Below are 63,771 nucleotides of genomic sequence, written 5' to 3' on the forward strand. Positions count from 1 at the left end.
GAGGGTGGAAGCTCTTTAGGTTTGTCAAGGACCTACTAGTGGCAATTTAAGACCTGTATCTCAGGATGAATATGAAGAGTAGTGGGATCGATAGCCTGGATGGCATTTAATTGGGTGATAACTCCATGATGGCCCTTTTTCAACAACTTTTCCATTTGATGTGAGCTAATGATAGAAGGAGCACCTACCTAGAGTCCACAGAAGGTATGTATGTGGTCATTCTACTTAAAACTCATATATAACTCCCGGAAATCCATTGTGATTGGGCCTAGTGTGCGAAGCCATTTAGAACCCAAGACAATGTCACAACACCCCATGTTTATGGCAAACATATGGGTCTTTAGGTGGTAATCTACCATCTGAAGTTTGATATTTTCGCAGTGGCCTTCACATTTCATTGTCCCCCCATCAGCAATCTAGACCTGGAAATTAGAGACTGCCCTGACAAAACAATGAACAGCTTCGGCGACTCTTTGATGGATAAAGTTATGACTGCTGCCACTATCAATCAATACTACTACGGGGAGATGTTTAATAAAACCTCTGATTTTGAGATTTTGGGGCGCAGAAATGCCTGCCAAAGCATGTAGTGACATAACTAGTTCCCTTGGCGTAGCTGGGAGCTCATTGTCCTGTTGGGTGTCCTCATCTTCCTCCTCTGGTCCCTCAAGGGGTGGGGCTTCCTCCGATGAGCTGTGATCAGTAACATCAATTTGAAAGAATTTTGGTTCCTTACATTTATGCCAGGGGAGTATTTTTCATCACAGTGGTAAGACAATCCTTATTTTCTTCTTTCAACCATTTCTATGGGGGACACCTTTTGAACCTTAAGTGTTTGGGTAGTGCCTTGAGCCTAGGTGGGGCGTCCCTTGGCTATGAAATTTGGACGAGGTCACTAGGAAGCTAAAGCATGTTCCACTTCGATAGCCTTTTTGCAAGCGTCCATCCAGGAGGGTGGGTGGTGCATCCAGACATAAGCTTGGATGGCTTCTTTGAGACCACTTATAAAACATTCCAAGTAGAATTCATCCCCCAGACTTTCTATGCGGATGGCCAATGTCTCAAAGGCTGCAATGTAGTCCTTTATTATGCCTGTCTGTTGGAGTTTAGTAAGACGACCCAAAAAATTAGATTCGCAGTCAAAGCAGTCACAAATGGATTTTGCGAACACCTACCAAATAAGGTTCCCATGATAGCATTTCCGATGCCACTGCCACCATTGCCATCTCTCTTGGTCCAAGTAAAGGCCTCCCACACGTAGTTTAGTTTCATCATCTACAATATGATTCAGAGTGAAATATTAGTCCATTTGTACTACCCATACTGCCAGATTATAGCCATCAAATTTGTACATGTCTAACTTGGGTGGTCGAGGGTGGGAATGTTGGTGATTTCCATGGAAATGAAGATGATGGCTAAATTCGCCTTCAAGGTATTCATTAAAACCATGTGCCACTGATTGCAATGCTGACTTGCCCCTTGTGAATGTGTCCATGAACTGCTGCATCTGGTCTGCTAGGATCTTGAAAGAAGCCAACTATTTTTCAAGGCTCTCGATCTTCCCATTAGCCATGGCTTGAGCTCTGGTTTCTGCCATACACAAATCCTGGTCACTTGTCGTCACTTTGAAAAATTTTGGGGCCACCCAAAAGTTGAAGCTGACAAGTGAATGGTACCACCTTGATCAGCTCATCGTCCTAATTATTATGGGCTAAGTCTCTTATCAGCGTCCTGGGAAGGCCTTAGATTTTTTTCTTAAATACTCCGAAAGGAATTTTACTCCCTGCTTATCAATACTGCAGTGGCCAATTTCTAGAAAGCTTAATCCTGCCCAATTTCTTGCTGGAATTGCCCCATGGTATAGGAGCCATAAGTCTCCAAGCACAAATGGTCAAATATACCTACAAAACTGTTACTGTTGAATGTGAGTTGGACTACAGCAGTGACAAAACCCCAGCTACTAAATCTAAATGGTACTTTGGCAGTAGACCCTCAACTAGAGGATCTGATTATTGCGGTGGCGATAGAACCCCAACTGCTAGATCTGATTTGGAAAAGAAGATAATGGGCGATCTATAGAGAGATGAGGGAACTACGGTCTCAAGGAGTGTCGGGTGCTATAAATTGCAATATACATAGGGGTCCAACAATAGTACTCGGCCCAATCTTTCAGGGCACTAACTAAGGAGGATCAACCATACCCTTAGCCATACTACCCGACTACCCTATCATACGCGCAAGTAATCTCCCCGAGAGCTGTTCTTGGTGTACTATAGCAGCAAGATGGCTGACGGTTTATCTAAGGTGAGGTTTCAGGTGAGCCTAGGGGGCTTCCGATATACCCAGAGGGTATGTGGAAGACAATCTATGTGCGGTTTTGTCTAATGCGCTACTACTTCAAGGGGTACCCACAGGGGTTACAAGGGAGTCCAATAAGCGTGACCATCTCTTGTATTTCTTGTGTGCATGTCTCCCCAAATCCGTAGGTTTATGCGCTCAACAAAAGATCTCGTGGTTTAAAGATGCCGAAACACGTCTCTAGCCTAAAAGAAAATTCCGCTAAAAATGGACATACCACTGGGCTTGGAAAGCACTTTGATACCACCTTTTATGCTCTTGACTTGCGAGAAGATGCCAGAATACCAAATATACGAAGAAATACAACCTAGAACATAGAACAAAATGAGAAAAACAACAAATATTTTAGTATTCAATGATGAAAGCAATGTTCACTTGCCTCTTTGAGGGGGCAATCTTCAACAGAGTAGAGCTCGATTACAAAATAAGACACGATGCTCCTCAAGGGGGAGTCCCTATCCTTTATATAGGATTCATACATGCAATACCATGGGTCAGTACCATGGTTCTATCAAATACCATCTATCTAATACCATGGCCCATTTGCAACTAATTGTGGTCCCTTTCTTTAAATGCAGGTCAACCACTTACAATTATTAATATGGGCTTCATTGACTCTTTAACTAACTATAACTCTGACTCGACCCTATTACAATAAGGGGGTTAGGGTTGGACCCTAACATGTCACCATTGAACTACAAACTCCTTGGAAACAATAGCCGATTTAATGCTCTCACCATTGAACTATAAACTCCTTGGCAACAATAGCGGATTTAACACTTGTCTATCTCATTAGCGACTACATTTAACAATATTATGGCATTCAAAAGAAAAAATTTAAAGTATAACAGACCTCATAAAAATTACAACACTTAAGTTTACACAAGTATCATCTCAACTAAAGTGAACTGATTTAAAACAACATATTTTAAACCCCAACAGACCTCAAAAAATCACCACAATTCACTTCAAATCATTGTAAGCCGGTCAAAAATAGATGAAATGGAGTTAGCCCCCCTCTCAATTTAAAGTGACATTTTGGAAAGAATTGGGGAGGGTGGTTTAGCGAGCAAAAAATTATGTGAAATTAGAGTGTTGTTGTGACATGTCCTGCACATAAAATGAAAACATAACTAAAATAAACATTATTTTCTAGAAACCTTGGTTGAAAAACAAAAGTAAACATTATTTTCTGGAAACCCTCGTTGAAAACTATAGGGCATGGGCTTAAGCAAGAACAATAAACCAGAGGTGGAAGAGACTCAATAGCTTGCCTTCTGAGAATAGAGAAGCCCCCACGAGTGCTTATGTTTGAGGTAGTGAGAGTCTTGCAGAATGAATGCACACTCATTTTTGGCTTGAGCAAAGGAGAAGGACCCTCTTGAGAACAGAGAAGCCCCATTGAGTTATTTTGTCTGAGGTAGTAAGAGTCTTGCAGAACGAATGCACATTCGTTTTTGGCTTGAGTAGAGTGGGAGGACCCACATCACTGCGTGGTACCTGGAACAATAAATCTACACCCGAGATCTAGTTATTCTAGATTTTATATTTTACATATTTTCCTATTTCTAGTGAGAATAAAGCACTCACTTTGATTGTTCCAAAAATAAAAATTAACAATTAAGAGAGGACAAAATAAATTCATTATCTGGGTAGCTCTTTCGTCTCCCAAAGAAGGATTCACAGTTGTCTCAGTGAAAAGTGAACATATGTTAACTAAAATATGAGAGTGTCATTTTCACAAACCTGCTAATGTTACAATGCATATTTTAATTTGTAGTAATAGTCCAATTAAAGCATTTCGCTTGAATTTCATCAAAATTTCTTTCCTCACTGAACAGGAAATCCCCCTACCCAAATTTCATCCCTTCAACATTCAAAACATCTTCTTCGAGCTACAACAATTGTCTCTAAATTATGTTTGTGATTTGGTACATGCAGAGTGAGTATATGCAAATGCCCAACGGTATTGAAACCCTGCTTGTTGTCTTGAAATGCCATTGTTGTCACCATTAAACTACAAACTCCTTGGCAACAATATAGGATTTAATGCTCTCTCCATTGAACTATAAACTCCTTGGTGACAATAGCGGATTTAACACTCGTCTATCTCATTAGCGCCTATATTAACAATATTATGGGATTCAAAAGGAAAAATTTAAAGTAGAAAAGACCTCATAAAAATCACCACACTTAAGTTTACACAAGTATCATCTCGACTAAAGTGAACTCATTTAAAAGAACATATTTTAAACTCAAAAAGACCTCAAAAAAATCACCACAATTCACTTCAAATTAGTGTAAGCCGGTCAAAAATAGATGAAATGGAGTTATCCCCCCTCTCAATTTAAAGTGACATTTTAGAAAGAATTAGGGAGGGTGGTTTAACAAGTGAAAAATTATGTGAAGCTTGAGTGTTGTTGTAACATGTCTTGCACATAAAAAGAAAACATAACTAAAATAAACATTATTTTCTAGAAACCTTGGTTGAAAAAAAAAAGTAAGCATTATTTTCGAGAAACCCTCATTCAAAACTATAGAGCATGGGCTTAAGAAAGAACAATAAACCAGAGGTGGAAGAGACTCGACAACATGCCTTCTGACAACAGAGAAGCCCCCATGAATGCTTATGTCTTAGGTAGTGAGAGTCTTGCAGAACGAATGCACATTCATTTTTGGATTGAGCAAAGGAGGAGGACACTCTTGAGAACAGAGAAGCCGCGTTGAGTGCTTCTGTTTGACGTAGTGAGAGTCTTGCAGAACGAATGCACATTCTTTTTTGTTTTGAGCAGAGGTGGAGGACCCACATCACTGCACGATACCTAGAACAATGAATCTACACCCGAGATCTAGTTATTCTAGATTTTATATTTTACATATTTTCCTATTTCTAGTGACAATAAAGAACTCACTTTGATTATTCCAAAAAGAAATATTAACAATTAAGAGAATAAAACATAAACTCATTATCTAGGCAGCTCTTTCGTCTCCCAAAGAAGGATTCACAGTTGTCTCACTGAAAAGTGCAAACATATTAATGACAAAAACTCATTTGTTTGAACCTTTGTTAACTAAAATATGAGAATGGCATTTTCACAAACCTGCTAATGTTACAATGCATATTTTGATTTCTAGTAATAGTCCAATTAAAGCATTTCTCTTGAATTCCATCAAAAATTCTTTCCTCACGGAACAGGAAATCCCACTACCCAAATTTCATCACTTCAAAATTCAAAACCTCTTCTTCTCTCCAACAGTTGTCTCTAAATTATGCTTGTGCTTTGGTACTTGCAAAGTGAGGATATGCAAATGCGTAACGGTATTGAAACCCTGCTTGTTGTCTTGAAATTCCATTGTTGTCACCATTGAAATACAAACTCCTTGGAAACAATAGTAGATTTAATGCTCTCACCATTGAACTATAAACTCCTCGGAGACAATAGTGGATTTAACACCTGTCTATCTCATTAGTGACTACAATTAACAATATTATGGCATTCAAAAGGAAAATTTAAAGTAGAACATACCTCATAAAAAATACCACACTTAAGTTTACACAAGTATCATCTCGGCTAAAGTGAACTATTTTAAAAAAACATATTTTAAACGCAAATTGACCTCAAAAAAATCATCACAATTCACTTCAAATCAGTATAAGCCGGTAAAAAATAGATGAAATGGAGTTAGTGCCCCTCTCAATTTAAAGTGACATTTTGGAAAGAATTGGGGAGGGTGGTTTAGCGAGTGAAAAATTATGTGAAACTTGAGTGTTGTTGTGGCATGTCCTGCACATAAAAAGAAAACATAGCTAAAATAAACATTATTTTCTAGAAACCTTCGTTGAAAATCAAAAGTAAACATTATTTTCTAGAAACCCTCGTTCAAAACTATAGAGCATGGGCTTAAGCAAGAACAACAAACCAGAGGTGGAAGAGACTCAACAGCATGCCTTCTGAGAACAGAAAATCCCCCGTGAGTGCTTGTGTCTGAGGTAGTGAGAGTCTTGCAGAACGAATGCACGTTCATTTTTGGCTTGAGCAGAGGACGAGGACCCTCCTGAGAGTGGAGAAGCCCCATTGGGTGCTTGTGTCTGAGGTAGTGAGAGTCTTGCAGAATGAATGCACATTCGTTTTTGGCTTGAGCAAAGGCGGAGAACCCACATCACTACACGATACCTAGAACAATGAATCTACACCTGAGATCTAGTTATTCCATGTATGTTCAACTATAGTAGCCAAAAATACTACCTCATCTTCTTGAACCTAAGTAAAATGTGCATGCCCTTCGTCTCTCTTGTTTAGACTGCAACAAACATCAAATAAATCTCAAAAGGGAAGATAGTGTAGGTTTGACAGGATAACCAATGAAAACATTGGAGCAATGAACCAGAAACTAAATACAATTCGAATCCTAGGAACAATGAAATTCAGACTAAGTTTCCTTCACCGCCTTCGCGGCTTCCATGAAATAAATTGCAAAGAAGTGAATAAAAACATCTAGAATTAGCATCATACATGAGTTGAGACAAGGTTGGACTCGCCACGTCATGTCGAGCTGAGTGGTTGTAGACTGCACTCGCGCAGAGCATCCCACCAAAATGCAGAGAAAACAAAAGAAAGATTGAATAAATGAAGGGATGGATGGGAAAATAATTTCAACCGGAGGTCGTGAATAAATTATATCTCTCTTTTCCATAAGCATATTTTCAAATACCAAAACCCTCAAGGGTCGTCAAAGACCTTGCGAGTTGTCCATGTGTTTCATTAGACAACCACTCTAAAAGACCAGTGTAACTGTGTAACACATTTCAACTATGGACAGATGTTATGCATTTAGACGACGATAGATGTCATTCTCAGACCAATGAGATAGATGTCAACCTAGAGACAAAAAGATAGACAATGCTTGGCATGACCATATTTGCTGTGATCTATAATGACCATATTTTATTATCAATATGATCCATAACAAAAAAAATTAAAAAATAAAAAACATTTTTTTACATGCTTTAACTTTGGGTTTTGGAGCTTCTTGGAGGTGGCATCAGTGCTCCACCACCACCGGGGCTCCAAAGCTTGATGTATGGTGTCAGTGTTGCCTTTGAATTAATGCTAAACCAATTTCCCCTTTTGTGTTGCCGTAATACTCACCAAACCCGCCATTTTCCCTGGTATCGATGTATCATCTACATTCTTCATGCACAACTTCACTCTGGAGATGAACTTAAAACTACATTTGTGTTATATTTCAAGTGCGTAATCTTCCAGTGTTACACTTTTATTTTCTTCTGAACATGCTTAAAAATGCAAGGAGCTACATACGTTTGTGCTATATTTCAGATTTGCAATCTTCCGATGTTCATGATCCAGACGATTTGAATCCAACACTTGCGAACTTACTCAAAGGCCTTCTTTGCAAGGATCCAAAGAAAATGATGATCTTAGAGGTTGTTGCAAGACATCCATGAGTTATGAAGGATTTCAAGTCAACTGTGCAAGTTTTGGGGAAATGTGAACAGGGTAGCTTTAGATATCATTCTGATCGTCGTGAGAAAATTGTAGCTACCTCTGAAGTATTTTCAAAATCAATTTAACAGGGATCGTTATGTTTTTTTTACTTTTAGATATTTCATGGTTGTTCGTTCATGGAAGAGACATTGTGGTTCTTCAAAAGAGGGGCTCCTCTGCTCATTGTATTTATATTGAGTTGTTCTATGATGTTTGTACATTGTATCTTCATATATGACTTTAGATATTCAACGACATGCTCTAATTCGACTTCCTTCTAATGCATTTGGGACCTCGAAGGAATATTATTTAAGAGTTATAACCATGCAAATGATAGTCAAGAATCGCATGACATGGCGGCTAATGTTCAAGCACTTCATTGGCTCTAGGGGAATTATTCAAGATCTTTGTGTATAAGTTGTAGATTATGTGTTGGTAAGGTTGTAGCAAGCAAGTTTAGTGTCTCTATTGTAGAATATGTGCTAGTAAGATGTAGTAATCAAGTTCATGTTACAAGGAATTTGTTGGTGTAATTGATGTTGTTCAATTCATAATAATAAAAAGCTTCGCTATGAAGATGGGTTTAAAGGAAAAACAATAAACCGCCAAAAATTATGCCAAACAATCATAAAATTTAGATATATACGTGGTCAATCTTGTGTTGAATGTAGTAGAGAAGAGTTGACCAAATTTGGAGACACTTGAGTAGAGTTTTGATTGGTGGTCGAAATAAAGAGCCAAATATGAAAATATTTCAAAAATAAAAACAAAAGCTCGTTTAAGGAGTGTTGTAGTCCAAATCTCTATAATCTGACATAAACAGATTTGACGACAAAGTTAAGGTCAATTACAGCTATTAGACTTTTATTGCCCAAGCCGCCAATTCCAAAGTAGCTCCCACACATGGAGTGGTGTTTTGGCGAAACGCAGAGCGATGGACAGAAGACAGGGGCTCCAATGAGTGACATTTTTGTCAGTCGGCGGAAAGTTACCCCATTCCCATTTTTTTAATATTTTATCATCTATAAAATATTTTGAGTGGGAGTAGGAGTTTGATTCAGGTGTTGAGCTCTATGTGATGGTTGTGTTACTAGCCTCAATATGACAATGGGAACGTACTTTAATTTATGAATAAAAATCTTCCATTGTGGGTCCCACATTTTTCTTTGTGGAATATAATCATTAGCTTCGGCGTGTTGAAATAAATTTGTAAACTTTCGTAGAGGTCTGTGCTTCGGGTGAGACTAATAGGAACCACAAAGCCAAAATCTCTATTTCATCTCATGTATATTTGTGCTATCAGTACTAAGTATCTTACAAGGTTCCACTTATATTTATTTAATGGTAATTAAACATTTCCGATAGATATAAACTTGCTACTAATTTTCAATATATAATGTGTAGATTTTCTAGTGTTATATTTCCAAAACTCAACAAATTACACAAACAAAAACAAGTCACATGAGCAAACTCAGTGATATTTCCACCATATTTTCGTTATATATATTCAACCCAAAAATCACCAAATATACTAAATAAAATCATTAATACACTTCCATTAATTTAATAATACAAAAGCTCCAACCGTATGAGCACTGAAATCAAATTTCACTCGCCCACCAATAAAAAGTAATAGATTAAAGTAACATGGTATTAAATCTTAAATAGAATATATACGAGAGAGCTGTACATTTATTTTCTTGTCGCATCACATGGCAGGGAAAATTTAAATTACAGTACATTTAATAACCTAGGTAATTAACTTGTAGCATCACATAGCAGGGAAAGACTAGATACATCATGCGTACAGAAAAGTTCAAGAAAACCAGGAATAGTAGGATTAATCTGGTTCCGTGGTGTAAATAAAATATCAAAATAATCGTACCATCGTTCATGAATGCTGGAGTCAGCAGTACGAGCTGGCAGGTCGAGCACAAGCTTACAATCATGGGTGAATAAGAGGGGAGCGGAGACAACCAATAAATTATTTTTTGGTTATAAGGTTAAGACTAAATTATGTTTTAGTTAAACCTTAAAATTACGTCTTTAATTTGTTGGTCAAATTAAAAAAATTAAGGTCAACGCATTTACCAACACGTTATTATGCGGCAGTAATCGTAAGTTCACATGAAATAAAACTTCAATTAAACGTCTTAGCCTATCCGCCCCTGTTAATTATGCGCGTGTCTTTACCGCTCTCCAGCATGGCTATTCCAGTAGCAGAGGCTGGATGAGAGATTCCTTAACATAATCCATGGTTTCTTGGATATTGGGAGTGGAGAATGTATCTCCATATTTGTACATGCCCAGCATGCCTTTGACCACCTCGAAAATCATCTTCTTGCAGGTGAAAAGGACGTGGTTACTGCTGCTGTCCGGCTTCAGAAACTCCCTCGTCAGCTCCTTCAATTTGGCATTCATGAGACATTCAATGTGATTCAGGGCTTCTTCCTCTGTACATTCAGGAAGATGCTCTCTCATATAACATTCGATACTGGATGTCAATTCTCCACGATCCTTCTCACTCTGCATTCATCGAAAATTAACTGATCGGTTCTCCAAAATGACTCGTAGTACCAGTAACCGAAGCTAAAGAAAAGAAATAAGCAGATAAACATAATTATAATACGCAAGTCAACCTACCTTATATGTCATGATGTCGTCGATTAGCCGGGTGAAGTAGCAAGTCTGCTCTATGAATGCATTTTTTGATCCAGGATTGTCGATTTGTTCTAAAACCTGTCGCGGAAGGTGTTGGCCCAACAACAACACTCCGGTCAGCAGCAATGGACGCATGGCGCTGGAAATAATCCCGTTCTTCATGTACTCATCGAAGCTGGGCACATGCTTGGCCGCTTGCCATTCCGATTCTTGCAAATAACTCAAGAGGTAATCCACTTGCTGTTCAATTTGAAGAAATTTACGATTAGATATTAATTGATTATGCACCCGTAGGAAAGGCTTAATCGGAACTACTAACTCCAAGAGTTTGGTTGCATACTCTTAAATTAAATTTAAAAGCTTGCGATTATTAAAAAAAACTAGATGGTAGATTTGAAACCAAAAAAATTTGTTGTTACATATGAAAATATTTTGGAGTTTTAAGAATTTAACTTTTATTTATCAAATTCTAAATATTTCCAAAATCTAAATTCAATTTGCTCTTACCCACCAATCATTCCTACCCATTTTTCAATTTCTACTCTAATTGCTCTTACCCACAAATCATTCCTACCCATTTTTCAGTTCAAAATTTGCAATCCTCTTGCTGATTATCTTTGTTTGTCCAAAACCTATGGGTATGCGTGTGGGTGTTGTTGTTGCCTGGTTTAAATAAGATTACTCACTAGATTCCGAAAATAGGTAAGCCATTCGCCCCCTTGTTCCTTCTCCAACTCCCGGGCCACTTCATGAATCATGTTGTAAAAGATTTTGTAACAGGCATTCATATAATCTGGAAGATTTTCTGCAAATGCGAGGTCCCATCTGAAACCAAATAAATGTTTATAATAACATTTACAATATCAACATCTTAATACTGCAAAGAACCCTTGTATAACCTATTTTATCTGTTATATAATAAATGTTACATTATCAACATGCTGATATTCCAAACAGCTTTTGTTTAGCTGCAATCATATGTACCTTCGGACAGCTTCTGTGAACAGCCTCAAATCTTCAAGGGTTCCGTAAGCATCATACATGTCGTCCAGAACAGTCTCCAAGCACGCCAGCTTGGTAACGATGGCTCGGCATTTGGCGTGTTGGGGTTCATACGTCCCCGCCGCTATTGTCAAATAATATTCCATGGGCCTCTCCCTGGCAAATGTGAACTGGCTTAACCCTGAAACTCTAAACCAACTGTGCAGGAATATAACGTTATTGTCGGAACAACAACTGCTGGTTACCATTTATATGAATTCATTTCAGAATTTAAGTCACATAGTTTTGAACAGTTAGACACAATTCATTACCTCATAATATTCTTCGTCTCTTCCTGGTGAATGCATTGGATAATGTTGAAGTCCAATTTTGCCAGCTCTAAAAGCTTTTTATTGTCTACAGAAGGCAGCCTGAAAGAAAAACAATCAGACGAGCAGTAACCGAGGAAATAAGGGGCATACCCAGACCCAAAATATTATCAGTGAAGACACAAGTGGTTATAAGCATAGCAGTAATAATAAACAGTTAAAACTCTATTAAGGAAGTATGTGTCATCCCTTGTCACTGTGGGTAGGAGTGGTAACTGTCATAAGTCAGTCCAGTATGGCAGCACATATTTATACTTATTCATAGTAAAAATCAACATATAGAATATAATAGAAGAGCATGGAGTATAGTTTTCTTACGATTACAAAAATTGATATTGGTAGTTTTCATTTAAAATAATATAAGTAGATAAGTACAGGGTTTTACTGGCTCAGCGATATTATAATAGGTGGATTTATATTGGGGATATATATTAAGGAAAAAATGATATAATATATTGAGAGATATATATGAGATAGATTCATATCCGAGAATATATACTAAAGAAAAAAATGAAAAAATGACACAATATATTGGAGGATATATATGATATAAAAAGTTTTTATATTGACATGTATAAATAATAAAGTTCAAAGTTAATGAAAAATATAAAGAGTATAAAAAATGTTAATGAAAATTTTGTTGGAATGGTAATTCCAACTGCAGGTCGCAACACCGTGCAGGCGGACGTGGACAATACGGCAGCAACCCAAAACCGCCAGAACAAAACCACAAACCCGCTCAGGCATATCGCACCGCTTTTGCATAAAGGTGGTTTCCGTATTGTTGGGCTCCGATGAACTATGGAGGTGACGCGGGTCACCCGCATGACATAAGCCAACGTCAAATATCGCGCGTTATCGTTGGTGCATCTTACCTGGTCCGATATCAATCTCCGCCGTCCGATCTCCTCGTGCGTCCTCTGCCGTCGATCTCTGAAGCTGCATACGGGCCTGCAGCGAATTAATTTTGCGTGGAGTGAATCAAACGATTTGATTTTGACTGCTGTCCTGCCTGCAAAGGAAATTAATTGAATTTAAACCCGGTTCGTAAATGGTTGGTAAAACATTGAATTTCAACCACACGGAAGTATGGGCATATATTATATGTTCTTTTAAAAATGAGCATTGACCATATGCATAAAAAAAGCCCACGGTAGTTGAATGCATTGTATTGAGTTTTTAATATAATGAGCCAAATATATATGCTCGCGTGTGGTAATGTTTATATATATGTGTGTTGACCATTAAAACCAGAGGTGCAACGGAAAGCAAAGGATGATTGCACAGCAGTGCATATAAAAAAAACTGTGGCGTATATTTTTCTTGAGTTAACATTGTATTATGGGAGATATGTAAGAGCGCAGCAGCGAAAGAGAATAGTGTGAGCCAAATGAAAAGAGCTCGTGGGTTGAATTTTTTTTGTGTGGAGCATTGTAAAATGATGGTGCAGTAAAAGGTGAAACACACAGCAGTGTGTAAAAAGACAAGAACAGGGTTGTAATGTTTTGTGTGGCATTTTTGTAAAACAGAGGTGTAAGAAAAACCATGTGTGGTTTTGCATAGCAGTGCATAAAGAAAATGGTGGAGCGTTTTTTTTTTAAGCTTGTGTAAAAAATTTGTTTTACAACAGTAATGTGAAAATGGGTTTTACAGCAGTAAACCCAGCACAGTGAACTCCTCTCAGGTGGAGAGAAAAGACAGTTTTTTTGTTTTTGATGGGTGAAAGTAATTTTGGTAAATCCCTCTGAGTGAAAGAGGATGAAGTTTGTATCAGGCTTTATATTTTAATCAATAGAAATGTTTTATGGCTGTGTAATACTCTGTTATGAGATAATTTCTTTTAAATAGCTTCCCTGTGCAAAGGTCCTGGAACCAAGAAAACAGAGCATTGGCTCTGTGATGTTTAATTTGTTTGGTTTTGGTATTTTCCCATTGAAAAAGCACCAACAGTGGTATCAGAGCTGGTCCAAGCTCTTTAAAGAAGCTGAAGGAAAGACTCTTGTTGCAGCAGCAGTAAAGCTTCTCCAGCAATGTGAAGTTTCAGCCAAAGGGATTCAGGTATTTCTCAAGTTTTTGAGTTATTGTTGAAGATACAGTCAGCATTTTAAAAACATAGTCAGGGATTTGAAAAATAGTTAAGAATGGTAAGGTCAAAGAAGAAAGCCTCCAAGCCTGCTAAAAATGTGTCTCCCCCCTCTACTAAACTAGAAAACAATCCATTAGAATACATTCTATTTGAAACCCCAAAGTTTGATGGAAACTTTGATGTATGGGAAATAAAGATGAGGGCTTTCCTAATGTTTGAGGGGATTGAAGTCTGGGAATCAGTGATTGATGATAGCAAGAATGATAAATAATCCATGGAGTATGATGCACAAGCAGCAAAGACTATCTTGGATGGACTGCCTGATTCTGTGAAGAGGAATCTAGGAAAATATACATCAGCAAAAGATATATGGGACAGACTGCATGACCTTCATGCAAAGGGAACACTGACCATGACTATCAGTGAAGAAGAAAGTTATGAACCCATCATAGAAGCTGAGAATGAAAAGCTTGACCTCATCAAGCTTCAAGTAAGAGAAATGGATGAAGAGCTTGCCAAGCTCAAGAAGGAACTTGAGGAAAGCAAAAGGAAGCATCATGAAGAAGTCATATCCATGACAAATCAGCTGAATGAAGCAAAGAAGCAGGCAGATGTCTTGACAAGTCAACTTGAACAAAGACACAAGAAAGTGAATAAGCTTGTGGAAGAGATTGGACAGTACAAGGTAGAGGTCTCCTCCCTTAACTCCGAACTACAAGAAGCCAGGAAGCAGGCACAAGGAGCTGAAAAGAAAATGAAGAGCAGTCAAGCAAAAGATGAAGAAATCTCCAAAATGAAGACAGATATTATCTCCTTCAAAGTAGTAGCAGCTGAAGCTACTCGTAGCAAGGAAGAAACTGAGGGACAACTAGCAAAGAAAAATAATGAATGTGAAAAGTTAGAAGAAGAGATTGTCCTCCTCAGAAAGAAGGTTGAAGGGATGAACAAGATCATGAAGAGCTCTCAAGCTCTGGATGACATGCTCAGCTATCACAGATCTCCATTTGATAAATCAGGACTTGGGTATGTAGGTGAACCCTCAAACAAGGATGAGGATGCTTTAAGCAAAGGAGATGTGAAGAACCCAGAAAGAGATGGTGATGCTCCTAGTTCCAGCAAAGGCAAGGAGAAAAATGAAGGCTGCAATAGAAGAAATCCTGCTCCAAGCAGAAAACCAGCTCCAAGAAGAAATGTAGCTGATGTCAAAGAAGCAAGAGGCAATGGTGATCATCAAAGGATCTCAAGGCAGCAAGGATTCAAAAGTACATCAAGAAAACCTCCATCTCCCGGGTACCAAAGTTCATTTTATGGTTATTGTTATGCTTGCTCAAACTTTGGTCATAAGGCAAAAGACTGTAGAGCATTTAATAAAGATAAATGTTGTGGTCTCCGAAAACCTCCAAGAAACAATTTTAGAAGAAATCATGAAATGTCATTCATGAAAAATGTAGAATGTTTTAAGTGTCATAACATTGGGCATATGGCACGAGATTGTAACTTGACATGGGCTCTTACACAAGCTAGACCCATGCAAAAGAAGAAAGTTACACAAGTATGGAGAAGGAAGGAAAGGCAATCTGAAAACCCCTTGAACTCCCCAGTGGATCTAAATTTATTTTGAGAAGAGTCTACCAAAAGAAGACAAGCACACATTAAAGGGGAGCTTGTAATTTTTTTTTATTTGCTGAACTGTATTAACAGTCATTTGTTGATGGAGGATGTATTGCAGCGCAGCAGTTGCAAATGAAATCTTTGTTAATCCCTCTGAAAGGTAATATGCAGCAGTGATGAAATCAGCAATGTTTTTGCTTTGTTTTTATGCAATATGCACAGAAATGCATAAAGAAGAAAAGATGGCAGCGCTCAAATGTAAAGTGCAGCAGCGCAATAAGAAGTATGCAAAGCAAGAAGACCCTCACAGCAGTGGGAAGACAGAATATAAAACAGCAGTTTGGAAAAAATTTTTGAAGCACATGGATTAGAATGAACAGCAGTTTGAAATTTTGTTATGGAGCACATGCATTGAAATGCATAGCAATGGAAGGTAGTTTCCTTTTATGTAAAGTGAGAGAATATACTCACAGCAGAGTGAGTATAATACACAGCAGATGGAAATGTTTTGTATTGGGAATGAAAATGCAAAGCAGTGAGAAGAAAATGAGAAGAAGGCAAAACGCAGCAGAGCGTAAATGCCCAGTGGCTGAGAATGCAATGAAATTTTTCACACAGCAGTGAAAAATGTAATATTTTTTTTGTATGCAATGCATCATGCATCGAAACGCATAAAGAAAAACAGGGACAGCAGATTTTTAATGCACACTGGATGTATAAGAATGTGTGTGGCAGCAAAAAGCCAAAGGAATTGCACAGTAGTGCATTGTGTAAAAAAAATGAAGACTAAGATTGTGTGAAGCAAGGGTGCATAAGAGAAAGCAGCAGCCTGTGTATTTTTTTTTGTGGAGAATGAAGTGCCAAGAGTATGGGCACACAGCAGTATGATGAAACAAAAGGCAGCGACAGTGCAAATTGCAGAGGCAACGCAGCAGCAAATAAAAAGCCCAGGGATGACAGTCTATGGTTATGGGTACGGATAGCAGTGAATATGAAAAATGCAGCAGCAAGAAGTTATGGACAGCAGCATGATGGCAAGAAGGAGAAGCACACAGCAATGCAAATAAGAAAATGCAGCAGCATGAAGTTTTTGTTGAAGAAATGAAAGGTAATGGACAGCAGCAGATGTAAAAGAATTTTTTTTTCTTTACAGCATTATATGTAACTGTAATGAATGTGTTGTTCATTGAATTGAAATGCAATATATGCAACAGCAGTGAATGTAAGAAATGTTTACACACAGCAGTGTAAATTTGTAAATTGGGACAGTGTAATTGTTCCAAAAAAGACAGAGTATTTTGTCTTTGAAAAGTGCAGAAGTAGTGCAAGCGTAGACACAGCAGTGTGGGATAGACACAGTAAAGAAGATGGCACAACAGTGCAGCAGAGAATATGCAGCAGCATAAAAGAACAATGTAATGAGTATGCACAACAGTGCAATGAATTTTTATTGTTTTGAAACTGCATCTAAGGCAATGTTTGGCAGTAATCCCTCCATGAGAGGAAGTGAAGTTCTTGGAGAATCCCTCTATCAAGAGGATGATGCTTTTCAGCATAGTCATTGGTGAATCCCTCTGTTGAGAGGAAGATGCTCTTTAGCATAGTTTGGTAAATCCCTCCGTCAAGAGGAAGATGTTTTTTTTTACACAGGTGAATCCCTCTGTCATGAGGAAGGTGCTCTTCAGCACATTGTTATGGTGAATCCCTCTGTCATGAGGAAGGTGCTCTTAAGCACAGTTTCAGGTTAATCCCTCTATTAAGAGGAAGACAACTTTGATTGTTTGTGGAACTGCATCAGAAGCAGTTGGTGAATCCCTCTATGTGAGGAAGATATTTTTGTAACAGCAGTGTTGGGGAATCCCTCCATGTGAGGAAGTGCTTGGGTATGTTTGAATGCCCAGCAGTTGAAATTAAAGGGGAGTGCTGGAATGGTAATTCCAACTGCAGGTCGCAACACCGTGCAGGCGGACGTGGACAATACGGCAGCAACCCAAAACCGCCAGAACAAAACCACAAACCCGCTCAGGCATATCGCACCGCTTTTGCATAAAGGTGGTTTCCGTATTGTTGGGCTCCGATGAACTATGGAGGCGACGCGTGTCACCCGCATGACATAAGCCAACGTCAAATATCGCGCGTTATCGTTGGTGCATCTTACCTGGTCCGATATCAATCTCCGCCGTCCGATCTCCTCGCGCGTCCTCTGCCGTCGATCTCTGAAGCTGCATACGGGCCTGCAGCGAATTAATTTTGCGTGGAGTGAATCAAACGATTTGAGTTTGACTGCCGTCCTGCCTGCAAAGGAAATTAATTGAATTTAAACCCGGTTTGTAAATGGTTGGTAAAACTTGAATTTCAACCACACGGAAGTATGGGCATATATTATATGTTATTTTAAAAATGAGCATTGACCATATGCATAAAAAAAGCCCATGGTAGTTGAATGCATTGTATTGAGTTTTTAATATAATGAGGCTAATATATATGCTCGCGTGTGGTAATGTTTATATATATGTGTGTTGACCATTAAAACCAGAGGTGCAACGGAAAGCAAAGGATGATTGCACAGCAGTGCATATAAAAAAAACTGTGGCATATATTTTTCTTGAGTTAACATTGTATTATGGGAGATATGTAAGAGCGCAGCAGCGAAAGAGAATAGTGTGAGCCAAATGAAAAGAGCTCATGGGTTGAATTTTTTAATGATGGTGCAGTAAAAGGTGAAACACACAGCAGTGTGTAAAAAGACAAGAACAGTGTTGTAATGTTTTGTGTGGTTTTTTTTGTAAAACAGAGGTGTAAGAAAAACCATGTGTGGTTTTGCACAGCAGTGCATAAAGAAAATGGTGGAGCGTTTTGTTTTTAAGCCTGTGTAAAAAAATTGTTTTACAACAGTAATGTGAAAATGGGTTTTACAGCAGTAAACCCAGCACAGTGAACTCCTCTCAGGTGGAGAGAAAAGACAGTGTTTTTGTTTTTGATGGGTGAAAGTAATTTTGGTAAATCCCTCTGAGTGAAAGAGGATGAAGTTTGTATCAGGCTTTATATTTTAATCAATAGAAATGTTTTATGGCTGTGTAATACTCTGTTCTGAGATAATTTCTTTTAAATAGCTTCCCTGTGCAAAGGTCCTGGAACCAAGAAAACAGAGCATTGGCTCTGTGATGTTTAATTTGTTTGGTTTTGGTATTTTCCCATTGAAAAAGCACCAACAAATTTGAATACTTACAAAAAAAATGTTTTTTAAATTAGGAAATTGTATTGGGTTCATATTGTTAAAAAATTAAATAATATAACTTTTAAAGATATTTTCTAATATATAATTAAATATGGTATAAAACCCCAAAAAACTCACTTGATATATAAAAATATCACTAAATAAAACCCCGTAAATACAATCACTACCTAAGATAAATTTCTGTTCAAATAACAGGAAGAAACAACAATGGAAAAAAATGATCTGAAGGCCCCCGAGGGTGTGGGGATGAAAAGCAAAAAGCTGGAGGTGTCACCTGTAAATCCCTTTGGCTAACCGTACATAATCTGGTCGATACACTTCACAATATCTCCTTGTTTCGACTCTTGGAAGACTGGTGTGCCAAGAAGTCTTCAGCGTGTATTCAATCTAACAATTGAAAAGATTGAATTGAATCTCGTGGTATTCAGAAAAAGAAATTTACTATCAAATAAATAAAATTCAGTTCACTGAGAAATGATATGTTTCCTGTTTACCTCTCGGCTAAGATTCTGTTTGCAGTTCCATGCGCTGAAAGTTTCGTTTCTGGTTAAGGCTTCTCTTAAATATTTAGTAGCGTAGCCTTTGGCTTCGTCCAGAATATTTTCTCCAGGAAATGCAACTTCCGAAGCTTTATAAAGGTTCAGCATGCTTCCTATTTGTTTGTTAAATTGACCTTCCGAGCCAAGGAAGTGCCCATTGTCCTCCTTGAAGTTCTTGAAAGCCACTGTTTATGAAAGTGTATAAATGTCACAATAAACCAACACGAGAAATGATTTGAACAGAGAGAGAAGCAGAAAACTAGTATCGTATGATGTATACCTGGAGTTACATTGTATAGATGCAACCGAAGCAATCGAAAGGCCATGGCAGTGATTTCAAGTAGAGGCAGGTGAGCCTAAGAAAGACCCATCCTGGCTTTGAAGTTCCATTATTTTTTTCCAGTCCACAATGTCCTGCATGCTTTCCAGCGGGTACTTCAACGATGATGGACCATGTGGAATTTCCTCCCTGTGGAAGCCGAGATAACTATAAAATGATCAGTTCTATAAATTAAATTAAATGGTATTTAAAATAAATAAAATAGTTTGTACTATTGATGTTTTCATGCTTAAATCAAATTTCTAATAAAAAAAATCTGATTTTAATCGTAGATTTTAAAAATATTTTAGGATCCAACAAACATATGAACAAATCAAATAGTTTAACTCTCTCATCTCCATCAATCCCGGAATATTTTGGAAACTCTCAATGGATATCATAAAAATACCCAAAACCATTCCAAAATATATTCAAATCCCTGAATATTTTGGAAATTCGCAATCAACATTTTCCAAAACTATTTCAAAATATATGTAATGACATCCTTTTAATAACAAAAAAAAATGAATAATATAAAATGATTTTAAAAAATTCTTTCAATTAAAATCACATAATAGAAATTTTCAGAGTTCTTACTTCGTTAATGTCTCCTGCCACCTAGTCCTCATCAGATTCACAAATGGCAGGTCGTACGGAAGTGGGAGGGTGAGAGATTGAGCCTCTTTTAACAACGATGGAAAGATGAGTTGAAAGTCCGTTACGAGAGTGTCTTGATCACTTTCGGCCTTCAGTGACTCTATATTGCTCTTTATGAATTCGATGCCTACCACAGATTTTCAAACACAATATTAGATACGTTTATTTCTGAAATTCTATATTGTTTTTTCTGAATTTAATGCCTAGCACACATTTTCAAATACAATATTAGATTTAGATTTGTCTTAATTAAAAATCTATAAAACACCAAAAGGAATCAGATCTCTTAGAGTGAAAATCTTTTTTAAAGTGATGGATTGTTTTCTTAAATGCCTATATACATATATTCATCTTAACTAAGGATCTATAAAACACTAACAAGAATCAAAAGCGAAAATATATTCTTTTAAAATGATGGATCATGTGTTAGATGGATCTAATTTGATTTTAGATGTTGCAATAGCCAATATGTACATACTTATTTATTTTTTGGTATCTTTGCTTAATATAATATAATACATGTTAATTGACAACATCCTCAAAATGTCATTATACCATGAATAAAGTTTCATCATTTTTTTACCTGTCAATTATTAAAATACAATCATTTTTCTATTTTTTTAATTACTTCACTACTCTTTTTAATTACAAAATAATTAAATAAAATCTACTTCATTACTCTTTTTAATTACAAAATAATTAAATAAAATATTTTTAATTTTTGTTTTTAAAAATCAAAGTAAATACTTCATTACTCTTTTTAATTACAAAATAATTAGATAAAATATTTTTAATTTTTGTTTTTAAAAGTCAAAGTAAATCGTTATTAGTACTATTATTTATAGCAATATTTTTTTTATTTTTAAATTTAAATCCACAGACATAAATTTAAATTTTAAAATTGATTTATATATTTTTTATTATAAAATTGACTTATACCTTAAAATTAAATTATAATCTTTTTTTTCAAATGGTTAGTATTGTTTTAAATTTTTTATTTTTAAATTTATTTATTATTTTTAACATGACATCACATCATCTAGTGTTTACACCATATTCTTTATATTTTATTTATTATTATTTAATTAAAAAGCGTGCCAAAGTTAATTTCATTATTAATAATTTATAAATTATTAGATATTATTTATATGTATATTTTTATAATAATTATTATTTAATATAATTTATATGTTAGCTTTAATGAGATTGGTAGTTATAATTATTTAACTATGAACCACATTGTTACACTTTTGAATATTGAAAAGGGGTGTGACAACAATAAAACTGATTTCTTGTGTTAAGTTTAAAAAATTGAGAGAGTGACAAAATATATATGTTAAATTTATATGGCTATAACTAAATCTAAATAATTCTAATTTCGGACGTTGTGGTTGATAGAATATTTCAACAATCTTCAACAAACCAAATCTACTAAATATCCAATGTAAGCATTAAGCCTAACACCTTCCAGGCGTAATGCATACATTACAAACAACAATATTGAAGTCACACTGATAATTTTGTTAGGATTGGTCTTCATTAGCACGTCCATCCACTGAGGAATCTCATAAACAACACTCTTTCTTCAACCACCATCTTCGAGCTACCACTTGATCCATTTAAGACATGATTGCTTCAAACCATCGTTGATGTATATGTAGGATCAACGATTCTTTAATACCTTGAAATCTTTACTTGATACCGAATCACTCTATGGACTTACTTCCATCTATCAAAATGTGGAAAATTACAATTTTGGTAGTTACAAGTGGTCTAAGTACTGAGTGTATTCAGAAGTCAACAATACAACTTGACATTCTTCTTATTTTTCACATACACAAACTTACACAAAGATAACTTGTAACTATGGATCTTGAAGCATCGAAGAATAACTAAACCACTAGCATATAACAAAGCATAAACATAACCAAATCAATGATATGTTCTCTTGGCACCGAATAATGTCAAGATCCATCCACTTGATCTATGCTTATGTGCTCAATAATTGAATCTACATATTCATTTTACACAACAATTTAACTAAACAATAGAAAAGAAACAAATAACCCAACATAGTTGATGAACTCATGATTGAAAAACTAATAGTTTTCCTTCAGTATACCATCTACAACCACCTCAATCCATATTTTTTTGAACAAACAAAATTGAAATTTTTAATATCAAATGAAGCCATTATTCTCCAAACTTTGCTCATGATTCTTTCCCTCTGTTGCTATTGAGTGTATCCTTCGTGAACACTCTAGTACATGGCATATATATGGATGAGAATCTTGAACTAACGGGAGACTCCAAAAATAATAACACCACTTGGTTCTATGTGTAGGGTTTGTAGTAAAGTGATTTTTCCATCTGGGTTTACATGAAAAGGTCCTAGTTCTTACATTACTCCATGTCCAAATGATGAACATCCATATTCACCATTAAGCATAAATCAACAACTTCATTAATGGATCTCGAATGACTTCCATGAAATATATGGCACCTCACATGTGTGGATCTTTGAATGAGTGAGCATTACACTTAAAATTTCTAGCACTAGGAATTTGACCTCTGATCCGTCATGCATTTAAAATTTCAAATGGTTTCCCTTTCCACACAAGTCCCCACGTGTAGGTCCCTCCAAGACAGGCAGAGAAATTATTTTGAAAGGAAGGTGTCTCATTTGGCATGCAAGTTGGGCAACACCATAAATCTTGACAACGGGTCATATTTGTAGATAAAGTTGTTGGTCACTAGGTTTCTTGCTTTGAATCTACAAAATAAAACACTAGTAGTGTGATTTGACTTGAGATTGTCCTTAGAGTAATTGCAAAGTAGTCCCCATCCATAACCCATGCCATGTGGATGACAACATTTGAAACAAGGTTTTTGGTATTGTTTAAGTGGGCATGGAGCTTACATTGAGTACATACTTGAATTATCAACATCTATATACAAGATGTTGTTGAAGTTGTCACGAATATTTCTAAGAAACAAACTTTCACCAACATATTTCCTCGCTAATACCCACAACATTGTTCCCCCAGGGATACATTCCTTTTTGGAGGGTCCTCAACTCATTCATGGAGAGAAAGGGATCATCATACTCATATGTTCTAATTAAACAGATATGCAATACTCTACCAACACTAATAAGAATTAAATCAAAACCGGATGGACCTTTATTTTTTTCTATTACAAATGCTTGAAACAACATACTCAGTGTTTCTATAGAAACAATGATGTTATCAAATTTTTGTAATCCAGTGTAATTAGCGTTGATGCAGCGGAACTGAAACTCCTCGTGAAACAAGCACCATCCAAATTTCCAATTGACGAAATTCTATCCTCATACCATAGTATAAGTGTGATTTCTTCAAATAGAAGTGATTAGTGCCTCTCACATAGCAAAAAAATGAATAGACACACAAAATTAACTACAAAAACAAACAATGGAATGAGCACTCGTAGCTAATCAATCATTCTTCTATGCTAGCTTAATTATTTATAGAGGATTAACTATCATGGCTCTCACATTTTCTCATACCTCCCGTGAGGAAGTTAAGACAAAATTGGCTCAAATAACATGACAAAAGATGTAATTTCACACACAATAAATTGTTTTTCACTATTTGAAACTCAAATACGTGACATTTATATAGTATGAACTAGATCTAACTAATTCCAGTTTTGGAAATTGTGGTTGAGAGGATATCTCAAAAATCTCCAACAACCTAAGAAATCAAATATACCAATGTAAGCATTAATCCTAACAGATAGTTGGTTGGAAAGCACTAATTGTAATATAAATGATAGAGAAGATTGTCTCTACTCTAATATAGCTAGTAAAGTAGTCACTCTTCTTAATGATATTGTTCTTCTGATGATAGTAGTAATAAGTCCCTATGATCTCAAAGAGTAAAAATTCTCAAGGATTTTTTTGTTATGGGTATGACTATTAACATTGGTAGAGTTGGTAGATTAATGTTTACATTGGTAGTATTGGTAGATTTGGTTTGAAAAGCACTAATTGTAATATAGGTGATAAAGATTGTCTCTACTGGAATTTAGCTAGTCACAGTAGTCACTCTTCTTAAGGATCTTGTTCTTATGATGACAAGTAATGATGAGTCCCTATAATATGAACAAGCTAAAATTCACAAGGATTTTGTTTTATATTTGTATGACTATTAACATTGGTAGAATAAAGGTTATGGAAATTAAATCAAATGTGAAAAGGGTTATCGAATAAGATGAAAATTATTGTTTCACTTAAAGGGGCTTTCTATAGCCTAATATCAGGGAGATGTGTAATTCCTTCAGTGCTGAATATGAATTTGACATATAACATTTAAAACTTGATAATAATAACATGTGAAAAAATTAACTCCTAGTAGGGTTTAATAGATAAACATCCCTTTTGGACTATTATTTTGTACTAAAAATTGTATTTTGACTCATGAATATAATGGTTTTTTCCATATGGATAAAAGGTACAGAGAGAGAAAGCTCTTAAAAAAATGAGATGGGCTCTATGATTGACGATATCATGTTTGTGGCTAGTTGAGAAATCGGTTTAGCGTTTTATCCACTCAACCTAACCTGACTCAACTAATTCATTTGGTCATCCACTGTCACCTCTAGTTCGCAAATCTCACTTGGATATTGAGGATGATTCTCTTTCACACTCTGAAGGGTGGTTTCAGGTTTTATAACTGTAGGCAGGACTATTCTTTGCAACAATCAGTGGTAAAGTTTGGCTTAAATATTTTTTCTGGGTTTATTTATTCCATGACAAGGCAGATTATTGTCATGGAAGAATAGATGATTGATTTTTCTGAAGATCCCACTGAGAATATTTCCATCTGTACAAACCCTCCACCTCAGCATCCGGGTATGGATATGGAGGAGACACTTGGAACTCCCAATTTGGGAATATTTAACTCATTATTTGAAATATTAGAAGGGATCCCCTTTTCCCCTCATCAGCCTTTTAGATAGGCGGACACATCTCTCTTCCTTTCAACTGAAGCGGTGCTCCCTGTATCGCTTGAGGTAGGATGGTCAGATTCACTGGATCAATTTCTTAGCTCAACTAGTGATCTGATAATGAGATCTTAGACAATTATTAAGGTATTACAGACTCATGTGCATGGATATGCCTATGTTACTTTGTGCAATGGATCGATAATATCGCGAAATACATAGACAATGAAGCAGTTAAATAAACATAATAGACAACACACATAAACACAACAAGTTTGATATGGAGTTCACCCAAAACTCCTGGGCTACGTCTCCTAGTCCAGTCTTCAGTGGTGGCCTCTCTATTATGTCTTTAGAAGTAGAGTTTTACAACAGTGAGCTCAAATTGAGCCTCACACAATAGATACAACAGCAAGATTTTTGCTTGAACCCCTCAAGCCTCTCTGAGTACACAGACTCTCTCTATCACTCTCTGTCTCCGTCTTTGCTCTGTCTTAGCATTGCCTACTCTATTTACTGTCAATCTGTGGCTTTAAAGCCAATCGGCGATGTCTGTTTGTTTCACCTTCTCGGGCTTTCTGGCTTCCCGACCTTTGTCTGCTCAGATCCCCCTCTGAGCATTAGCAATCATTGCTAAACACTTTCAGGGATGGTGGCCACCTGTACCATAACGTAATAGGTCATCAAAATCCTCGAAATAACCATTCCCTGTTTACACAGAGAAATACATTCAAACTGTGAAATTCCACCAAATAACTCCTATTGGATCCGCCTTTATGTCAACATCGCATCTCCACCGTTGATCTGGGAGATCCAGATCCAACGACTGTGGTTTATTTCGGGCAGCCCTTTCGTACAGGGGTTAACCACCCGATAAGGGTGGTTTTCTCTCTCCTCAACCTAGACATGTGGCAGCCAATGTATGGGCTCGGGCAGAGCTTGGCCCAAACCACTTACCGCCCTTGGTCCTCCTGAAATCCTGCCTATTTTGTGATTTACCTTTTATATTAAGAAATACATTAAAACATGAAATCCTGCTCATATCGGACTTGAAATAGTATTCAATAGCATTAATAAACCCTTTCAGGTCCGTAACATTGCATCGGCGTTTTATCCCTTGTATTTCGTTTGTTTAATGAAAATGCGGTTTACATTGAAAAAGCATTGTTTCCGGACTTGAAATATTATCAAATATCGTCCATAGTTTTATTGGGTCTGGCTCCATTGAAATGTTCTCATGCGATGTTGTGATGCGAATGATCACAATCGCACATCGCACATACCCCGGTCATTTTGAACGCTCCTTTGTATTTGCCAATAGCGATACTGTGATGCAACTTGGGCCATCGATCTGTGCGCTTGATCGACGGTCCTTGTTGACCCCACTGATCGCTGTCGCGTATTCTTTGAGGTCTCTGTTGATAGCCTCCCTTTGCCACTGTCAATTTCCGATATGTCGATCGGATCTGGACCGTTGATCGGCCACATCTGATGACTCTCATGCAAAGTAGTGTTAAACCACCGATACTCTATTTTTCCACTATTACTTCATGTTTTTGGTTGCCGATAGTGTTTTCTGACCTTTTGAAAAGTTCATCCTTTTGTGATTATTTTGATTTTGAAGACTTAGAGGGTTTTCTAGGATCCATTCGGATCACGCCTTCCCACTGAAAAAGCTTTTGGACCACCAAAAGTTGGTTTTTAAGCATCAATCAAGTGAGGATACAGCATCCTCACTTGTCCAATCTCTATCCATCTTGCACTGCTTGGTTTTGAAACCTTGAGTCCAATTCTAAGGTACTCAACATCCCCTCTATGCGTAGTTCTCACCTTCCTATCCAGAACTGTATGTTCCTACAACTCACTGAGATATTCAGGAAACAGATCATCAATAGAAGGCAACTGACATTGCTCTTTGGGATTTTCAATCAGTGAAGGTTCAAATAGTCTCAAATTCTCTGCATTAACTACTGAATAGATGTGCATGTAAGCTGGCAAATCAAGGCGAAAAGTGTTCTCACCAATTTTCTCAAGTATCTTGAAAGGCCCATACCTTATTGGCTTCAGCTTCTTTACTTCACCTTGCATTCTATCTTTGCTGATGTACAGCCAGACTTGATCACCAACTTGGTAGCTATTCTCAATTCGATGCTTATCCTGCCTTGCATTGTACTTGGCCTGGCTCTGTTCCAATTGTTCCTGCACTACCTGGTGAATTTCTTGGATCTATTCAATGAACTTAGTTGCTTTGTCCACATCATTGTGTCCATCAACTGTTATATCTTTACTAAAGACAAAATCCAAGGGAGACCTTGGTATGAAACCAAAACAAGTCTCAAAAGGAGATCTTTGTGTAGAAGAATGTTTAGCACGGTTGTAAGCATGTTGCACATAACACAAATGTTCATCCCAAAGCTTCGGATGCTCGCTGCAATAGCCCCTGAGCAACTAGATCACTGTCCTGTTGACCACCTCTGTTTGGCCATCTGTTTGTGGATGAAAGGATGTGCTTTTCTTTAGTCTGGTGTCCATCAACTCCCACAGACTTGACCAAAACTTCACAACAAATCGGGAATCTCAATCAGATACTATGGAAGTGGGTAACCCAAAATGCACCCAGACATGTTGAAAGAACAACTTTGCTGTTTGTTCAGTTGTAATCTGTTTGTTGCAAGGTATTAAAATACACATTTTGTTGAACCTGTCCACAATAACATATAAATAATCATGACCTTTTCTAGATTTTGGCAATCCCCCAACAAAGTCCATGGAAACACTTTCCCAAGGATGAGAAGGAACTAGTAGTGGAGTGTACAAGCCTAATTTCCTATTGCTGGGTTTGCTTTTAGCACACATGATACACCCTTTAATATATCTAGAAACCGTTTCATGCATTCTTGGCCAATAACAGAATCTTTGCAGTTGTGCAACTGTTTTACTTACACCAAAATGACCTGATATTAGAGAAGTGTGTGCTTCTTGGATTATATTAACTCTTTCAGTTTGAGGAATGCATAACTATCCCAAATGATACAAGAGTTGGTCCTTAACATGATAATCTAATTCCTCTACTTGTTTGCCATGACTTAAAGTTGCATATACATCTTTAAAATCTACATCTTGAGCATATTGTTCAAAGTAGCTTTCATGCAATACTGAATTATGCTTAAGTATAGTAGATGCATTTATGATTGGTCTGGACAATATATCTACAACTTTATTGTGTATGCCTTTCTTATATCTGATGACTAGATGAAACTGTTGTAGAAAACCCAACCACCTATAGTGTCTTGATTGCTGTAACTTAGTTTGTGAGTGTAAATATTGAAGTGGTTGATGATCAGTATGTATAACTGTTTCTTTGCCCAAAAGGTAATGTTTCCACTTTTTCACACTCTACACTAATGCATACAATTCTTTATCATATGTGGGCTAATTAACTACTGTAGAATTAAATGTCTCAGAATGATAACATATGGGTTTACCATGTTGAATCAACACTGCTCCCATGGCATAGTCACTGGCATTTGTTTCAATCTCAAATGGTCTTTGAAGATCTGGCAATGCTAGTACTGGTGTTGTACTAATTTTTTCTTTCAAGGTGTCGAAGGCTTTCTGTTGTCTGTCTCCCCACTGAAATACCTTGTTCAACCCTGTTAAAGCATGTAAGGGAGCTCCAATCAAGGAAAAGTTAGCAATAAACTTTCTCCAATATTGTGCTGCTCCTAACTTTTGTAGTAGATTTGGGTTTAGGCCAGTTCATAATGACTTCAACCTTAGAGGGATATGTCTTTAATTCACCACCCCCTACTATATGACCCAAATAATTCAAAGATGTTTTGCCAAATTCACATTTTGATAACTTAACATAGGGATTTTCTTTTTTCAAAACATCTAGAATCTGCTTTACATGCTTCAAATGTTCTTCCCATGTTTTACTGAAAAAAAGAATGTCATCTAAATATACAATTACAAAATCATCAATAAAAGGTCGGAGTACACCATTCATAACTCTCATGAAAGTGGCAGGATCATTAGTTAAGTCAAAAGGCATAACTAGCCATTCATACAACCCTTGCTTCATTTTGAAAGTAGTCTTCCATGCGTCTTGCTTTGCAACTTTGACCTGATGGTAGCCACTACGCAAGTCCAATTTGGAAAAGTAAACAACTTCTTTCAGCTGATCTAATAGATCATCAATGCGAGGAAGGGGATAACGATTCTTGATCGTTATTTTATTCAACGCTCTGTAATCAATGCACATCCTCCATGAACCATCTTTCTTTCTCACCAACATGATCGGAGATCCCCATGGTGATGTGCTTGGCCTTATGAACCCTTTCTTGAGCAACTCCTATACCTGCTTCTTAATCTATGCATTCTCTAAAGCGGATACCCTGTACATTCTGATGTTAGGCAATGGAGCATCTTGCTGCAAATGAATATCATGTACAATTTCCCTTTTGGGTGGCAAACCTTTAGGTTCTTGAAATAGGATATCATATTCTGAAACAACCTTTTCTAAATCAGCTTTCTGTTTAGCATCACAGCCCTCAAATACATTGATTTTATCGAGTTTCTTTTCCTTTACAACCATTAGTAAAATTTGCTTGCATGAATTTACAATTTTTTTCATCTGCTCTGAGTTTATGAGAGTATAATTATTTTTGAGTTGATGAGCTCTTACAATATATTCTATTCCATCTTTTGTGAGTTGATACTTATTTTCAGATCTATAGAAAATGGTTTTTCTATCATACAAGTAAGGACTTCCTAAAATAATACCACATATATCCAAGGGAACTATGTCTAACTCAACCTCATCTACAAATGTTGACCCAAAAGCAAACCTAAGTTTACATTGTATAGTCACTTGCAACTTTACTTTATCACATACCCAACCTAATGGATATGGCTTCTTGTGAGGTGTGGTTAGTAGTGCCAACTTCTTTACAATTGCTTCAGAAATCAAGTTTACTTGTGAACCACTATCAAATAAAGTATCAATCTTTTGTTGCTTGGAAATAACTCTAATATGAAAAAGCTAATGTCTTTTCCTCTCATTTTCTTCATTATCATTAGATTGTGCAGAATTACTAGTAGATGCTTCAGAATTTTTACCTTTTATACCTGTAGTTGTGACTGTTGTTTCATCACTCGAGTCTGACCCCAAATATTTCTGAATAGCAGCAGCAGTCTTCTTCTTATTGCCATCAAACTTCTTGGGTTTCAGATCCAGATGCAAAGACCAGCAGTGTTCATCATCATGTTCATCCTTCTTGCAGTGAGTGTATGAAGGTTTGTCTTTCTGTACAACGTTTGCCTTCCTCTCTTTCCATTTCTGCTTCCTCTTCCTTGTTCTTGCTTGCAATGGGTTTTGATGATCCCCCAATCTCTGGGTTCACATTTTTGCCTCTAGCCTCCAAATGTGTAGCCTAAATTGATACATCATCTATGCTAGTAGGGTTAAACATGAGAATGGTGTGCCTCAAATGGCTATGTAGACCACCTATATACTTCAAAAAAGTTTCAGATGAGTCTAGAGAAATGCCTAGAACTAAATTTCTTTTTCCAAATTCGTGGGTATAGCTTTGTACACTTTGCCCCTTTAATTGGCAAAGAGTTTGCCAACTCATCATGGCTTGATGCATATAAGCTAGTGGATAGAATTGTTTTTTAATGGCAAAAACAAATTCACTCCAAGTAGAAAGAATTTTACCATGCTTCTTCAAATCAGCTTGGGTCTTGCCTTCCCACCACACTAGGGCAGTTCCTCCAAGGCAAAGGTTAGCCAACTGAATCTTTCTCCTTTCTGAATCGATGTTCTGCACCCTACAATATACAACAATCTGTCTAATCCAGTTATCTAGCTTTTCTGCATTTAATTCTCCATCATATATTGGCAAATCAAATTTTACATCTAATTTAATCCAAGGGCTAGAAGGAGGTGTTGATAGGGAGGCTCTTTTCCTTTCCCTTTACCTTCAAAATGGCCATCAAGAAGAGGTTCTTCTATTCCTTTGTCTTGTTTGGAGGTTGAAGTATCTTCACCTCTACCTTTCTTAAATTCTCGATACATCTCTTCTACCATGGCTCTCATGGTCATGAAACTATCCATGAAGTGAGAGTCTGATTCTGAGGGAATTTCTTCTGTCATTTTCCTCCTAAGATAGACTCTTCCTATTTCTGGGTTAGTCTCAACTAGTTCTCCTTCTCCTGATTTGAGCTTTGACCTAGTTAGCATTCAACAATCCAGCACAAGCTTGTCTAACCTTAGAAAACCTAAGGCTCTGATACCACTTGATCTGATAATGAGATCTTAGACAATTATTAAGGTATTACAGACTCATGTGCATGGATATGCCTATGTTACTTTGTGCAATGGATTGATAAGATTGCGAAATACATAGACAATGAAGCAGTTACAAAAACATAATAGACAACACACATAAACACAACAATTTTAATATGGAGTTCACCCAAAACTCCTGGGCTACGTCTCCTGTTCTAGCCTTCAGTGGTGGCCTCTCTGTTATGTCTTCAGAAGCAGAGTTTTACAATAGTGAGCTCAATTTGAGCCTCACACAACAGATACAATAGCAAGAGTTTTGCTTGAACCCCTCAAGCCTCTCTGAGTACACAGACTCTCTTTATCACTCTCTGTCTCTGTCTTTGCTCTATCTCAGCACTGCTTGCTTTGTTTGCTATCAATCTGTGGCTTTAAAGCCAATCGGTGTTGTCTGTTTGTTTCACCTTCTCAGGCTTTCTGGCTTCCCAACCTTTGTCCACTCAGATCCCCCTCTCAGCGTTAGCAATCATCGCTAAACACTTTCACGAATGGTGGCCACCTGTACTATAACGTAATAGGTCATCAGGCCTTTGAAATCCTCAAAATAACAATTCTCTATTTACATAGAGAAATACATTCAAACTGTGAAATTCCGCCAAATAACTCCTATCGGATCTGCCTTTATGTCGACATCGCATCTCCACCATTGATCTGGGAGATCCAGATCCAATGGCTGTGGTTTATTTCGAGCGGCCCTTTCGTACGGGGGTTAACCACCCGATAAGGGTGGTTTTCTCTCTCCTCAGTGTGGACACGTGGCAGCCAATGTATGGGCTCGTGTGGAGCCCGACCCAAACGACTTACCGCCCTTGGTCCTCCCGAAATCCTACCTGTTTTGTGATTTCCTTTTTATATTAAAAAATACATTAAAACATGAAATCCCACTCATATCGGACTTGAAATAGTATTCAATAGCATTAATAAACCCTTTCAGGTCCATAACATCGCATCGATGCTTTATCCCTTGTATTTCGTTTGTTTAACGAAAATGTGGTTTACACTGAAAAACATTGTTTCCGGACTTGAAATATTATCAAATATCGTCCATAGTTTTATCGGGTCTGGCTCCATTGAAATGTTTCGATGTGATGTTGCGATGCAATTGATCACAATTTCACATCACACATACCTTGGTCATTGTGAATTCTCCTTTATATTTGCCGATAGCGATATTGCGATGCAACTTGGGCCGTCGATCTGCGTGCTTGATTGACAGTCCTTGTTGACCCCGTTGATCGCTGTTGCATATTCTTTGAGGTCTCCGCCGATAGCCTCCCTTTGCCACCTCCGATTTGCGATATGCTGATTGGATCTGGACCATTGATCGGCCAGATCCGACGACTCTCATGCAAAGTAGTGTTAAACCCCCGACACTCTGTTTTTCCACTATTTCTTCATGTTTTTGGTTGCCAATAGTGTTTTCCGACTTTTTGAAAACTTCATCCTTTTGTGATTGTTTTGATTTTGAAGACTTAGAGGGTTTTCTAGGATCCATTTGGCTCACGCCTTCCCACTGAAAAGGCTTTTGGACCACCAAAAGTTGGTTTTTAAGCATCAATCAAGTGAGGATACAACTTCCTCACTTGTCCAATCTCTATCCATCTTGCACTGCTTGTTTTTTAACCTTTGAGTCCAATTCAAAGGTACTCAACATCCCCTCTATGCATAGTTCTCACCTTCCTATCCAGAACTGTATCTTCCTGCAACTCATTGAGATATTCAAGGAACAAATCATCAATAGAAGGCAACTGACTTTGCTCTTAGGGATCTCCAATCAATGAAGGTTCAAATAGTCTCAAGTTCTCTGCATTAACTACTAAATAGATGTGCATGTAAGCTGGCAAATCAAGGCGAAAAGCGTTCTCACCAATTTTCTCAACTATCTTGAAAGGCCCATACCTTATTGGCTTCAGCTTCTTTCCTTCACCTTACATTCTGTCTTTGTTGATGTACAGCCAGACTTGATCACCAACTTGGAAGCTATGCTCAATTCGATGCTTATCATGCCTTGCCTTTACTTGGCCTCGCTCTGTTCCAATTGTTCCTGCACTTCCTGGTGAATTTCTTGGATCTGTTTAATGAACTTAGTTGCTTTGTCCACATCACTATGTCCATCAATTGTTATGTCTTTACTAAAGACAAAATCCAAGGATTACCTTGGTATGAAACCAAAACAAGTCTCAAAAGGATATCTTTGTGTAGAAGAATGTTTAGCATGGTTGTAAGCATGTTGCACATAACACAAATGTTCATCCCAAAGCTTAGGATGCTTACTGCAATAGCCCCTGAGCAACTGGATCACTATCTTGTTGACCACCTCTGTTTGGCCATCTGTTTGTGGATGAAAGGATGTGCTCTTCTTTAGTCTGGTGTCCATCAACTGCCACAAACTTGACCAAAACTTCCCAACAAATCAGAAATCTTGATCAAATACTATGGAATTGGGTAACCCAAAATGCACCCAGACATGCTGAAAGAACAACTTCACTATTTGTTCAGATGTAATCTATTTGTTACAAGGTATTAAAATACACATTTTGCTGAACCTGTCCACAATAACATATAAATAATCATGACCTTTTCTAGATTTTAGCAATCCCCCAACAAAGTCCATGGAAACACTTTCCCAAGGATGAGAAGGAATTGGTAGTGGAGTGTACAAGCCTAATTTTCTATTGCTAGGTTTGCTTTTAGCACACATGGTACACCCTTTAATATATCTAGAAACTGTTTCATGCATTCTTGGCCAATAGCAGAATCTTTGCAGTTGTGCAACTGTTTTGCTTACACCAAAATGACTTGATATTAGGGAAGTGTGTGCTTCTCGGAATATATTAACTCTATCAGTTTGAGGAATGCATAACTTTCCCAAATGATACAAGAGTTGGTCCTTAACATGATATTCCAATTCTTCTACTTATTTGCCATGACTTAAAGTTGCATATACATCTTTAAAATCTACATCTTGAGCATATTGTTCAATGTAGCTTTCATGCAATACTGAATTATGTTTAAGCATAGTAGATGCATTTATGATTGGTTTGGACAACATATCTGCAACTTTATTGTGTATGCCTTTGTTATATCTGATGACTAGATGAAACTATTGTAGAAACCCCATCCACCTATAGTGTCTTGATTGTTGCAACTTAGTTTGTGAGTGTAAATATTGAAGTGGTTGATGATCAGTATGTATAACTATTTCTTTGCCCAATAGATAATGTTTCCACATTTTCACACTCTGCACTAATGCATACAATTCTTTATCATATGTGTGATAATTAACTACTGCAGAATTAAATTTCTCATAATGATAACATATGGGTTTACCATGTTGCATCAACACTACTCCCATGGCATAGTCACTGGCATCTGTTTCAATCTCAAGTGGTCTCTGAAGATCTAGCAATGCTAGTACTGGTGTTGTACTAATTTTTTCTTTCAAGGTGTCAAAGGCTTTCTACTGTTTGCCTCCCCACTGAAACACCTTGTTCAACCCTGTTAAAGCATGTAAGGGAGCGGCAATCAAGGAAAAGTTAGCAAAAAACTTTCTCCAATATTGTGCTGCTCCTAGGAAGCTCCTAACCTCTATAGCAGATTTGGGTTTAGGCCAGTTCACAATGACTTCAACCTTAGAGGTATCTATCTTCAATTCACCACCCCCTACTATATGACCCAAATAATTCAAAGATGTTTTGCCAAATTCACATTTTGATAACTTAACATAGAGATTTTCTTTTTTCAAAACATCTAGAATCTGCTTTACATGCTTCAAATGTTCTTCCCATGTTTTATTGAAAATAAGAATGTCACCTAAATATACAATTACAAAATCATCAATAAAAGGTCAGAGTACATCATTCATAACTCTCATGAAAGTGGCAGGAGCATTAGTTAAGCCAAAAGGCATAACTAGCCATTCATACAACCCTTGCTTTGTTTTGAAAGAAGTCTTCCATGCATCTTGCTCTGCAACTCTGACCAGATGATAGCCACTACGCAAGTCCAACTTGGGAAAGTAAACAGCTTCTTTCAGCTGATCTAATAGATCATCAATGCAAGGAAGGGGATAACGATTCTTGAACGTTATTTTATTCAACACTTTGTAATCAATGCACATCCTCCACAAACCATCTTTCTTTCTCACCAACACGATCGAAGATCCGCATGGTGATGTGCTTGGCCTTATGAACCCTTTCTCGAGTAGCTCCTATACCTGCTTCTTGATCTCTACATTCTCTAAAGCAGATAACCTGTACATTTCGATGTTAGGCAATGGGGCATCTAGCTACAAATGAATATCATGTACAATTTCCCTTTTGGGTGGCAGACCTTTAGGTTCTTGAAATAGGATATCATATTCTGAAACAACCTTTTCTAAATCAACTTTTTGTTTAGTATCACAGCCCTCAAATACATTGGTTTTATCAGGTTTCTTTTCCTTTACAACCATTAGTAAAAATTGCTTGCATGAATTTACAATTCTTTTCATCTGCCTTGAGTTTATGAGAGTATAATTATTTTTGAGTTGATGAGCTCTTACAATATATTCTATTCCATCTTTTGTGAGTTGATACTTATTTTCAGACCTATAGAAAATTGCTTTTCTATCATACAAGTAAGGACTTCCTAAAACAATAACACATATATCCAAGGGAACTATGTCTAACTCAACCTCATCTACAAATGCTGACCCAAAAGAAAACCTAAGTTTACGTTGTCTAGTCACTTGCAGCTTTGCTTTATCACATACCCAACCTAATGGATATGGCTTCTTGTGAGGTGTGGTTAGTAGTCCCAACTTCTTTACAACTGCTTCAGAAATCAAGTTTACTTGTGAACCACTATGAAATAAACTATCAATCTTTTGATGCTTGGAAATAACTCTAATATGAAAAAACTCATGTCTTTTCCTCTCATTTTCTTCATTATCATTAGATTGTTCAGAATTACTAGTAGATGCTTCAAAATTTTTACATTTTATACTTGTAGTTGTGACTGTTGTTTCATCATCTAAGTCTAACCCCAAATCTTTTTGAATAGTAGCAGCAGTCTTCTTCTTCTTGCCATCGAACTTCTTGGGTTTCAGCTCTGAATGCAAAGACCAGCAGTGTTCATCATCATGTCCATCCTTCAATGAGTGCATGAAGGTTTGTCTTTATGTACATCGTTTGCCTTCCTCTCTTTCCATTTCTGCTTCCTCTTTTCCTTATTCTTGCTTGCAGTGGGTTTTGATGATCCCCCAATCTCTGGGTTCACATTCTTGCCTCTAGCCTTCAAATGTGTAGCCTGAAATGATACCTCATCTATGCTAGTAGGGTTAAACATAAGAATGGTGTTCCTCAAATAGCTATGTAGACTACCTATATACTTCAGCAAAGTTTCAGGTGAGTCTAGAGAAATTCCTAGAATTAAAGCTCTTTTTCTAAATTCCTGAGTATAGCTTTGTACACTTTGCCCCTTTAATTGGCGAAGAGTTTGCCAACTCATCATGGCTTGCTGCATATAAGCTAGTAGATACAATTGTTTTTTAATGGCAGAAACAAATTCACTCCAGGTAGAAAGAATTTTACCATGCTTCTTCAAATCAGCTTGGGTCCTGCCTTCCCACCACACTAGGGCAGTTCCTCCAAGGCGAAGGCTGGCCAACTGAATCTTTCTCCTTTCTGAATCGATGTTCTGCACCCTACAATATACATCAATCTATCTAATCTAGTTATCTAGCTTTTCTACATTTAATTCTCCATCATATATTGGCAAATAAAATTTTACATCTAATTTAATCAAAGGGCTAGAAGGAGGTGTTGATAGAGGAGGCTCTTTTCCTTTCCCTTTGCCTTCAAAATGGCCATCAAGAAGAGGTTCTTCTATTCCTTTGTCTTGTTTGGAGGTTGAAGTATCTTCACCTCTACCTTTCTTAAATTCTTGATACATCTCTTCTTCTACCATGGCTCTCATGGTCATGAAACTGTCCATGAACAAAGAGTCTGATTCTGAGGGAATTTCTTCTGCCATTTTCCTCCTAGGATAGACTCTTCCTATTTTTGGGTTAGTCTCAACTAGTTCTCCTTCTCTTGATTTGAGCTTTGACCTAGTTAGCATTCAACAATCCAGCACAAGCTTGTCTAACATTAGCAAACCTAAGGCTCTAATACCACTTAATCTGATAATGAGATCTTAGACAATTATTAAGGTATTACAGACTCGTGTGCATGGATATGCCTATGTTACTTTGTGCAATGGATCGATAAGATTGCAAAATACATAGACAATGAAGCAGTTAAAGAAACCTAATAGACAACACACATAAACACAACAAGTTTAATATGGAGTTCACCCAAAACTCCTGGGCTATGTCTCCTGGTCCAACCTTCAATGGTGGCCTCTCTATTATGTCTTCAGAAGTAGAGTTTTACAACAGTGAGCTCAGATTGAGCCTCACACAACAGATACAATAGCAAGAGTTTTGCTTGAACCCCTCAAGTCTATCTGAGTACACAGATTCTCTCTATCACTCTTTGTCTCTGTCTTTGCTTTGTCTCAGCACTGCCTGCTCTGTTTGCTATCAATCTGTGGCTTTAAAGCCAATCGGTGTTGTCTTTTTGTTTCACCTTCTTGGGCTTTCTGGCTTCCCGACCTCTGTCCACTCAGATCCCCCTCTGAGCGTTAGCAATCATTGCTAAATGCTTTCAGGGATGGTGGCCACCTGTACTGTAACATAATAGGTCATCAGGCCTTTGAAATCCTCGAAATAACCATTCTCTATTTACACAGTGAAATACATTCAAACTGTGAAATTCTACTAAATAACTCCTATCGGGTCCGCCTATATGTCGACATCGCATCTCCACTGTTGATCTGGGAGTTCCAGATCCAATGGCTGTGGTTTATTTCAGGCAGCCCTTTTGTACGAGGGTTAACCGCCTGATAAGGGTGGTTTTCTCTCTCCTCAGCCTGGACACGTCGTAGGCAATGTATGGGCTCGGGTGAAGCCCTGCCCAAACCACTTACTGCCCTTGGTCCTCTCGACATCCAGCATGTTTTGTGATTTCCCTTTTATATTAAAAAATACATTAAACCATGAAATCCCGCTCATATCGAACTTGAAATAGTATTCAACAACATTAATAAACCCTTTCGGGTCCGTAAAATTACATCAACGCTTTATCCCTTGTATTTCGTTTGTTTAACGAAAATGTGGTTTACACTGAAAAAGCGTTGTTTCCGGACTTGAAATATTATCAAATATTGTCCATAGTTTTATAACGTTCGGCTCCATTGAAATGTTCCAATGTGATGTTGCGATGCGATTGATCGCAATCGCACATCGCACATACCACGGTCGTTGTGAATGCTACTTTGTATTTGTCGATAGTGATGCTGCGATGCAACTTGGGTTGTCGATCTGCGCGCTTGATAAATGGTCCTTGTTGACCCCGCTGATCGTTGTCGCGTATTCTTTGAGCTCTCTGCTGATAGCCTCCCTTTGCCACCGCCAATTTGCAATATGCCGATCGGATCTGGACCGTTGATTGGCTAGATCTGACGGATCTCATGCAAAGTAGTGTTAAACTGCCGATACTCTATTTTTCCACTATTTCTTCATGTTTTTGGCTGCCGATAGTGTTTTTTGACTTTTTGAAAAGTTCATCCTTTTGCGATTGTTTTGATTTTGAAGAATTAGAGGGTTTTCTATGATCCATTTGGATCAACTGGTTTTTCAATTGAAGGCCTAAATTTTTCTGAAACATGTTTAAACCCTAGTAGTTTGTTTTCTGTTATGGAATTACAAAGTGAGCGTGGCACCATGCTTGCAACTCGGGAAGAATCGAACCATCCACATCTTGGAATCCCTTTATTAGTGTCGATGGTTGTGTCTCAGGTCGATCCTTCTATGATCATGAATCAGTTGGGTTCCACTAGATTTCCATTGGCAGATACAAATCCTAGGGAGGAGTTGTGAATCAAAAAGTTACAAGCTTGAGAAATTGTCCAATACCTATCTACGACACTCCCTCCCTTTGTCCATGGAGTCTCATAGCACACACTGAACAACACACCCTCGATGGAAATATTCTATCTAGTGATGAGTAAGAGGTGGCCTCCAAGAAGAAATCAATGAAAATAAATGTCCCAAGATTAAGGAAAAAGATCATGCCCTAGTCCTGGGAGAGGGTATCAGATTGGATGAAATTATGGATACATTGTAGGTTTTAACCCTGTACAGAAATTACCTGCATACAAATTCTAAAACACAGAAAATAAATAATGCGAGAGCATAACACACAAAACACATATACACAGAGATTTCCCCTAGATCCCAAAACTGGGACTACCAGCTTGATTTTTCTTTATGTTCCTTTCAATGTTACAATACATATTTATACATGCCAAAGCATCCAATACCATGGACCAAAAACCATCGCATCCAAAACCATGGACCAAAAACCATCACGTCCAAAACAATCTGCAAAAAATCATGCACAAAACCATAGGTAGGTCCGCCCAACCTAACATAGGGTCCAAAACCAAAATTTTCAGGGGCGCTGCCCTGGACTCCATAGAGTGGGGTTACCTGCACCCCTCAAACTCCCTGTGACTCCCCCCGCTACACAATCAGCGCAACGAAGGGGGGGCTTCGCCCCCCTTTTAACCCCTCGATTAACTACATGGGCTAGTCGTGGAAAGAATATAACACAACCCAACATTCTCCCACTTGTTGTTTTCTTTTCACAGGTGGCCACAAGAGAGCTTAGTCATTTATCCAGCCCTACAATGTCCAATGTTTCTCTACACAAAGAGAACTTGTCAGAGCTCACAAATTTTGTCAATGCATCTGCAGTATTCTTCAAAGTGTCCACCTTTACCAGCAACACCTTTTTGTCTTCTATCATATCCCTCACAAAGTGATACTAAACATCAATGTGCTTTGTCTTTGAATGATATGCAGGGTTCTTTGCCAAGAAAATTTCACTTTGGTTATCACAGTCTATCCTTATAGCTCCCTGTATTAACCCCATATTTGAACACAATATCTCCAACCAAACTGCTTCCTTGCTTGCATGATTGGTTGCCATGTATTCTACCTCTGTAGTTGATAGTGCCACTACAGATTGTTTCTTACTCATCCAACTAACTGCACCTCCAAACAGGTTAAACACATACCCACTTGTAGATCTTCTCTGATCCAGATCTCCAGCCTAGTCTGCATCAACAAAGCCATGAATATCCAACACTCTGTCCAATCCTAGTCTTCCTTGGTAGCACAAACCATAATCACTAGTGCCACGCTAATACCTAAAAACCCACTTCACTACTGTCTAGTGCTCCTTCCCTAGTTTTTACATAAACCTACTCAATACTCCCATTACATGTGCAATGTCTGGTCTAGTTTAGACCATCTCATACATCAGGCTATCGACTGCACTTGCATATGGAACACGAGACATGTCCTCTTCCTCTTCTTATGTCTTGGGACACTGTTCAGCAGATAACTTTACACCTACAGGAATAGGAACCTACACCAGTTTACTATCCTGCATATTAAACCTCTGCAATATTGTCTCAACATACTTCCTCTGGTTTAACTAGAGCTTCCTCTTTCTTCAATCTCTTTTAATTTACATGCCCAAAATATAGTTTGCAGCACCAAGATCTTTCATGTCGAATTTGGAGGACAAATGGGTCTTCAAATCCTGGATAATTTCTTTGTCATTTCCAACCAGCAACATATCATCCACATACAACACCAGATAAATAACATGGTCACCAATTAATTTAAAATACACACAGTGATATTCTTTGCTTCTGGTGAAGCCAAGTCCCCATATAAATGTATCAAATTTCTGATACCACATCCTTGGTGACTGTTTTAACCCATACAGAGACGTCTTTAACTTGCATACAAGTTCTTTCTTACCCTTCACCACAAAGCCTTCAGGTTTCTTCATGTAGATCTCCTCTTCGAGATCCCCATGAAGAAATGTTGTCTTCACATCCATCTGTCCTACCTCAAAATCAAAAGCAGCAACAATAGATAAAAGTAATCTAATAGAAGTTACCTTGGCAACAGGAGAAAAAATATCACCAAAATCAATTCCCGGCACCTGGGAATAACCTTTTTCAACCAACTGAGCTTTGTATTTCTCCACTTTTCCTTCTGCATTTGTCTTCTTTTTGAACACCCATTTGCTTCCAATGGCTTTCCTTCCAGCCGACAACTCCACCAGATCCCAAGCCTCATTTTGTGCAAAGATGCCATTTCATTAACCATGGCCTCTTTCTAGAGTTTTCCATCCTCTAAATCTACTACTTCCTTCACAGTTCTGTGATCATCATCAGTAATAGATAAAGCAAAATTTGAACAGAAAGCAGATGGACTATGCCTTTCTGGCTGCCTTCTTTCTCGAACTGATCTTCTCACACCCGGAGTTTGTGGGTCTTCATCTTCTAATTCCTCCTCTGTTGTAGAGTCTGATTCTTCCTCTTTAAGCTCAAACTCTATCTTCTCAAGTTCCTTTGGTTGGAATTCATGTTTAATAACATATTTTACCTCTTTGAACACCACATCTCAGCTATACACAACCTTCCTTGTTACTGGGCTCCAAAGCTTATAAACCTTTAAACCATCCTTATACCCAATAAATATGCACTTTTCAGATTTACTATCCAACTTGGTTCGTTTCTCCTTTGGAACATGTACATATGCATCACATCCAAATACCCTCAAATGTGAAAGAGAGAGTTTCTTACCAGTCCATACCTCTTGTGGAGTCTTATCCTCCAACGCTAATGAAAGTGATCTATTGACCAGGTTACATGTTGTCTCCACCGCCTTTGCCTAGAATTCTTGTCCTAACCCGACACCATTGAGCATGCTTCTTGCTCTTTCCATCAACGTCTTATTCATTCTTTCTACAACTCCATTTTGCTAAGGTGTGTATGGAGTAGTCTTCTATCATGCTATACCACACTTCCTATAGAATTCTTCAAATTCCTTACTGCAAAACTCTCTACCATTATCTATCCTCAACACCTTTATCTTCTTCTCTGTCTAGTTTTCCACTAGAGCCTTAAATTCTTTAAACCTGTCAAAGACTTCAAATTTCTTCTTAAGGAAATATATCCATGTATTCCTTGAGAAGTCATCTATAAAGGATACATAGTACACAGACTTACCCAGTGATGGAACCTTCATAGGTCTAAACACATCACTGTGCACAAGCTCTAATATTTGTTTCGCCCTCTTACCATCAGAGGGGAAATTCACCCGATTTTGCTTCCCATATACACAATTTTCACAGAAATCAAAATCCAGAGAGCTATTATTCATACCTTTTACCATAACTTTACCATGAAGTATTCGAAGGCCCTTCTCTCCAATATGTCCAAGCCTTTGATGCCACAACATGGTCTTCTCTCCAGAAACCACTAGATTTTCTGTTGCACTTTCAGGAACCACAGAACTGTTGCACCCATCAACAACAGTGCTACCTTGTAGCTTGTACAGAGTTCCAATTTGAACTCCCTGCATCAATACTAGTGCCCCCCAAACCATCTTGCAGGTATCCTTCTCGAACACTATTTTTACACCTGCATCATCTAGCTTGCTTACAGAAATCAGATTTTTGGCTAATGCGGGAATATGTAGAACACCCGGAAGTGTTTTAACCCTTGCACCTTGCAACTTCAACTTTAATTTTCCGCGACCAACGATTCTAGCCTTCCTGTCATCCCCCAAGAAGACATCACCACCATCATATTTCTCATACTCGCAGAATCACTCTCTATGGGGAGTGAAGTGGAAGGATGCGTCTGAGTCAATCAACCATGCCTTGTGATCTACATGTGTACTTGAAGAAGCCAAGTACACATCCCCACCTTCATCTGAGGTGGTTTTTGCCTCTGCAAAAGGAGCATCATCAGATCCCTTTCATTTATCAGGAGCTTTAGATTTACAGTCCCTTTTGTAGTGCCCTTCCTTTCCACATTTCCAGCACACCACCTTTACAGGTTTTCCTGGAGATTTAGATCTCCCTCTAGATTTAGAGCTCCCACTCAATGACTTATTTTTGTTTCTATTCTAGGACTGTCCTCATACAAACAAGGCATCACCATTTTGGGTCTCCATATTTTTCCACCTCATCTCCTCCGTCAGCAAGGATGAGACTATTTCATCAAACTGCAAGGTAGTTGCATTACTACCTATTGCAATAACCAGACTATCCCATGAATCTAGTAGAGAACACAACAAACTAATGCACTTATCTTCATCTGAAATTTTGATATCAATAGACGATAACTGACTTACCATAGTATTAAACGCATTCAGATGCTCTGTCACCAAGTCTCCATATTTCATCCTTAGGTTATATAGCATTTTCCGTAGGAACAGTTTATTCACTAGAGACTTAGATTGGTACAAATTCCCTAACTTGTCCCACAAAACCTTCGTCATAGCTTCCCTTGATACATTCTACAATATTGAATCTGAGACACACAATCGTTTTGTGCTCTTTGCCTTCTGATCCAACTTCTTCCATTCTTCATAAAACACTCCGTTGGTTTAGTACCCGGATCTACCACAATCCACTGATCTTTATCCACCAATAGATCCTCCATCTTGAGTTTCCACAACTCAAAACTCTGACCACTAAATTTCTCGATCTCTATCTTTCCACCACTTGCCACCTTCTTTCACCACGAGAATCGATCCCGCAGATCTTCCACTGAACGAGGTCTACCACAGGCCCGAGCAAAACCCCTCACCAACAAAGGTGTCCCCTTGAAGCCAAAACAGCTCTGATACCAAATGTAGGTTTTAACACCATACAAAAATTACTTGCATACGAATTCTAAAACACAGAAAATAAACAATGTCAGAGAATAACACATAAAACACATATACACAGAGATTTTCCCCTGGATCCCAAAACCAAGACTACTAGCTTGATTTTTCATTATGTTCCTTTCAATATTACAATACATATTTATACATGCCGAAGCATCCAATACCTTGGACCGAAAACCATCGCGTCCAAAACCATGTGCAAAAAATCATGCACAAAACCATAGGTAGGTCTACCCAACCTAACATAGGGTCCAAAACCAAAATTTTGCAAGGCGCTGCCCCGGACCCCATAGAGTGGGGTTACCTGCACCCCTCAAACCCCCTGTGACTCCCCCCGTTACGCAATCGGTGCAATGAAAGGGAGGCTCTGCCTCCCTTCAAACCCCACGGTTAACTACGTGGGCTAGCTGTGGAAAGAATATAACACAACCCAACATACATATGGATGGGTTTTGGTCGGAAGAACTAGGGGAAGAATTTATTTTTCCTCTCGCCTAAATAAATGGGCACAAGAAATTTGGGCCCATGTCTTGAATGTCCTGCCATCGGTTTGTGCTCTATTAAAAGTTTAGTTTTCTCTTAGATTCAAGTCAGATGAACATGAGACCTACGTATTATATTGTCATTTAAACATAGAAATGGCATTGGTTCTATAGAAGTATTAGACTCCACTATTTGACTCGGACTGTGAGCATTTGGGGGCAGGACCAATTTGGGTTAGACTTCCAGGTCTGCCTCTACAACTATGGACGAAGGATATTTTTCGGCTCATTGGAGATGATCTTGGCATGTACCTAGATTATGATAGATCTTATCTAGAAACTAGGAGGATGAATTTCTCTAGAGTATTGGTATATCTTGACATAAGGGAGGGCTTGGTAGTGAACTTGATCCTACATTATAGAGGCCATGTTCGAAATCAAATGTTGGACTATGAGGGCATACTTTTTAGATGTCGACGTTGTCACGAGGTCAGGAATGTATACAAGGACTTCCCCTTGCTTCAGGAGAATGATCAGGATGCAGGTGTAAATTCAGAGGGAAATTAGTCTCAAGGGTGTTTGGTGTTGGCTAAGAATGGTACCCCAGGATAACCTCAACTGAATAGACTAGGATCTCCTGTGAGAGATAGGTCTACATGAGGAACAAGGTCACAACATCCTGGGTCTCGGCTACACTCAGGTGTGGAAGCTTCGAGGAGGGGATTTACTGTTGCTTTTGACACGCGTACTTCTATCTCCCATCCCCCTCATACTTGTATCAGTGTATCTATGGTTTCTTAGTGTCTTCCCTTATCTTCTGATTCTTTTGCATCTAGTATATCTACTCCATCACATGGATTAGGGGTCTTATCTTGTCCTATAAGCACCATTCCTGCATGTTTCCTGGCCCCATCCCCATCCTTCCCTACCCCTAGTAGTGACTATTCGGGATCATATAAGGGACATAAATACAACCTCTGATATCTATCAAAATTCTCTTGCGTATATGCACTCCCTATAGGTCTTGGGGTAGGTTTGGGTCCCCTCTCCCCTCATAAAATTCCCAAAATCCCTCGAGGGCGACTATCCCTCATATCCAAATCCATGAATAGGGCATGCCTTGACATCGCTACTGGGAGACAATTATCCTTAGAATGGGTTCTTAGAGAAAGGAAAACCACATCTATCGATCACTCATGAAGTGGTTATCCTTCAGTTGCAGAGGATTAGCTAGCCCCTCCAAGAAGCTAGTTTTGAAATAAATGATCTTATCAAACAACCTTGATATAATCTTCCTAAACAAAACTTTGGGCTCAAGCATGGATGTTGAACATTTAATGGAAGGATTATGCAAAAATTGGATTATTTTTGCTATTGATGTGAAGGGGCACTCAAGGGGGAAGCAATGGGTATAAACTGCACAAATGTAAAAATAATCAATGTTTGGGGCCACCAAAATGATGTCACAGTGGATATTCTCTCAGAATAATTTGGATTTCAATTCAGAATTGTCAATATATATGGACCTTGCCATGATCGAGCTATATTCTGGAATGATCTCATGAACAAATCCTTTATGAACTTAGATCACCTGATCATCATAAGGGACCTAAACTTCTCCCTAGGAAGACCTCAATGTTGGGGAATTCATGCACAAGTGGGCACCCTCTCAGATTTTTTCTCACAATTACTTGAAACACATCCTATTATTGACATTGATCTGGAAAGGTATCAGCCCACCCAGAGAAATTGTCAGGTAGGGGATGACTTGATCGCTAAAAAGTTGGATTGCTTATTTATTCGGGAAACCCTGCTGGACCACCTCCCTTTGTTCAAAAAATGGGTAGGAGCAATGAGTTTTCTAATCATCACCCCATATACATGCAATTGCCAAGTCATATCAATAGGCTAAGCGCCCCCTTCAAATTCAATGTGACTTGGTTAAAGGAAGAATATTTCAAGAACCTAGTTTGCGAATATAGGGACAATCGATTGATGGCATCTCAATTTAATGATAATCTAAATAAAATAAAAAGGAATACGTTGGAATGAATAAGGGGTAAAAGACTAAGACATGAGGAAGATTTGAAGAAGATTGAAGCAAAAGTGGAATAGCTGGAAAAAACTAGAGGTAAGAGTTATGTATCTAATGAATCAAGGAAACACCTCATATAATTAGAAATGGCCAAAAGAATATTATTGGAAGCAAATGAAGAAACCTCGAGGCTTAAAAGTCGGGTGTTATGGCTACAAGCCGAGGATGAGAACACTAAATTATTTCAACAATATGCGAAAGGAAGGAAAACTATCAACACCATTTGATCCCTCGAAGATGCATCTAACCATAGGGTTTCCAATTTTAGGGGCCTGGCTAGGATGGGTGTACAATACTTTCAATCCCTCTTCACTACACCCAAACATGCATCATTAGGGGAAATTATGAACAACACTCGAATATTTCCTATTTTTGTCAGTGAGGAGCATAATGAGGAATTGTCACAGCCAGTATCTTCAGGTGAATTAGAGGAAATCTAACATTGGTTCAAGAACGAAAAATTCGAGGTCCTAATGGGTGGACTGTGGAATTATTTACCAATTTTTGTGAGCTTCTTGGTCATGACTTGTTAAAATTTGTTGAGGAATGTCGGACTACTGGTCAGATGTACTAAGCCTTTAATTCCACATTCATCGCACTCATCTCAAAAACTGACAATCAAAATATGTTCGAAGAATATAGGCATATCTCACTTTGTAATGTCATATACAAGATCATGGCAATGACAATTGCCAACAGAATCAAATTGATTCTATCTCACCACATATCAAAGTATCAGTTCACTTTCCTAGAGGACTGTTAGATCCAGGAAGCCATTGGTGTAGCTCAGGAGGGACTACATATCTTAAAAACCAAAAAACTAAAGGGATTGATCATTAAAAGAGGCCTCTCAAAAGCCTTTGATAGGGAAAGTCAGCTTTATGTCAAATTGTTACTTACACATCTGGTTTTTCACATTTCTTTTATTAATTGGATTATGTGTTGTATTACCTTTGCATATTTTCTAGTTATGATCAATGGTATTGCTTTATATTTATTTCATGCTAAGAGGGGACTTAGTCGAGGCTACCCTTTGTCCCCTCTATTATTTTTGTTTATTATGGAAGGATTGATCAAATTGATTTCTAATGTGAAAATAAGAGGTACCTTAAAATGTGCTCACATAGCAAAGGAGATGTTCTTCACTCATCTATTATTCGTAGATGATTTTTTATCTTTATTTATGGATCGCGTAATGACTCGACGGAATTCAAAGCACTACTGGATTTATTTTGTAAGGTGATGGGTATGGTGTCTAACAACCAAAAATCCACTCTTATAGCTATTGAATGCACTGAAGATGAAATTATACATGCTTGCATATTGTTTCCCTTTCGAATTAATCCCCTAGATGATGGTATAAAATACCTCAGTTTCCATCTGAAACCAATGACTACAAAAAAGATGATTGGATGTGGCTCATAGCTAAAATTGAGAAAAGAATAAAAATTTGGAGTCACAAATGGTTGTCCTGGGCAGGTCGATTGGTCCTCGTCAAATTCGTCCTCAAAGCCATACCAATTTTTTGGATGTCTTTAGCATGGATCCCCAAAAGAATACCAAATATCATTTAGAGATTATGTTGTGGATTCCTCTGGCATGGATCTAAAGAAGGCCAGAATTTTGCATGGGTCAAATGGGACATAATTGACCTACCTAAACAGTGGGGTGGTTGGGGCATCAAATATTTATCTTGCTTTTCACAAGCTTTGGTAGAAACGGTGGGTTGGAGATTAATCACAAGTCACAGTCTTTGGTCTAAAGTGGTAACCAGAAAATACATTTTCCCCTCTCTACAGCTGATTGGATTATGCTACAAAATAAATATCGTTCCAACATCTCTAAAATCTAGAAGGTTGTCCAGAAATCCTTCATCATCATAGAATCAAGCCTTGCTTGGCGGGTCATATCTAGTTGTCAGGTCAAAATCAAGATGGACCCATGGGATGCGTCAACCAACACTTAGTTCCCCAAGAGGTGATCACATTCTTTTCTTTGCGGACGATCAAATACTTAAATCAGATTGCGGACAAGGATCAAATGTCTATCTGGGGTTAGCTTTGGTTATCTACCAAAGCACTGAATATTCCAGTACAATGGCAACAAACCTAGAAAGGTTACATAAGCACATTGTTTGCATCTCATATTAGTATACTTGATCAGGAGGATGAATTATTGTGGGTACACTCAAAGCATGACACTTATACACCCAAATCGGAATACCTATACATCAGTCCTACAAAATAACTTGAAATCAAACCTTGGTGGTGGCCCAACATCTCTGGAAACTAAAGATCCATACCAAATCCAACACGTTACTATGGTGCATTCTAGAAGATAAAATTCCCATGGGTGAAAATTTGAAAAACTGATCCTCCCAAGGCCCATCTTGGTGTCTTATTTGCAAAGAAGTTGAGGAATTCGTTGGACACTTATTTTTATCCTATCAAGTAGCCAACGAGGTCTAGAATTTGGTATATCAAGGTCTTTCTACTACTATCAAATGCTAAGGGGGAAATATCAGTCAGGCCTGGCAGAAATCGTGGAATGATGCCACCTCCAAAACATTGTGGAACATTCCACTCCTCACTTGTTGAGGTATATGGATAGGGAGAAATCGTAAAATATTCCAAGACAACGGCTTCATATCTGAAGCCATCAGTGCACATATTGTTACCACTTATAGTCTCCTCCACGACGAAGATCTATAACAATGTCCTCATACTATCACTAAGGAATCCATTGACCACTCAAAACCATCGGCGTATTTTGACTGAGCTTCATAGCATGGAAGATGTGGTCGAGGAGCAACTCTTCATCTATCAGAATCTCATCATTTTGAACTCAAAGCAGGATTGGGACATGACACTAATAACTTTGTTGAACTATATAGTCTCAAGTTGCTCCTATTATTTTCTATTGAAAAGAATTGTCAAAATCTACAGGTTTTTGGTGATTCAAATTTGGTTGTGGATTGGTTTAATCAACAGTCTATATGTCACACACACACACACACTCCTAGCAACATATTGGATGAAATCGTGATGCTTAAATCTCATTTTGTGACTTCATATCTTTCCAACATATTTATAGGGAAAGAAATACACTTTCCAACAAGCTATCCAAAGAGGGCTCGCAGTAGGTGTTTGGTACTTGGAATGTGAAAGAGAAGTATGGGCATGATCATTATCAATACTATTACCATTCATTTACTGAGATAACACAGGACAACGCATCACGACAAGGGCCTTTTTGATATATTTTTCCTTTTTGCACTATGAGACAAAATATCATATGTATATGATAATTTTAGACTTTTCTCAGCAGATGGACACATCACAAATACCAGAACTATTTTCATTCATTCATATATATATATATATATATATATATATATATATATATATATATATATATATATATATATATATATATATATATATATATATCGTGGCAATTATTATAGACTATTAAATGATTATTAATCACACAATAGTCATAATTTGGCTTGATATGCATCCTGTACAATGTGTATTTTTTTTTATTTTCATAATGAAAATTACGATTTTTCATGGAGGAAACAAAAAGGCACACACACACACACATATATATATATATAGAGAGAGAGAGAGAGATATATAAACATTGGTCAAAGATAAAAATATTTCAAGAGAAACTTTATATGTAATGATGATGATGATGAACGAGGAGTTCACACATTGCAATTAGAACAAATATTTAAAGAAATTGAAAAAAAAATGGCATACTAGTCAACAAAACACCCTCAAAATGGAGTCGAATCATGTTATTAAAATTGTGTGTGTAGTTTGAGTAGGCCTAATGGTTAATAAGATGTGATACCTCACAAAGGGTCACATGTTCAAAACCGTCTTTGTATACTTTAGCGAAAGAAAATTCTATATTACTTTCAAATACCACTTCCAATTTTCCTTAACTTTCAAATCTATAATGGGCTGAGATCCCTCAAGATCTAATCTTATATATGTTTTACATTATAAAAAAAGGTTTGCATTGATCCCTCTCAACACATGAAATATTTGGAGTTAAGATAGATTTATACTAGTGACATTCAAATTTGTGTAGAAAAAAAATTAACAAATAAAAAATTCTATAAGGAGTTGATCAACCTTATTCTAGAATACCAAAAGTATGTTTTGACTAGCATAAATAAGGAAATCAACATTGATAAAATAAGAACAAAATATCATGAGCTACATAGTGAAACAAAGCATTAAAAAATTCCTAAATTGTAGTGGGTGGAAAGAAATTGACATATTTATGACCATCATTAGTTTAAATATGAAAAATGTTTTTTCTTAAAATTTCCTAAGTACATCCACATTGAAAGTATCAAATGTTGGTTGGAATACCTACATTTATAACATTTTAATTTATCAAAGATTTAATTATTTAGAAATGTTTTTTTTAAATACTTTTAACATACAAATAAAATTTTTAGGGGTGACATGTATAGGTAGGGCTATCCATAACCATAAATGGACAATTATATATACCTACACATGGATCCTTGGATTAATTACTTAACACAATAGAATCTTATGCCTTGTTATTTCATATTCTATGGGAAAACAACTCTATGGTTGACTCTCCAACCAATTTGATTCGTAAGAAAAAATTGTTAGGGATCAATTATCAACAAGAATGGTTATACACAAACCATCCCTTAATTCAATATATCAACCACATGATGGTTCATTAACATCGCATATGGTGAATTAAAAGACACTCACACTCCACGAAGAAGTGAAACCAACAAGAATACCTTCCCACCACTAATACATGCCTATTTTTCCTCACATGGATCCTTGGATTCATTACTTAACACAATACAAGCTTATGCCTTGCTATTTCATATTCTGTGGGAAAAAAACTCTATGGTTGACTCGCCAACCAATTTGGTTCGTAAGGAAAAATTGGCAGGGATCAATTATCAACAACAAGGCTTATACACAAACCATCCCTTAATTCAATATATCAACCACATGATGGTTCATTAACATCACATATGGTGAATTAAAAGACATTCACACCCCACAAAGAAGGGAAACCAAGAATAATACCTTCCCACCACTAATACATACTTGTTTTTCCTTACATATGGATTCTAAAGAGTCCTCTATTCATGATACTCTACTATTAAGGTAGGATTACTAGGATGCTTCTCGACTAGACAAGAACAAGTTTATTTTTTTCAAGCTCTATCTAGGACTATGTGACATTGGTGTAACGAGAACGATGGCTTCTAGCGTTCAACCCCCCTCTTGTTGGTATGATTCAAGGCTTGATTCCCTTCCCCGAGAGGAGGTAATTCCTTTGTTAGCTCTATATTTTGTATGTGAATGAGATATTCTAGAATAGAATTTTCTTTCCCAAAAATGCCTAGTCAATTCAAGTGCATAATTTCACAAGCCTAAATTTGTGCATTTCAATTTTCCTATGCAGGTTGAGCCTCTTCCTCTCGTCCTTCGTGATATCCTTCTCGAACCTATGGTTCATTGTCTTGGGAACATGGATTATAAAAATATGTGTGAAACTTGCCTTGCCTTATAGAGACATGAGCATTCTATCAAAAATTTGGAGATATTCATTAAATCCTTTATAGATCAGTCAAGTTAGCAAGAAACCAAAAATCATTTAAAGGTGGAAACCTTTATGGAAACTTTGCTTCAACATAGAAGCAATCATGAATTGGTTGTCAAATATTTTTGTCAACAATAACCCTAGCCTACCACAATGACTTGAGTCGATTCCCACTCCATGATATCTGAAGTTGTTCACCACTATATACAATTGATTCTTGGGACAAATTTTCAATATTGCCTACAACACAAGGGTCCTTTCACTTAACCTTTTCCAATAAACACCAAGGCTATAACTAGAGGAAGAAAAAGGTCCTTTCACTTAGCCTTTTCCAATAGACACAAAGGCTATAATTGGAGGAATCAAAGAAGCTTTCCAATGGACACCAGGGATGCAATTGGAATAAGTAAAGAAATAGTGGGTGAACTTTGGCACCTTTAATGCACGTTCTATTTAATAATTAAGATATTAGAAGTTTTTAATAGGATCTTCACATCTGAGCCATTTTGTTTATTATTATATTGCAAGCTCTCTCTATAGAAGGCCATATTCACACAAAAACAAATGGCTTTTTGAATTGCACTTAGGCCATTTTTATACAATTATGTGATCTTTATAGATAGTAATTTTTTTATATATATTTTTCTATTCCTTCTCATATGTGTGTATGAGAAATTATTTATTATTTTTAAAATTCAGATATATTAAATATAATTTTAATAAATGTTAATACTAGCATCATCTATAAATTGTCTCAATTATAATTTTAATAAATGTTAATACCAGCATTATCTATAATAAAAAATCTCAATTATAATTTTATAAGAATAACTAAAATTAATAAACATACTAAACTATATTTTTTATTAAAATTAAGAAGGGTGAATTTTAGTTTTTCCACTTTACAAATCCTAAACTAAAACTAATCTAATATATATGGTTTGAGCTAGCTTAATTAATTAATTAAATTCTATATAAATGGCATTCAATGTTTATTATTTTTCAAATTAAAAAATAAATAATATTATTTAAAAATTATTTCAATCAAAATGACTTGAAAATAAGTTTTTAACTTTAATAATCAAATCTAAGTGAAGTAAATCTAAAGTTAAAATAGATTTTTAACTATAATAATTTTTCAAATTAAAAAATAAATAATATTATTAAAAATTATTTGATTTGAAAATATATATATATTATTAGAAAATTATTTGAATCAAAATGACTTGAAAATAAGTTTTTAATTTTAATAATCAAATTTGAGTGAAGTAAATCTAAAACTAAAATAGATTTTTAAGTAAATAAATCAAAAGTTAAAATAGATATTTAACAATAATAATCTAATATGAATAAAATAAATCAAAAAATAAAATAGATATTTAATAATAATAATTTGATATGAATAAAATAAATCAAAAATTAAAATAGATATTTAACCAATATGAATAAAATAAATCAAAAGTTAAAATAGATATTTAACAATAATAATCCAATATAAGTACACTAAATTAAAAGTTAAAATAGATGTACGGTGCTTAACTGTCAAATCTAATGAAACATGCTACATTTCACTGGCCCATTTCACTGTTCGCTGAAAAAAGGCACCATTTTAATGCAGTACGAATTGTTTTTCAAATAATGACTACTTACCTTGCTGTACTTGGAGATCCCCAACATTCCATTGACAGAGCGCAAGAACGCAAGAAAGAGTTGCAAGCAGGCGCTCCGACAGTAGAAAGTGATCTTCAGTTCCCCATGAACCATCCTTTAATTGGCATTTCAAAATCCATTCCACTGTTTCAGGAAATTGCGGCTGATCACGGCCATCAATGGCGGGGATCCTCGCCACCCATGCCGTGTCATAAGCAGATGGACTCATTAATTCCCCATCTCCAATCGCGCTAAGCATAGATTTAATCTCGCTAATAAGTGTCTCCGCACGTTCTATGTACCTAGAATCCTGAAATTACGAACAATACTTATATAACGTGAGGATCAGGATTATATCATTGTAACTGTTAAATGTAAATTACAGCAGATCCGAGTAATATATGTATACCAACACACCAATATAAACTAAACCTCCCCACATAATTATTAAATTACACCCACAAAACTATAACAACTCAAATAACTCATATAGAATATTCAAATTCATGAAATGAAATTCCTCACAGTGGAAGACGACTTTATAGATTGTACATAGTCACAGCCCCAGACATTAGGATGGGGAGTGGGACTCATTGGAATAAGATCCGTGTGCGCATCTCCAACTCGAGAGGACACAGCACAAACCTTCAGAGGGAAGATTTTCTTTTTATTGAGATCACACAATCGTCCACTGGAGTGGAGTCGAAACGGCTGAGGCATATCTCGACGCAGGTTAGATTCCCGTGGGCGTATTTTAAGACCGCATCCCTGCAAGCAATACTGAACAAAAATTGTAGGCGGCGACATTCTGAGTGTGTAAGATGTGCGAGAACCAGCAAATTTCTAATCGTATTTTGGTTTGTGCTCTCTGAGAAAACTGCGTATTATGTATCTAAAATACCGAGACTGTTTCTGGAGGATAAAAGATCTACTCGTATTATTATTATACAAGATATGCGATCTAGACAAGGAGATACGAGTTGATGCTGTGATGTCATCGTGATGGTACAGTACGCTAGACTGGGATAAATCTCCTATGTTTTGCTGCCGAGATGCCGAGACCTCCTTCAGGAGCCACGAAGACCAGTATATGCGCTCTGTTTGGGCCGTCGTAAGGGCTAATAATGTAGGGGTTACATGTTGAGGGACACGTTCTTTTATGTACCGGCGTGACACATTTCTACTTTTCTTATAGCTGTTTTTTATCTCCCGAGCTTCCAGAATGTGCGCTCTGGTTGGGCCGTCGCAATGACCAATTATTTCTGCGTATTCATGGAGGGGGCGCATGATTGTGGACACGTCTCACTTCTTTCGGCATGACACATTTACACTCTCGGTACTCATCATTTCTACCTGATCTATCATTGGCCCACACCCATCTTGTTTACGTGTTGGTTGTCTGTCATACCAGCTTCGTTTTCCATAGTATAAGGCATAGTTAACAAGTTCGAATTCGAATTCGGGACTAAAAAAATTGGACCCTCTAAAATTCAATACCAAAAAAATTCACCAATATACATCTTACACTATTCACCAATATACATCTTACACCATTATTAATAACATTTTTTCTTAAATTTTGAATAATCTAAATTAACAATTTAATTATATTATAGAAGTTGCAAATAAAATTAGACATTGAAATTAGTAGAAACAATTATTCTTCAATGGAAGTGAATGAAATATTGAAATTAGTAGAAACAACTCCTCTTCAATGGAAGTGAATAAGATACAACAAGGAGAACAAACTCTTTAACATTAAAAAAAAGGAACCCTTAAAGTTGTAAGTTGGTCAATCAAAAGATAGTAACTAATGTTGTAGTTTTTAATGATAAATATTTAGGCAATTTCTTAATTACTAAAGTAAAATATAAATAAAAAATCATCAAATTAGAACTATCAAGAATCATCAAATTAGAATTCTTGTTTTTTTCCTAATTGTTCAAATAGAAGTGAATGAGATATTGGAATTAGTAGAAACAATTCCTCGTGATCAATCAAAAGATAGTAACTAATGGTGTAATTTTTAATGATCAATATTTAGACAATTTCCTAATTACTAACTAAATAAAATATAGATAAAAAATCATTAAATTAGAACTATCAAGAATCATCAAATTAGAAATATTTTGCTATTTTCCTAATTGTACCAAAAGATAGTAACTAATGCTTTAATTTTTAATGAAGAATATTTAGACAATTTCCTAATTACTAACTGAATAAAATATAGATAAAAAATCATTAAATTAGAATTATCAAGAATCATCAAATTAGAACTATCTTGTTGTTTTCCTAATTGTTTAAAAGATTTAGAAACCATATTATATTTTCTTTACAAATTTCTTAAAAGAAAAAAACTAAATTACAACCAATTTAAAAAACTAAATTACAACCAATTTTATTATGAATAAATAATTCCAATTACATTACTCACTCATCAAAGAATTATAAGAAAGAGATTAAAATTAAAAAAAAGGAGAAAAAAATATTTTATTGTGAAAATAAGAAATAAAAATTAAAAAACAAAAACAAAAAATTATTTTATTGTTAAAGTAAAAATTTAATATAAAAACTATTTATTTAATTTTTATACATACTTTTAGAGAACTTTTTTATTTTTAATATAAAAATTAAACAAACAATGTAAAAAATAATAACAAGTCAAATTTAGGAAAATTAAGTTTTTAATGGCTCAATAGTTTTAAACATCTATATAAACGGAGAATTACGTTCAATCGTTCAATATCTACAACTGCATGATGAAACTAAGGCACATAAAATGGAAAATGGAGTACGAATGACTTATTGAAAAACACAAATCAAAGAAAATTTTAAAAATAAATTTGGGAGACTGATGTGTCCGAACTGAATTTCAGCGTATTAATGGCCGAATTGGTGAATTTTTTAATTCTTCAGCGCGATTCGGCCGAATTTGGTAACTATGGTATAAGGAGGGGAGTGTTTTCCTTTTGACGTTTTTCTTTCTTTATCTCTTCCCTGCGCGTTCCTGTGGTGCACCTTACCCACTAGTTTTTCCTCCCTAGCTTTTGTGCATCATTTTGGTTTCTGTATCGATTTCATATCCTTGCCATTTGACTCTCTTTTCATGCTTGTTTTATGGTCGCGATATCTCTGGTTTTTCTGGCTCTTTGGAGGTTTCAGGTCGAGGAGGTGGCTCTGGATAGGCGATGGTTCTTCTCGGTGGCGACTCACTCTTATTGCCTGTTTTCTCTTATAAGGTTAGTTTCACCAATCTTACATTACTGTATCTGTTTTTGGTCCTGAAAATTACAGATGATTATCCATATCATTAATATAGTTTCTATGGTCCATTTCGTCAAATCCATTATATAAGGATAGCTATCTGTTTATATCTTTGTGCATGGATCAAAAAGTTTTTACTGAAATAAAGAATATCCTAAGCAAAATTGCATGGTTTCTGAATATATGTGTCATATCTAAGCCGTGTCTAGATTTGAGTTTCAGAATAGGTCATTGGTGGTGTAAATGTAAGTACTGTTACTACTGCTACATTGTTTTGCCATGTTCTTCATGAGCTCTATCGGTATCATCTATCTCGCATGATCTATCCCTCTAGTTTTTCCGGAGACGTGGATAGATTTTCTTGTTTTGTATATTTTCCATGATCCAAGGGGGTTCGGTAGTAGGATGGTACACGTTGAGTTAATGATATCCTACTTGAGTACGTCGTCACTATTTTCAGGTCTTTCCTTTTCTTTGGAAAGTTAGTCAACCATATTGTCAGGTGATGGTTTTTTCGAGGTGTTTTTTATGCGCTGAAATATTGGGAATAATCTTTCTTCCCATTCTCCCTATCAGACCATATATTTCTGGGAATGTTTTGTATGTCAGAACTATTATTATCTGTTTCTGGCTGGTATTCCCTTGGTGTATTGTAGGTTCTGATCGATTTAGGAATATCTTTCGATCTATCTTCCCGTCTGACCATTATTTCGGGTAAGCATCGTATGTCAGATCCATTATGATTAACTGTCTGGCGATGGTAATCTCGAGGTGTTTATAAGCTGCTGTAAGATTTGGGAATCTTCTACCTATCCCTTCATCCTGTTCGGCTATTATTAGGGGTTCGTTTCGTATATCTGAAACTATTCCTCAACTTATCTGGATCATACTGTCTTGCTTTTCATCCCATTATGATCTTGATTTGCTCTCCATCTTATGCTCCTTTGGCTTACCTGTCCTTCCCATCTACTTATCTATCGACTATTGGATTATCTGCGGGTGTTATGGAGATATTATTCGTTGAATTTGACACGTTAGCCATGGTGCAGGCTGCCATGGAGGCAGAAGCACACCATTGTAGACCCACTAATCCGACCAGCTGGCAGACCTCTTTGGCTGATCATTTGATTCCTCAGCCTTATCAATCTATTCATGATCATGAGGGTGGTGGACATGTTTGTCCGCGGCGTAAACAAAACCATCATCCAGCAAATATCGTCCCTCCTCCGTCAGCTATTAATCTGGACATTGTCTCTCTTGCGAACAGAATAGTTAGCCTTCATTCCCGTGCTTTGGTTGGTAGATGGCATTTTCCTGATATGGAAGATGCTAAGATGAGAATTTGGCTTGGTTCCAAATGGAATTCTCTGCTAGGGTACATCCCTACAATTGTTAGGCTTATGAAGGATTGGTACAGCTTCCACTTCTTAAATGTGAAGGATCTAGATACTATATGGGCTCTTCCCTGGGTCCATGGGAAAAGTTTTCTGGCCCTTCAAAAATGGTACATTGGTCTCAATCCATTACGAAATACCCCTCAAAACAATCTCATCTGGGTTAAATTACCTGGCCTCCCTATTGAATTATGGACAAAGGAATCACTTTCGGATATAGGGAATGCTATTGGGAAATTTGTTTTTGTGGACCCAAAGTGTCTAGGTGCTAAGGATAAAAGGGTGGCATGGATTCTCATCAAGAAAGAATACAGAGGCGATTTTTGTGATCATATTGACCTTTATTGGGGTGAGTTATATATACAACAGAGACATGATTACTGGGGTGTTCCCTTTCAGTGCTCGGTCTGTCATAAAACAGGACACTTGAAATGGCATTGTCCTCGGCGTCATGGTGGGAAGGAAAAAAGGAAGGAATTCCATGTGAAATCTTTCTCTCACTTATCAGATAATGAGTTCCGTGATGTTGGAGGGGAGTGGAATAATTTAAAAGGATTAGCTTCATTTGCTGATAAAGCTTCTCTAGTTCTGTCTAATAGCTTTTCGAAGTTGATAGGCCCGTCATGCAAGACATATCACCAGCTCTCCATATCTCCTAAAGTGAATCTATCTGCTCCTTCATCCTTTCTGAGATCCTAGTCTTTGGTTAATTTGGACCATTCCTTCCATATGGCATCGACTTCTCTTCCTCCTTCGAGTCCTTGGGAAATCTTACTCTCATCCTTATCCTTCGAAACCTTTTCTGGGGATTGTTATTAAGTCTCCTCTTCCTGTGCCTCACTCGAATCTGAACGTCAATTCCTCACCCATCATCACTTACATTTCATCCTCTTCACCATCTCCTGTCAATGTTAGATCTGCTTTAAAAGATATAGCCCGATCTCTGCCTAACTTGCATGTTTCCTCTCAGGTTAAAGACAACATAGATTTAAAAGGTAAAGCTTCGATTGTTTCTATCACTCCTCTTAATTCGCCTGTATCTTCCCCTACTAATTCGATTGGTAGTGATCTAGATATGATTTTGAGAAGAGAATCCCTTCATCTTCACCCTCTCACCATTCACAAGCCACGAAAATCCTCCTCTCCTATCATTAGTCCAACCTCGGCGGGAAATATCACGGTTAGAAGGAAATAGAACAGAGGGAGTAGGCATTTCCGTGGCAGGAGGGATAAGTCCAAAAATGATCTTCATGATCCATCCCTTATTGATATTCCTATCATAGATCTTGCGGTAAGCGAGCCTCTTAGAGCAAGTAAGCCTGGAGAAAAGACCTCATGATTAAAATTCTCTCTATGAACATAAGAGGTCTTGGAGCGGACCCAAAATTTTTGGCTCTTAAGAATTTATTTTATTCATCCTCGTCTAAAATTATCTTGATTCAAGAAACAATGCATGGCAATCCTGAAACTATTGCCTATTTCAGGCGTATGTTTCCTACATGGCATATATCAGTGACGGGGGCTATCGGTCTTTCCAGGGGATTGGCTGTGCTATGGGACCCAGTCTAGATATTGGCCAGGTCTTTCAAATGTTTTGATGGTATCTTGATTCTTGCAAAATTCAGGGGCATGGCTGGTATTGTTCATATCCTGAATGTATACGCCCCATATAAGGATCGTCTTTCATACTGGAAATGATTCTTGTCCTCTGAGATTATGGAAATTGACTCTTTATTGATAGCAGGTGATTTGAACTATACTTTGAGTACTGATGAAGTGTGGGGCAAAGGCAGAAAAAATGATCCTGTGGGAGGTATCATTAGGGAGGCTATCCTCCAATATAACTTTGTGGATATTTGTCCACCAAAGTTCGCTCCTACTTGGGATAACAGGAGATCTAAAAATGCATATCTTGCTAAAAGACTTGATTGTTTCTTAATACATGACAGGCTAGTGGATCATCTTGGGATTCCCTCCACCAGTATTTTACCTTGTTTTATTTCTAACCATAGACCTATTTCCCTGCAATGGATGGCTCTGAACCACAGGAAGGATTATCCTTTCAAGTTTAATAGAATATGGTTGGAACATGCTGCGTTCAATAAAATTGTACAGGAAACTTGGCTATCATTTTCTCCACGAAGTCCGTCTTCTCATGCTGAATCTTTACTGTGTCGCATGGCACATCTTAGGAAAAGGGTTAAGGAATGACAATGCAAAAATAAGCGTTCAAACAGATTAGCCCTTCTAGATATTAATAGGGAGCTTGACAGAATAGCGGGGAGAATGACTGATAATAAAATTTTGTGGGATCTGCGTGCCCGAATCTGGGAGCTAGAAAGAAGCAAGCATCATCTCCTGGCCATTGAAGAAGCGACCTGGAGACTGAAAAGCATAGCGATTTGGCTAAAGGAGGGTGACAAGAACACAAAACTCTTTCACAGATTTGCAAACAAAAGATGAGAAACAAATTCAATATGGGAGATTACAGATGAGGAGGGCAACTTGTTGCACACACAGGAAGATATTACAAAAGAAGCAGTCAAGTATTTTTAGAATTCATACAGAAGGAACTGGGACATCGGGATGGAAGATATCATCTGGGGTATCGAGCTCTTTCCATCCATGTTCAACGAGGAACAAAACGATCGTTTATTTGCTAGTGTCACAGAGGAGGAGCTATTGTCGGTCATGAAATCTTTTAAAAAATATAAAAGTCCAGGCCCGGATGGTTGGACTATAGACTTTTTTATTCATTTCTTCGATATGATAAAAAATGATCTCTTGGGTATGGTAGAGGAATCCAGGATTACAGGCAATATAAACCATGTCATCTCCTATACATTCATTGCCTTAATCCCCAAAAAAACGGATTCTTTACACTTTTTAGATTTTAGACCCATATCTCTTTTTAATACCATACACAAAATAATTTCTAAAATCATATCAGGGAGAATCTGAGGCATCCTATCAAGCTATTTATCTTAGGAACAACATGGTTTCTTAATTGGAAGGAACATTCTGGAAGCTGTCGCTATTACTCAAGAATGCCTTCATTCTATGCACACTAAAAATATTGAAGCAGCCATCCTGAAAATAGACTTAAAGAAGGCTTATGACTATCTCGATTGGGGATTTCTGCGATGTTTTCTTATCAAAATTGGGCTCAATAATCAATGTACAAATTGGATTATGGCTTGTGTGGAAAATGTCAATTATGCCATTCTTATAAATGGAATTCCATCATCTTTCTTCTCCACTGCCAGGGGACTTCATCAGGGATGTTCCCTTTCCCCCCTTCTGTTCATTCTTGTTATGGACTCTCTTAGCCTTCATATAAAAAGTGTTGCTAGGGAGGGTAGATGTCGTCCACTTATAATCAGCAGGGGAAACTATTTTTCACATGACTTTTTTGTTAATGACATTTTGATTTTTGCTATGCTCTGTCGGTAGACCTGGTTAAATCTGCACGGACTTTTGGGAAATTTTCAAAGAGCTACTGGACTTATTATAAATGGCAGTAAATCTTATTTTCATCATGGGGATGTTAATATGGAAGTAATTGATTATCTTATCCATCTCTTCAATATTCAAGCAAAACCAATTAAAGAAGGCATGAAATACTTGGGGTTCCATCTGAAACCATTAGGATATACAAAGGCAGACTGGATGTGGATCCTCAACATATACTTTAAAAGAATTGCAGGATGGGAATATAAATGTCTTACTATGTCTGGGAGGATGATATTAACTCAATCTGTGCTGGCCCAACTATTGGTATATTGGGCCCATTTATTTTACATACTGGCAAGTGTCATTCATAATCTGAATAGATTAACAACAAATTTTATATGGGGGGCTAACAAGGAAAAAATAAAATTTCACCTGTCTAAGCTATCAAACCTTACCCTTCCAAAGAAGATGGGGGGTTGGGGTATCATGGATCTTCGAAAGTTCGGTCTTGCTTTGCTGTGTAAATCTTTATGGAGAGCTGTATTAGAGGACAATTTATGGAGTAAATCTATTAGATTGAAATACATGGGCAACAGAGATATCACTTATTGGTACAGGAATATATCAATAGGGACTGTTCAGGGATCTGCTATATGGAGGAGCTTCCAAAAGATACAACAGTTCTTTTTGAAAAACCTTGTGTGAAGCTTTCAGACAGGGAACAATGTTATAATTGGTCTTGATCCCATTACGGGCGGAGAAGAAGATTCTCCTATTTCTCCTTAGTTATTACATTTCCTCCACCAAAAAGGAATTTTCAACTGGGCATAGGTTATTGATGAGTGGCAGGGTGATATTCCCAACTGGAAAAAAGCTACTGCACTGGGCCTAAATGGTTTATTAGCATCACAATGGAATCAGATTATTTGGAAATTGAAGAATAGAGGGATATACAGAACTAAAGATAAGGATGGCTTTGTTTGGAAGGGTAGGGGAGGAAAGTTAAATGTTTATGTAAAAGATATATATCTATCTCTTTTAGAGGACCATTATCCACTTTCTGATAACATATTTCCATTCTTATTTTTGAAATCTGGGTGCCCCTACAAGATTATCATATTCTCATGGCTTGCTTTTCACAACAAAAATCTTACCTAGGACAACCTGCAAAAGAGGAACTGGTATGGTCCGTCTATCTACTCTATATGCCAATCTGAGGAAGAATTCAATTTATACATTTTTCTAAAATGCAATCACTCTCAGGAACTTTGGAAGAATCT

The 63,771-nt window shown here is 37.0% G+C and overlaps 1 pseudogene across 1 annotated transcript; it reads right to left on the reverse strand.

Moving 5' to 3' along the window:
* Positions 1-9,673: 9,673 nt before the first annotated feature.
* On the reverse strand, positions 9,674-55,229 carry LOC149196922 (alpha-bisabolene synthase-like; annotated as a pseudogene). Its single transcript, XR_016254691.1, has 11 exons — positions 54,906-55,229; positions 54,381-54,690; positions 20,287-20,473; positions 19,651-19,839; positions 19,326-19,555; positions 19,106-19,218; positions 11,840-11,938; positions 11,511-11,726; positions 11,213-11,351; positions 10,509-10,766; positions 9,674-10,391 (listed from the first exon to the last, which is right to left on the reverse strand). The product of XR_016254691.1 is annotated as an alpha-bisabolene synthase-like (transcript).
* Between the last annotated feature and the right edge of the window lie 8,542 nt (positions 55,230-63,771).

This window comes from Pinus tabuliformis, chromosome 2_2, assembly GCF_031772625.1.
Source record: "Pinus tabuliformis cultivar Carrire ecotype Pingquan chromosome 2_2, CPIR1, whole genome shotgun sequence".
Classification (NCBI taxonomy): Eukaryota; Viridiplantae; Streptophyta; class Pinopsida; order Pinales; family Pinaceae; genus Pinus; species Pinus tabuliformis.